At 34.1% G+C, this 72,089-nt stretch overlaps 5 protein-coding genes, 1 non-coding gene and 1 pseudogene across 6 annotated transcripts; 3 read left to right on the plus strand and 4 right to left on the minus strand.

The window, feature by feature from the left end:
- Positions 1–2,456: 2,456 nt before the first annotated feature.
- LOC140882042 (putative uridine kinase C227.14) lies at positions 2,457–7,855 on the minus strand. Its single transcript, XM_073287781.1, has 12 exons — positions 7,676–7,855; positions 7,201–7,328; positions 7,001–7,044; positions 6,792–6,869; positions 6,280–6,472; positions 6,104–6,134; positions 5,971–6,029; positions 5,621–5,694; positions 3,320–3,406; positions 2,947–3,008; positions 2,818–2,846; positions 2,457–2,737 (listed from the first exon to the last, which is right to left on the minus strand). Exons 1-12 carry the CDS (start codon positions 7,728–7,730, stop codon positions 2,645–2,647), a joined length of 933 nt encoding a protein of 310 aa, XP_073143882.1. The 5' UTR covers positions 7,731–7,855; the 3' UTR covers positions 2,457–2,644.
- A 156-nt stretch (positions 7,856–8,011) lies between these two features.
- On the plus strand, positions 8,012–8,208 carry LOC140885647 (U2 spliceosomal RNA). The gene has a single exon (XR_012151067.1). It is a non-coding gene; the product is annotated as a U2 spliceosomal RNA (small nuclear RNA).
- A 14,890-nt stretch (positions 8,209–23,098) lies between these two features.
- Positions 23,099–25,424, plus strand: LOC140884870 (protein CUP-SHAPED COTYLEDON 2-like). Its single transcript, XM_073291751.1, has 3 exons — positions 23,099–23,378; positions 23,864–24,129; positions 24,896–25,424. The coding sequence occupies exons 1-3, from the start codon at positions 23,198–23,200 to the stop codon at positions 25,217–25,219; spliced, it is 771 nt and encodes a 256-aa protein (XP_073147852.1). The 5' UTR covers positions 23,099–23,197; the 3' UTR covers positions 25,220–25,424.
- Positions 25,425–38,699: 13,275 nt separating this feature from the next.
- Positions 38,700–41,319, minus strand: LOC140884501 (uncharacterized; annotated as a pseudogene).
- A 950-nt stretch (positions 41,320–42,269) lies between these two features.
- LOC140877269 (inorganic phosphate transporter 1-4-like) lies at positions 42,270–43,861 on the minus strand. Its single transcript, XM_073280812.1, is given in 2 exon segments — positions 42,270–42,949; positions 42,952–43,861. Coding segments are annotated over 2 exon segments (1,590 nt in total).
- Positions 43,862–53,399: 9,538 nt separating this feature from the next.
- Positions 53,400–58,169, plus strand: LOC140880933 (geranylgeranyl transferase type-2 subunit alpha 1). The gene is made up of 8 exons (XM_073285823.1): positions 53,400–53,569; positions 53,664–53,835; positions 54,034–54,194; positions 54,274–54,378; positions 55,227–56,021; positions 56,106–56,295; positions 56,587–56,773; positions 57,643–58,169. The coding sequence occupies exons 1-8, from the start codon at positions 53,454–53,456 to the stop codon at positions 58,011–58,013; spliced, it is 2,097 nt and encodes a 698-aa protein (XP_073141924.1). The 5' UTR covers positions 53,400–53,453; the 3' UTR covers positions 58,014–58,169.
- A 941-nt stretch (positions 58,170–59,110) lies between these two features.
- On the minus strand, positions 59,111–59,814 carry LOC140880934 (ethylene-response factor C3-like). Its single transcript, XM_073285824.1, has one exon. It carries the CDS (start codon positions 59,777–59,779, stop codon positions 59,267–59,269), a length of 513 nt encoding a protein of 170 aa, XP_073141925.1. The 5' UTR covers positions 59,780–59,814; the 3' UTR covers positions 59,111–59,266.
- Positions 59,815–72,089: the final 12,275 nt, after the last annotated feature.

A 72,089-nucleotide genomic window follows, 5' to 3' on the forward strand; every position in this document is an offset into this window, starting at 1 on the left:
CTCGAACCGAAATGATACAATCGGTTTTCCAAAATTACAAAATAAACCAATCAATCCTAGATTTCTATTTGATTTCAGATCGGCTTGATTTGAATATCAATTTTAATGTGTTCATATAAATTTTTTTTTTTTGCTATTTTTGAATATGATTTAATAGCTATAATAAATATCAAGATTCAAATAGATATTAAACAATTTAGCATTATAATATATGAATTACCGACTACCGAATTAATAATTGAAAAATATTCATTGTACCGACTACCGAATTAAACTCTCATTCTAAACAAAAACAAAAAAAAAAAAATTATGAAAAACAAACAACACTAGAATCATATTTTATTTTCTTAATAATAATAGTCATGTCTGTAATTCTAGTGAAATATTATTAGTCAAATACAAAAAAAGAATTCAACACACTGAACACGAACAAGCCATGGTGCATACACAAAATAGAGTTTGTTAGATGCTACATTTTAGGTATTGCTCGAAAGATAGATCAAAAAATTAATTTATGGAAAAATAAGTTTTTTGGTTCAATAATTTTATCTTCTTTGGGTTTTGGTCCATTAACTTTTTTGATGTGGGGTTTGGTACACTAACTTTGCATTTTCAGTGTTTTTTGGTCCAACTGCATACGTGTCAGCTGATTGGTCCACGTCATCAGGATTGGTCCACGTCATCGGCCATGAACCAATAAAAAATTGACACGTATGCAGTTGGACAAAAAAACAATGAAAATGAAAAGTTAATGTACCAAAACCTACATCGAAAAAGTTAATGGACCAAAACCAAAACATAGACAAATTATTGGACCAAAAAACTTATTTTTTCATAATTTATTTTCTTTCATGTTTATTGAGACGTTGACGTTGGGCAGAATGGCAACATCGATCATATTCACAAAATAGATAAAGAGCCGGTATGTAGTTTGAACTACAAGACTTGATTTCTCATAAAAACTTTTTTGTAATCTCTTAAAAAATGAGTAATTTGCATCAAATACCCCTGTAAAATATTAAAAATGAACACTTCTCTTCTATAAAATTTTAATAAACATCTTCAACCACGACCTTTTATAAAATTAGCACACACGCCCCTTCATATGAGCGATTGTTGCGCACGCGCCCCTCATGCGACTGAGTCAATATTTTCTTTTTTTTTTCGCATCAAATACCTCTGTGAAATATTAAAATTACATATTTGACTCATTGAGAGTATAATTTTTAAATCCATTCAACCTATAAGATCCAATTATAAAATATTTATCAAACATTTACATTTTATGAATTTTTATTTTTTTTAAATTTATTATTATTAATTAATTTTTTTCTAAAAAAATATTATTACTTTATCTTGATATCCTAATTTAATTAAATCACTTCATGTTTCCAATTTTTCATTAAACATGCATTCATAAACAAGGATTTAAATACATCAATGTACCAAAATATTAAACTCATTAAAATTTACTATTAATTTTATATTTAATTGAATAAAATAATATTATTTAATTAAATAACTATGAAAAATATTAGTTATTCTATCTTAGTTTAGTTATAAAAAAAATATTTTTTAATAGTAAATTTTATCATTATATAACCACTTAATTTTTTTTATTATTTACTGCAAATTATGCAATAAAATATTGTCGAAAAATTTAGATTTTGATGCAAACATATATAGTTTTAAATTGAAAAAATAATATACTTGAACTTATCATTTTAATTAGTCTAATATTTTGGTACGTTTAAATATTTAAATTTTTATTTATGAATGCATGTTTAATGAAAAAATTGAAAAACACAAAGTGATCTAATAAAATTAGGATAGCAAGATAAAGTAATAATATTTTTTTAGAAAAAAATTAATTAATAATAATAAATTTAAAATAAAAATAAAAATAAAAATAAAAATTCATAAAATGTAAATGTTTGATAAATATTTTATAATTAGATCTTATGGGTTGAATAGATTTAAAAACTATACTCTCAATGAATCAAATATGTAATTTTAATATTTACAGTGGTATTTGGTGCCCAAAAAAATCAAAATATTGACCAAGTCGCATGAGGGGCGCATGCGCAACAATCGCTCATGAAGGGGCGTGTGTGCTAATTTTTTAAAAGACCAGGGTTAAAAATGCCTATAAAAATTTCACAAGAAAAAAGTGTGCATTTTTAATAGGGATATTTGGTGCAAATAACTCCTTAAAAAAATGATATGTACCTAACTTCACCCAAAAACTAGTCCAAAGGGAGGAAGTCTTTGTCGATATAAGAAACTCCCAGTAACACTATCCAACCAATATGAGACATATTTCAACATACCCCCACACGCCCATAAAGGAACATATGGAGCGTGAAGATATTAACGGATGACCTAACTATGAGCAGCCCAATTATGAACGCTCTAACACACAACGATAATCTACGACTCTACGCTCCTATACCATGTCAAGAAATGGATTTAGACCATGTTAAAAATGTTGATGATAACGTACTTAGGAATAAAAAAATCTCACGTTTCTGTCTGATTTACATTTACAAAACAAAGGTACGATATTTGTCAAGGAGAATTCCTTTGAGACTTGAGGTCCTGTTTATGGATCAGATTCGATCCATTTCCGAAAGACAAGTGATATTCACCTTGCGTGGTCGACTAATTTGATTATCAAGTCAGCGTTTTGCTTCGACTTCATTATAAGCTCCGCATTAGGACGATCGTTATAATCAACCTGCAGTTTTCATTAGCCTAAACATAATACCAAAACAAGACACCACTCTAACAGATAGAGATGAGACGTAGTTAACTCACCCGCCATTTTGCAACATCAGGAGGCTTTCCTTCATTACCAAAAAAACAGAATTAGATGATTTCTATAACTATAATTAGGTTTGGAAAGTAATATGGGAATACCATGACTAATGCTCTATGAGAATGTACCTGTTGCTATATGCCTTTTTAAGACCCGTTCCATCGCTGTTGTGATGTCAATATCAATGAACCTGGAAAAAGATTCACAAACTTGCAAAATTTTCAAGTACCCATGGTATTTCTAGGTAATTTAAAGTCCTTATTCATGAATAATAGGATCATGAAATAAGTAACATAACCGATCCATTCTCATAACAAGCAACTTCTTGTTTTTAACAGAAAGCACCACATAATGCAAAACTTTTGAGTAAAAGCTAGTTTAAGAATCAATTGCTGCGTTTTGTCCCATTGGCATAAAAAACATAATTGTGATCATGCTAGTGCATTTGACTGGACTAACATTCTAACCCTGAAAAGAAAATGTATGAGATGCATGCTTTACCACTTCTCATCAAATATACATGAGATATCCTTCCAGACACCCTCATCTAAAAGCAAATAATTCCCTTCGACTATCACTATTTTGTGCCTGCATATGAAGAAAATTAGTGTGTGAATGACGGAACATACTAAGGTTTTAACATATAAGGGTACACGCAAGAAGATAAATCACGTGAACACATGCACAATAGTCTATACTTGGTGCAAGATAATGCAACATTCACATATGCCATGCAGCGAAATGGTTTACTCTTATGTTTTCCTGCTTCTCTTCATTGGATTTTTCTTAGTTCATACTTACTATCAATGGGGAACTTGGAATGAAAATAAAATTTTACTAGCATATAACTTCTGGGTGTAATTTAACCAAGTTAACGAAATCTTTGAGCCAAGTAAGACAAAAATGGACGCGACAGTCACTGATAACAGCCATAATAAATGATAGGGAGCAATTTGCTTGATAGATTCACAAGAACAAATACCCGCAAAAGAAAGAGGTAAAGTATTCATAACAGCTTCTACACTAATCCTCAGGGGAGCGAACGGTCAGTTTAGTTTGGTATTTCGGTTTTCGTTCGGTTTGGTTTTTTTCACATTACGGTTTAATTTATACGGTTTCAGAAAAAAATTTAGTTATATATCAAGTTGTATATTTTACTAATGATGAATTACATGCAAAAATTTCAATACTCTTTCAACATATCTAAAAATTCCAAAATTTTCATAATTAAACAAAATAAACAATTTTAGAATAATATAATCAAAATCCATAATCAAACACTAAAGCTTGTAATTTATCATTCAAAACATCCATTTAATATCTTCCATTAAGTCCACCCCATCTCAAGAATGTTCTGAATAGAAACTAAAAGTCCATAAAAAAGTTACGAAAAACACACAATGATGGACTACTTTAATCTTTGATAATTTCTACCGATCAACACATAGTGATCAACAATACATAGTAATCATTGTTGTCTTAGTTTGTGTCCCACATCGGTTGGTTAAATAACTTACGAGTTTTTTTTATATAAACAAGGACAAATCTCTCCTCTTGAGCTAGCTTTTGAGGGGAGTTAGGTCCAAGTCAATTTCTAACATTGTATCAGAGCCCGGGTTCTACCGATATGTGTTGGACGGCCCATAATTGGCCTCACCCGTCCCATAGTTGGCCACCCATTAATATCTCCACGCTCCAGTCGTTTCATTTCTGAGCGTGAGAAGAGTGTGTTGATGTCTTAGTTTGTGTCTCACGTCGGTTGGTTAAATAACCCAGGAGTCCTTTAAATAAACAAGAGCAAACCTCTCCTCTTGATCTAGAGCTAATTTTTGAAGTGAGTTAGGTCCAAGTCAATTTTTAACAATCATCGAACATACCACCTAAAATGAGTGAAAAACCAAAAAAAATCACAACTCATAGAACTAACTAAAAGATAAGTTATCACCTCTGAAACACTATCAATAGCAAAAGAAAACATGGGCTTGAATAGTTTGGATGAAAATATCAAATAACCTGGAGAGAAGCGGCTGGAGGTGTGAAAAAATAAAAATAAAAGAAAAAACCTAAAAGTTTTTTTTTTAATATTATACATAAACAGTTGGTCGGGTTTTTTTACTTTCGGAAACCGAACCGAAAAACCAAAAATGTTAAAAATCAAAATCGTAACCAACCAAAAAACCGTTTAAACTGAACCATAAAACCTTAATTTATGGTCATGTTGGTTTTTTTTTTAAAAAAAAAAATTTATCCAGTTACGAACACCCCTACTAATAATTTACATGTTGCAAGTATAATTTGGTTTGATTCGGTTAAGATTATGGATTTGACCCTAACTCAGTCCCAAAAGTTAGCTCAAGATAGAGGATTGTCTAAGTCCATATATGCAACTCCCGGGGACTTTATCCAACAAATGAAGGACAACTAACACACCCCCTGCCCAAGAAAGAACATATGGAGTATAAAGTTTACAAAATAGTAGGTGGTCCAACACGGCAACACAATATGGTGGAAGTGTGGAACATGATCTCTGATCAAATGTTAAGATTGTGGAATTGAGACTAACTCAACCCCTTGAACTTAGGAAGGATTGTCCAAATCCATATATGCAACTCTTAAGGATTTCAACTAACCGATACGGGACAACTACCAGGAAAGAACATCTCATATATTGACCACATCAGAAATATGACCCATGTGGGTGTGTACTAAAATATATAAACCTTCACCAGCACTTGAATAACTTTATCCCAAAAACTTCCCGAACACATTGGATTCATCATGTAAATGAAAAATTCAACTTACTGAAGGTTCACAAAAATGTCATCTTCAACAGGATCACCCACTCCATGGTTAAAAGATGGTACATACACAGATCCCTGGAGGAGAGAAGAATGCAACATGAGAGACTGAGAGTAGATACATATACATTTCATATGAACAATGGTTGCAGAAAAAAACGATGTGAAGGATGAGATTGTAATTTGTATGTTCATAATATACACCAAATCTCCATATGAATGCATCGTACTGAGATGTTAATCCAGTTAAGCAAAAAAATCAACTAGGACATAACATTGCTAGGCATAATCAGGCATAATCTAATACACCAAATCTTAAATAACTGAACTGCAAATAATCTAAACATAAATCACCTCATTTTTCAGCTTTATTAGGCATCTCAGAAGTCGTTCAGGGTCAAATGTCCAAGGAGCTGAATCACCAGAAAAATATCAAAATTATGAGTGCATGCCAGCTAAAAGAAGCATTAAAGTAAAAAAGCCTCACCTCCCCTTCTTGCATGGGCTTCCTCTGGATCCTAACAAGAAAGAACAAATGCTCGTGATAAGATATACATGCCCGTGATAAGATATATAACAAAGTATTACTACTACTCCTAGGAAAAGACCATTCCAGAGAATAAAACTGGCAAATATAAGATGGGTGGAAAATTGCTATTTGACCTGCATCGCATCTAGTTGATGAAGGTAAAGGTGAAATCCATCCATGGGAAGCATAATAGCAACTTCTGGAGACTCAACTTGAGAATCAAAGGATGAAGATTTTTGGGCCCACAACTCATTGATGTAACGAACTATCTCGGATGCAATAGTACTCTTTCCTGAACCAGGTGGACCACACAGACCAATAATACGCCTGCAAGTTAACGCTGATCATTCCTTTTGTTTAAAACAAGAATAGCTTTTAAGATCGTGTGATTGGTCATTTCTTTTTAGAGAACAACTTTCAATAAATATCAGGTGATTGGCTTACTTAAGAACAAGGAACTCTATATTGACAGATAAAAATATACATGCAGTCGGTGTTTACTGATACTGTTTTTCTTCCTTGATTGAATTTTGTGAAGTGCGGGTAAGCTCTTTCCCAGACAAGAGGGACTGCCTCATTTCAAAAGAAGAAAACAAGTGGGAAGATTGTAAAATGACATTTTCCGAAGCAAGCATCTCCCACTCACTTAAAATTGGGATTTGATTCAGCTGCTGCAGTCGGCACAAGACGTTCTGCCAAGGTTTTGCATATCTCATCCATGCATCTGATGGAAATGAACAAATTACAGGTTAAAGAAAGGAAAAAAGAAGAAAGGGGCGAAACTTATAGAATAATTAAAGATATCGAGTACAATGTGATGGCGCCAATAAGTAAATTATAGAACTCATGGCATACCCTGAGTCTATGACTGGAACTTCCTTCAGATGACGATGTAAAGCCTGATAAAATCAATTTTTTGTACAAAAACAACTGAAAACTGCTCATGAAATGTAAAAAATTTAGAGAATCTATAATTTCTAATTCAACACAAAAATAGGTGCCATTATATATTAGATTTATAATTTGAATGGCATATAGAAACTGAAAAAAAAAACCTGCAGATTATTTTTCTTCCAAGTTAAAATTCCAGTCTGTCTCACTAAAGGCCTCGAGTCCCTCGCCACAGGAGACAATCGAACCCGATTCCAATTGGGAAACCATGCCTTTTTCAGCAGCAGTTCTTCTACATTCACCACAAAAAAAAAAAAGAATCAATCATTGGTGTTACATGAAAATTGTAGGAATTTACAGAAAATTTCCATTAAAACAACTGAAACGTCTTGGGAATATTGTTGATGGATGATTCATCAATCATCACCATACGAGCACAAAGTTCATCAAACAAAGCATTCATCGTAATTTAAATCCTCCAATGAAAACTAAATCACAGATATCAACATGTAATAAAAATCTAAGCACAAAAAAAAATAAAAAATCATTCCACAGCCCTAATCAGAAACTCAAGATTGAATTCCGTTAAAATCCAAGAAAATTCCAACAAAGACGAAATGCAGTAAACAAGGGGATCACCTGATGCAGAGTGCCGAAGAGACACGCAGCCGCTTGCAAACGATGAAACCTCCATGATCCAGCTACGCAGAATGTCGAGCGAGAATCGTCAATTGTATTGTACTTGATTATTACGTAATTAATCAACACCGATAAAATCTTTGAACTAATCCATCCATTTATAAAAATTAACGAACCGAAAAATTGACGGATGAAATTATATTAATATTATATTGTCCCAAATGGATAAACCATAGGTGTCGTGGAGGCTTTTTGAGTTCCCACATTGACTTTTGTTAATTAGACACGTCAGAAGATTTTTTCTATTAAATGAGCCGCCAGTCAGCGTTTTCAAGCATACCTTTCTCGGCCTTTTGGCTAAGATCAAGTGTAGTATCTGTTCTTATCAGTTTAATATCTCATACGTGGGCTAATGGCCCACACGATATTAAATTAATTCTTTTAGGGGAAGGCCCACCAAGGCAGCTTGCTGTTTGGGCTCCATGGGCCTGGCTAACCCCTCCAATTCGAGTTCGAATATTTAGGCAACTAATGGACCGAATTTGTTCGGTTCAATTCAAAGTGTGTGGGTATTTCTTAGCCCATTTGAAAAGAAAAAAAAATTGAAGCCAACTCTTAAATAATTTTAATTATTATAATATAATTTTGAAGTTTTAAAAGTGTCATTCGTTTATCATTTCATTTAAAAGGATCTTTCAAGTTACATACGATTGGGAAAAAAAAACAGGATATTTATTTATAGCAGGGAGTATTACTGTAATAATTTTTCTTTCACAGTTCTATAGAGAATTACAAATTTATTTTTCACTTTTTGTGAAGCAATATTCGTACACAAAACTTAAGGCATGATTAGTAGGAGGAAATGAGGTAGGAATAGAAGAAGCATTCTCATCTCATTTTCTATAATCATACTTGGTTTGGAACCTAAAATAATAATTATAATAATAATAATATTATTATAAAATTAATTCACTACCATTTATAAATATAAAATTATTAATGAATAATGATGATGATATTAATAACAAAATAAATAAAGCAATCACTTAATAATAACCTATATTATAAAAATATATAATATAATAAAATAATTGTTAAATAATAACTATCGCAATATTTTATTAAAAGGGGCTTATTTTAATAAATAAAATACTAATAATAATAATTACTAAACTAAGATTAATATTTATATTAGTTTTACTATAAAGATAATTTTATAATGATTAGTAGACTATAAATAGTTATAATTTTTTATTGTTTTTAAATAATAATTATAATAAATATTTTTTAACCTATAATAAATATTGTTGAGTAGCTACTATTTTGGTTTTTAATGAAAACATTATTTGAAATAATTATATTTCATTTCGATTTTATTTTTTCAATATCAATCATTTGAATGGAATAGACTTATTTTTTCTTTCCTATTCTTGTTCTATTATAAAGTTGATTCCATTTCAATCATGCTCTTAAAAGTTTTTTTTTTAAAATTTTTATAAAATATTTTAAAAGTTTTTAAAGAATAAATATGTTTTTTTAACAACTATTCTATAAAAATTATTTTAACATTTCAAAAATAATGTTGTTTATCTTTTCCATCTAAAAACATTTTTCAAGTATTTTTTAAAAACTATACTTATATAAAACTTTTTAAAAATATTTTTTTTAAAATTGTATCCAAACACATATTTAAGTTTTTTTCACTTATAAAATATTTAATTTTTTTTAAAATACATGTCCAAACAGAACATAATCTCCTCTTAATGTTTTACTGTTAGGAGTTCAAGATCTAAGTTTCGGTGTTTGAAAAATTACCTAAGTCATCAATTGAAGAAGAAAAGGCAGAAGAAGCAAGGAGCAGATCAATTGAAGAAGCAGAAGCAGAAGAAGCAAGTATCAGATCAATTGAAGATTAGCTCAACAACCAAGGAGCTTTTTGTGCTAAAAGACAAAGGCAATAAATGAAGATTTGAACGTTGCCAACAAAAAACCAGAAAGTCAAGATTTGAGAGTCATTTAAGGAGATACGTTGGCGGCTCATTCAGATCACCTGTCGGCAGCTTAACAACTATATTCTGAAGGCTATAAATACTGAAATAAAAACACAAGAAGGAGAGCCAAGATATTGATATTGATATAAATACAAGAATACACGATCAAGTTAAAAGCTTCAAGCGCAGTTGAAGCAGAGCAATTGAAGCACACACTCAGTGTCATATCAGATCAAGTGAGGATCATTTTGTGCTGAGTTTATTCAGTTGTAAGATTATATCAGATCAGTTGAGTGTTCTGTAAAACACTACCTTTGTAACAAGAAACAATCAAGGGCTGTGTTCTTGAGTGTCTAGGATTTCTGAGATAGGCAGAGGTGTAAGTCCAATCTTGGATCGGATCTGTGCAAATTGCTTGTATAAGATCAAAGTCTTCTAGAAGAGAGTGAATCCTTCCGAGGTAGAAGAAGGGATGCCGTAGGAGATTGGCAGCAGTTAATCAAGCTTGGAACAGATGAGGAGGCTGAGCAGATCAGGAGTCTAATGATTGAAGATCTTAAAGAACTCTGCTGCTCAGATAGTTCCAGATCAAATGATGAAGAGAGCACAAGTCAACCAATTCATTCATCTGACTTTCTCGAACGTTGCTCAACTGAACCAATCGCTTTTATTGAAAAATCTTGTTGTTCATTGAGCACATCAAGTTCTGATGACAAAGATGAAGATAGCTGCCTCATGGCCAAAAGTGACCAACCATCTATCAGCAATCAATCATCAGATCAACTCTTCTCCAGTGAACAGGTATTTGATTTCAACTCAGATGAATTTACACGAGATGATTTAGTAAATGCATTACATGACATGAGTAATGAGTATCAACGGCTGTTCTTAGCATTTGAGGAAGTTAAGGCCAAGAAAAATGATCTGTCGGACTGCTCAACTGAACCCAATTGGGAAACATCAGTTGAGAAAATTAGTCTAGAAGCAGAGATTGCCAAACTTAAGATTGAAAATGATAAGCTACTAGTGGAAAGCCAACAGTTAAAGTCAGAAAACTTAAAACTTACTGAACTGATAACCACGTGGAATAAGTCATCTGTTTTGTTGACTGAGATGCAAGAGTCACAAAAGTCTTTTGGAGACAAGACATGTCTCGGCTTTGATGACAAGGACTGCAGATCAACTGAGAAAAGTACTCAATCCTGTCTGGACAAAAACACTTCAAATTATGTGAAATTTGTCAAGTCCAGCATGATATATGAAAATATAGAACCTGATAATCATGTCAGTTCAACTATATCTCAACCAAAAACTCTTTACAATCGAGGATTGGGATATGTGGAACCAAAGAGTTCTAACTCAAGCTGGATCAAGAAAAAACTAGTTCGGTCTGGATATGGTCAAACAAGACAAGACTCTATGAAAGTACAACATAGACCACATTATTTCAAAAATATATCCGTTCAAAAGAGATATTGGAGGCCTAACTTGTACAATCAATCTAGACATACATATCCAATGCACAAATGACACAATGCATATCATATTTATCATTCACATACACATCACCAGCACACACGACACAATATACAAACTTTATGGGACACTTTCAATGATCGACCTGTTAGATTAATCAAAGTTTGGGTTCCTAAAGGACTAATCCATCGAGAACCCACATAAGATATGGGTACCATAGCATATTTTTATTTGTATTTGCAGGTGACAAGTACTGAGAAGAATTGAGAAAGGAATTACAGTACAGCAAGCTTCAGAAAATTACAGAGGATGTTAGAGAAAATTATATCCAATCTTCACCGTTCATAATGAAGTTTAAGATGTTTTTAAGCTTCTGTACAAATTTCAGCTTGATCCGACGTCTAGATTGTGAGATATGATTTTTTGAAAATTTTTGCTCAGCAGAACAAGAAAGTAGCGCCCCTTGCTAGCGCGATAGCGCCCCTGGTAGAGCGATAGCCCCCCTCAATAGCGCGATAGCGCTCATAGCACTCCTTGGAAGCGCGATAGCACTTCAGTAGCGCTCCTCCAAAGCGCGATAGCGCTGTTGCTATGAAAAGCATGCGAACCCGCACCAATCTTGGAGATTAGATGAAGAACTGTGAAAAATAAAAGCTCGATGGGATTTCATCTAACAGAGATTTTGAAGATCACAAGAACACATCACACAACACAAAATCTGGAGAGAAACACAACAGATTAAGGGGGAATGAAGATTCTCTCTGGCATCTTAATTAAAGAAGAAAGCAGATCAGTCGAGAAGAAGAAGGAAGAACAGAAGAACTGAGCAAAGCAGATCAATGTATCCAACAGGAACCAGATCAACTTGGAGGTAACATATCAACTCGAAGATACAGAGCAAGAGATAAGAATCCAGATAAGTTGGAGCATATCAAATAACTTAAGCTGGTGCAGTTCAGTAAATCGATCATATCTCATAGCTTGGTGATCCAAATTACTTGAGGCCAAAACGGTTGGAAATATTACTCAAATATCTAGAAGTCATATCTCAGGCCAGATGAGTTAATTCGGAAGTTATCAAGGCGAAAAGTTGGTCACAACATCGATCTGGATGCAAACCAGATCAAAGTTACAACAACCAGATCAAACAGACTAGCTCTGGTATTTTGGCCATAAATTACAGCTCGCGTATTCAAACGGGATGATTCAGTATGCGTTACGACGCTAAGACAATGATCTACAAATCATCTTCAAGAAGTTCAATCTGAATCGGAGTGTAAGAAGCAGATAAAGCATGATGAAGTTTCAAGATCTGCAAAGAAATTCTGCAGAACAGAATTTCTGACACAGCTTAGTATTTCGAGTATATCTCTCACATACAAACTCTAAATCAAGAAATTCTTGATTCCGTGGAAAGCCAAGAGAAAGAGCTACAACTTTTATGTTTATCATTTTGCCCAGAAATCAGTGAATCAAGAGCTATAAGCAAGTGAAAAGATCAGATTGAATCATAAACGAACCAGATCAATTGGAATGATGCAGATCAACTAAGAGGCTAGATCAACTATGAACCAGAATAGATCAAAGCTCTACCAGATCAAAGTCGGACCAAACCAGATCAAAGCTTGACCAGACCCGATGATTTTGACCATATCAACGTCAGATCAAATCAGACTGGACCAGACCAGACAGATCAAACAACCAGATCAATCAATTCATCCAAATGAACACTTCATTTGGAATCACCTTTAAAGGAGGAACAAATTCAAAGAAAGTAAGAGCAGATCAAAGAACGACTAAAAAGAAAAAGATCATCAGTTGATGCGATTGTCAAAAAGAGGAAAATGACAGATAAATTGCTTACTTTTATCAAACACCAAAAATGGGAAAATTGTTAGGAATTCAAAATCTAAGTTTCGGTGTTTGAAAAATTGCCTAAGTCATCAATTGAAGAAGAAAAGGCAGAAGAAGCAAGGAGCAGATCAATTGAAGAAGCAGAAGCAAAAGAAGCAAGTATCAGATCAATTGAAGATTAGCTCAACAACCAATGAGCTTTTTGTATTAAAAGACAAAGGCAATAAATGAAGATTTGAACGTTGCCAACAAAGAACCAGAAAGTCCAGATTTGAGAGTCATTTAAGGAGATACGTTGACGGCTCATTCAGATCACCTGTCAGCAGCTTAACAGCTATATTCTGAAGGCTATAAATACTCAGAAATAAAAACACAAGAAGGAGAGCCAAGATATTGAGATTGATATAAATACAAGAATACAAGATCAAGTTAAAATCTTCAAGAGCAGTTGAAGCAGAGCAATTGAAGCACACACTCAGTGTCATATCAGATCAAGTGAGGATCATTTTGTGCTGAGTTTATTCAGTTGTAAGATTATATCAGAACAGTTGAGTGTTCTGTAAAACACTACCTTTGTAACAAGAAACAGTCAAGGGCTGTGTTCTTGAGTGTCTAGGAGTTCTGAGATAGGCAGAGATGTAAGTCCAATCTTGGATCGGATCTGTGCAAATTGCTTGTATAAGATCAAAGTTTTCTAGAAGAGAGTGAATCCTTCCGAGGTGGAAGAAGGGGTGACGTAGGAGATTGAGCTCCGAACATCCAGAAATAAGTCTTTGTGTTATTTCTTATCTGTCAAACACATTCACTCACCTCACGAATTCAACCAAGCCATTTGATCTGTGTTCGATCTGTTAGTCAATCTCTTCCGCACTGATTGATTAACATAGACACACAAAAAAGACAAGAGTTCATTTATTAACCCATCTGAACTCCATATAACTAAGAAAGACATTTTTTGATCCTAACATTTACATATATAAAGTTTAAATGCCAATTTTCTTTCTATCCATAAATCAAAATTTTATTACCCGAAAGCGAGAATTGCAAAAGTAACTAGTCAAAACTCGCAAATACGTCATATAACTTATAAGTTACTCGAACAACTATATACTCCATACTTGTCAAAAAAAAAAACTATATACTCTATAAAGTTAAAATGAGATAACAAATTAATTGTTAATTCCTACATGCAATTTCACTATGAAATTTAAATAGCCAGATCCGATTGTGTTATATCGAAAATCTTGGCATATCGGGTCCATTACCAGTTCCAAACTGTGCGACTGAGGAGTAATAGATGATCAAACATGAGTCTCAACATCCAAATACGTTTTGACATATATATATCCAAGGTGTAGTCAATGTTGCTACGTTTTTTATTTTTCATTTTTATATATTAAGTTTGGACCAATTTATAATAGTCTGATGAACTAATTTAAAAATAAAAAGGTAAAAAAAACTTCAATATCTCATCTCATAAAGAGAGAAAAATTGGAAAATTCTCGCTCCATCGGGTTGAAATAAAAAAGTGCTCGCCGATATATTGACGATTGTCCATTCTCAATTTTGTCCAATTCTAACTAGAGAAGAAAAATATGTTTTAAGTAAAATATAAGGTTTCTCTACCACCAAGGCATACAAGATGCATGTGAGTGAGATTTGAAAATAAACTGATAATTATGCTCGTTTAACCTCTAGAGAGAGAGGTTCGAAAACCACGTTATATCGAAGCAATACATCAAGTATTTATTTATTTAATGCGAATATTTAATTTATGAAGAAAAATCGTAACTTGTCATTAATCAAATAGCATAATAATGGCAAAAAATTTTAGGCATAATCTCAAACATGAAGTTTACACCATTCATTTATAATCTCATGTAGATTACCCACTAAATTCTATTAAGTTGCGCGAGAGACGAATTTCAAATATATTTTTGTTGTTTAGATGTATAAGTAAAATCATAATTTTAAATTCACTTCTCACATAGTTATATGTATAGTATTATTAATTATGAAATCTATTCTATTTTGTCAAGTTCACTCGTTAATAGATTAGTCATTTGAAATCCATTCTATTTTGTCTTGTTAACGTGTAAAAAATTTTGAGGTTTGGATTTATGATTTGTCATTTTAAACAATAAAACTAATTATATAATTAACCTTTACATATTTTTAACGGTTAATTGTTAAAAAAATCCCCTCATCACATGTTTTATTATAATTCAGTCCCTGTCAGATTTTTTCTTTTTCTACACTCCCTGATCCATTAAAAGTTTGTTTCTACTCACTGGGCCTACAAATCAGTCACTGTGTCATGATTTTGTACTCAATTTGAGATAATTAATGCCAAAAATATATAAATCAATACGTAAATTAAATATTTTTGTACTCAAATATCTTAAATTAATACAAAAAAATTGTTAATTTTTGTGATTTTCAAAATACTAATATATGTCAAAAAATGATGAACAAATATTTTAATATAAATATTTTGTACATAAACATGTATTATAATAAGTTTTGGTAGTAATAAAGTAATTCAAATGTTATACTCAAAATCTTGATTTTTGTACTAGATCTGAAACTATGAGTACTCAAATATTGTATATTAGTATCGTATATTTAACTTTTTGTACCATTTTTTATCCATGAAAAAAAGTGAGATCGGGGAGTTCAAACAAAAATTCCTGACACAAGAACTGATTCTTAATTTATACTTGATATCAAGAACTGATTCCCAAATAGCCCTATTTTTAACTCTCGTACGTACGTTAAATCTTTCTTGCCCAAACTTGACCAGTAGTACATTTATGGTTACAAATGAAGGACACGAAAGGTGATATATATATGCCATCATTTTACATAAAGTTAACTTGTTTTTTTAAAAAAAGGGAAATCTCCCAAAGACAGCACGGACCCATGGCTGGTCCATGCTTTGTACTAAGTTGGGGAAAAACCAATTGGCAAGGCTAAGATCTATGTGCCAAACATGCTAGCAGTTCATGCCGACATCCTTGGCCTTTGTCCACAACATGTATATTCTCTAAATGCGATCAAATCAGGAAAATCCATAATGGAATCACATCACTTTTCCCACGTGATTAGTAGCTAGCTATCACTCAAATATGATATCCGATTTCGATTCAACGTAGTTCTTGTTTGGAGTTATATGAATTTGGCACGAAAAGCTCATTGCAAATTCATGTTCATCATTTGCATCTCATTCTCATTGTGCTCAACAGCTTGGGTTGGTTGTCATGAAGAGGGAAATGCGCCTTCATCTTTTGCATTTCACACTGTCAATGTGCATCCACATGGTTTTCACATGGCCTCCCCATGGAGCCCACATTTTTTGACTAGCTAAACAATCAGGTATAGTAAGTCATGAGATTCTATCTGTACAATACATACATATTTATTTCAATGCAAATTTAAAGGTTGAGATCGTTCAATACATTGGGTCCTATTATATTTTTTCAGTTGACCTCACAAATATTGATTTATTAGAGAAAACAGATTGCTGATCGTGTCTGAATTATAACATGATATAAAAATTGAATAATATATTTGTTTTCGAATACTTGATTTAATTATGATTTTTTTTTTAAAAAATGAATACTTTCAAATAATGCCCCAAGTATTATATATATATTGGACTGATTGTCAAGTGCGCGCTCTCAATGATAAATTAATTTATCATTCATCGGGTGTCAGTTTTAAGAAATTATATACACAAGTTTACTAACATATGGTCAAAATTTGGATTTCGTTCAGTTAAATAAATTTTGCATTCAACATACGTACCGAACGAATTTCGATGACGTGTAACTCATTTGACACTAAGATATTAATTGTGGAATAAGATTTCGAGTTTCAGACTCAATTGTAACAAAAATCCTCTCTCTCAACTCAAAAAAAAAACATCGAAACGAACGAAGCCATTTATTTTTTCGTTCGAAATTACTCAAATTCATTTTACCCACAACAAAGGGTCTGATGGTATATATAATTATAATATCATGCACCCTTGTAATTCCGGAAAGACATAAAGAAAACGTGGCAACATATTATTACGTAGGTTTATTGTAAGAAGATCTACACATCTATATTTGCGCTTGAATTAAAAATAATATTTTTTATAAAAAATAACATTTTTTCATGAGTCCGATCGGGTATGAAATTTGACACTGATTTTTTTCGCACAATGTTGCCTGCCACCGCATAAAACCTTTGAAATATTCAGTTGTATACCATATATATCGCCTTTGTTAATCCTAAAGTATTCTCACCTTTTTAGTGAAACATACGATTATTATTCAAAGTATATGATTGCAAAATTATTTTTGGTGAAGAATGGCAGGTGCTAACACTCCACTTGAGGCCATGACTATGATTGGTTCCAATTCAAAAGAGAAGAATATTAAGCCATCACTCTTTCACTCACCAACATCAGTACACATACAGTACCTAACAACAAAATAATTCTTCTGCCCACACCAAATGCATGTTCAAAAAACCCTAATTGATCCTATCATTTCACCAATATATTCATGATTCCTTTAATTTTTATATAACAAGTATATACGTACAAAATTAAAGGAGGCAAAATTAATCATTTTTTTATTTTTCAAAAGGAAAAAAAAAAACTATGTATGATATATGTTAACATTGCATTTCTCGTCACATATGTTTGATTATTTTCAATTTTACTATTCTGTACAGACAATTGATCGTTTTAGCCTTGTAACTCTCACGTTTTGTCAATTTTTGATATTTTTCATTGGAATGCTGACGTTAATTATGCTATACACATGACATCACGTCGTAAAAAAGACTAAAATTACCGAAAAATGATGGTGGAATAAAGTTAAAATCTGACAAGAAGATAAAAATCATAAAGAGACGACAAATATACACTAATAAAATTGTAATTTTCCTATAATATGTATGTGAATATTTTGTTATTCAATTTGGGGGAATGGATTTCGTCAATTATTTTCTCTAACTAGTAACTAGGTCTACTTCTACATGGTATTGGATTATATAAAGATTAGTAATATTAGTTTTCCATACATTGATCGAAGGGAGAAAAAAAATTATCTTGGGAGAAGAAGCAATCTCTTGAACACAAAGAGATCAAGCAAAATAACTCACAATGAGTTCATAACTTATTATATCGAGTGTTTCATCCACGAAATGTATAAAAAAGAAAGTTATTTACATCAAAATATTCCGAAGAAAAATCAATCTGAAATTTCAAATACTTGGAAAGAGTAATTTAATCTACACACATTTCTATATTCATAATTTTTCCAAATCATTGATCTTTTTTTTATTTTTTTTCTAGCTTACGTGTTTTCGCTTTCTAGCTAGGGTCAAAATCCTTGGAAGATATAACTTAAAGGGCAATTAACTTGAAAGATGAATTCCAATTTTGGCATGTCTTGGACTCTTGATATTCTTCTCTAATTCAGGTAAATACATTCTTTAATCATTTCATTTATATTTAATTTTGGGGCCACGTCTCTTGTTTGATATCATTTTGTCATGAATTCAGCGCGCGCGTGTATATATATATATATATATATATATATATATATATATATAAATTAGTTATGTAGCCAAAAGACTTATAATAATTCATCTAGTCTATTGCAGAGATTAAATTTAAGATTCTAGAGGTTTAAATTTGATTTCTTTCAATTGGTGTGTCAGACATTAGATTCACTTAAATAGGCTTCTAATTTTACCTTTTGTCTTTTTCAACTATGTAGATGGAAATAAACATAATTTTTCTACACTGTTCTGTAGTTTCTATTGGTATTGGACATATACTTCCCAAGAATCCAACATTTAATCTATTTAATTGGTTATTAGTATAGATATATGACTTAAAAAGAGTTGTTGTTTTGTGAAAAAAGGAAATCTTGGGAAAATCGTGGTTATGTCATTTCTGCTTATTTGTTTGTTATTTTAGTTTTTATATTATCAAAGATGTCCGTCTTATGTGTTGGACTATCCATAGTTGGGTCAATCGATGTGGGATATATTTCAACACACTCCACATGAATGACAATCTCACGGGAATGAACATCTAAAACGTTGAGATATTAATGGGTGACCTAACTATAGACAACTCAATTATATATGGACGATCTAACACATAACGATGAGATTGAGCTCTGATGTCATGTTAAGAATTGGACTTGGATCTAACTCACCACAACGGCTAGTTCAAGAGGGTTGTCATTGTCTATATAAAGAACTCCCAAGAACTCAACCGATGTGATCAATGCTTCAAATCTTGGTTTAATTTTAGTTCTTTTTCGACCGTGACTACTGATCATGTGACAACGTATACGTCAACGCTATGTATGTACTCAAGGATCAAGGTTATCAGCATAGACATATGATCGATATCACAAACAGTCAAATTAATACAACATTGTTTCTTGATCTGATCAATTATGCACTCAATATTAATAATGTTGTATCTATTATTAAATATGAAATAGAATAATATTGTCAAACAATGGCGAATTTGTAGTGACCAGATGTGTGTAACGTGACTTCTGCATCTTTTTATATTCTTTGGAGCCTACCATTGTCCCCCTTTCATGATATGACACACCATTAGGGATGCCTAATTATTGTCATTATTATGATATATATAGAATGGAGACAAACAATTATTTTTTTCTTGTCATATTCTCCAATTTATTTTCATGAAATTTCTGTAACAATAACATACACCTAAGTCCCCATGATCATGCATGCACGATACTCCATCATTAAATGACTTTTACTTTGTTACAAGGTGTAATTAAAAATATTCGTTGCAAGTCATTAATCAAGAAGAAAAAAAAAGCAACATTAATTTTTAATGTATACTTTTTAATTTTTCTAGAAGTATAAGTTCCTTAATTATGCTAGAATGCATTTAATCATCCTACATGTCCCGCCTTCTTTCTTCTTTAATTTGTGTTCGAATCCACGGCTCAATGTTAGAATTTATGCTCATCTAAATCAGTTCTTCCTTTAGCTCAACCAAAAAATAAAAATAAAAAAAATAAAAATTCTTCCTTTTATATATCAATTATCATATATGTTTGGTGTACACCAGTTTAATTATGTGAGTCACGGAGATGACGAATATTAGGGTCACAACTTTGCAATAGTTAAGAGTTTCGAAAAAAAAAAGTTGCAATTGTTATGAAAAAAAAAAATTATACGAGTTAAATCTAAAATATTTATTTTGATCAATTCTACATGTAGAAATAGACCTAGTTATGAGAGTATATAAACTGCTCAAAGGTTCATATCATGTACTCTTTTTTTAAATTTTTTTTATAAAAAAAATAAAGTTGTAATAATAATAATAATAATAATAATAATAATAATAATAATAATAATAATAATAATAATAATAATAATAATAATAATAATAATATGTATTAAATAATAAGTAAAAATGAAAATTTAGAATTTTTTTTTAAAAAAATGCGGTAGTTAGACAGACTCTCGATTCTATTTCAATTTTCAAAATTATTTTTTAAAACCACCTATTAAAAATCTTAAAACGGATCGTTAATTTTTTTTTAGTTGTAAAACAACACTAAAACTTTTTGTAAGACCGAATATTTGCCGTTCTACCAAAAGCTATAGTTGGGGGTAATGGTGCAACTCAAATCTTATAAACCGCACAACAACTTAAGCGACATGGTTCGACTACGAGCATGAACATTATTGCATCCCAACAATCTCCCTCTCAATAATTGCACTCGTTGCAATCAATGAAAATCGAACTTATGACCTTGGCTTTGATACCAATTGTAGGACCGAACGCTTTTTTTTACCAAAAGTTATAAATGGTGGTAATGGTAAAACTCAAATCTTTTAAATCGCACAGCAACTCAAACGTCATGGTTCGACCGTTCTACCCGCAAAGACAATTATTGTACCCCAACACTTAGGGGTTGGCGTGGATCGGGTTTAGCAGATTCGGGTTTTGTCGGGTCGGGTACCCCACCAGTCGGGTACTTTGGTAACAATCGGGTAATATCGGGTGCTCGAAAATTCTTGTGTGATTTTTTTTTACAAATTCATTGAAATAAAATCGATACATACATTTGTGTTTGTGAGCTTTCACTTATTTTTCACAAGTTTTGAAAAAAAAATATACCAACTCCATCAAAAAATTAATAATCGAGATATGTGGAAAAATGACCATCATTCCTCAGGTATTAATGTAATGGTATACCCAATCCAAAGAAAAACGAGAGGTCATTTTAGTTAAGCAATATAATGAAAATTGATAGAAAAAATGGAAGATAATATTGGGATTTAAATATTGGACTTACAGAATATGGGCTTGGATAACACACACTAATATATATTGAATATTTTTTTAAAAAAAACAGGTAGGGTACCCGAACCCGATCGGGTCGGGTCGGGTAACCGATACGCAACCCCAAACGCCCACCCCTACCAACACTTTAAACCCGATCGAACGCTCACCCCTACCAGTACTTTTTTATTCTAAAAGTGCCCTGTGTAATTTTATATGGCTGTGTTTACTTAGTGAGATTAATTATATATGGATAAATAATACTATGATTATTAAACTAATTTTATAGGATGTTGAATCATGATGAATAAACAATAATATGTTTATGTAATTTTATATGGCTTTGTTTACTTAGTGAGATTAATTATATATAGAATGATGAATGATGATGGATAAACAATAACATGTTTACTTTGATTGATCAATTTTGTGATTGAAATTATGATTAAGTGACGAGTTATAATTTTACCCTTTGCTTATATATATAATCTTATTTTTAATTTGTATTTGTAAAATTGAGATTGTAATTTTTATTGAATAATGAATATTATTATTAATCCACATGTAAATTGTTTTAATTGACCAAAATTATTAAGATAAATATTATTTATTTTTAAAACAAAAATTAATAAATTGAGTAAAAAAATTTCATGAATAAGGACAAAATCCAATGAAATTTATTAATCATATCTTAAATTATTAGAATTTTTATTTATGTTTTATGATTTTTAAATGGATTTAATATATTAAAATCAAATGAAATATATTAAATATATCTTAAAATATTGTAAATTTCTATTCATGTTTTATAATTTTTAAAATGAGATTTTCATATATTATTTTTTGGGAATTAAAGGATATTAATGTAATTTTTTTTATTGAAAAGATAATTAATTAAAAATGATTACTTATCAAATCTTTTATTTGTGATAAATCATCAAGGTTTAAAGTTTAAATTAAATAAGTATGGATGAGTTTTATGAGTTAGTACGGATCCTAAAAAACAAGTAAAAATTGAATTGATGCCCACTTTTCGTGCCCACCACCATGCCCACCTATGAGGTGACACTCATTCATTGGTTGAACCATTTGTATATGATTCTTCTCATCCATTGGATGATTGCCACCTCATAGGTGGGCACGAGAGGTGGGCATCATAGCATAACTCATATATATATATATATATATATATATATATATATATATATATATATATATATATGCACTAGAATTTCTATATTTAAACTTGCCTAGGTATTTAAGAAGTGATCTTATGATGATTATAAGTTTTCCAAATGCAAATGTAGTGATATAAAAAAAACATTATTTGTAATGAGCGATCTTGCACACGATGCTCATGTTCACAATTTTAATGGAAAGTATTCTTTTATTTTTATATAAAGCATATTGTGTTTGTATAATTGTATCTTTATCAAACATTTCTTATATTTTTTTTCTCATAACAGTACAATAGAAATATAAATAGAAATATATATATCACATGTATTTCATATTTAAAATATCGATTTAAAATTAGGATGGTGTGTTACTAATTAGATGAATTGAAGTAAGTGTTTTATAAAATTGAAAGAAAATTCAAACTGCGTACTGAAAGTGATTATTTATAAAGCGGTATTTTAGGAAGACTACTAACATAAAAATTAAAAACTCACTTGTCTATCAACGGAACCTAGCTAGCTATCTCAATCCTCATAAATTCATAATATGGCTCATTACTCCCTATAAATAAAACCCATCTCTCATCTGAAACTTATCATTTCCCCACAAAATTCGATAAGAGCGAAATAAAGAATCGTTCAATGTTCGACTCGAAATAATTAGAAAAAAAAAATGGGTCTGAGAGACATTGAGGCCACACTTCCACCAGGATTTAGGTTTTATCCGAGTGATGAAGACTTAGTTTGCCATTATCTTTACAAAAAGATCGTTAAATATGAAGAACAGGAAGTTGCAAAGGACTCAACTTTACTTGAAGTTAATCTCCATACATGTGAGCCATGGCAGCTTCCAGGTATGTACATATATATATATATAGCTTCTTAATTAGCTACATATTGAATAATTTTAATTTTAGGGGATCACCATTAATATTTTAAAAAAATAATATTCATGTATAATTTCGATCACGATCGATATTTCATTCTTTTGCCTCCGCCACTGCGCGCATAACGACGTTGCCCTAAATTTCTTCCCCATGCAAGTGATTTCCGACCATTATGATTAATTGAAAATATATATGTAGTTTTCAGACGTAGTTACATAGATGAATTTGATGTATATATACAATTCGGGTACATCGATCGACTATATATGAACGAATTTTATGTGGAGAAAAGGCTAAAATATAATTAAGGAAATTTAATTTTTTTCATCAAGATATTAAACACTTTCTTTGGATGTATTCAATCCAAGTATTGAGACGGCCTAGCTAACGTACAGTTTTGGTGCATATATATTTACATGGGAATTTATAAGTTGTGGGTTTTCATAATATAGAAGAGGCAAAGTTAAACAGAAAAGAATGGTACTTCTTCAGCTTCCGCGATTGCAAATACGCCACCGGGTTCCGGGCCAACCGGGCCACCACCTCCGGCTACTGGAAAGCCACCGGAAAAGATCGGCCGGTGTTCGACCCCAAAACTCTGGCCGTAGCAGGGATGAGGAAGACTTTAGTTTTCTACAAGAATAGAGCTCCTAATGGTATCAAAACTGGATGGATCATGCATGAATTTCGTCTTGAAAACCCTCAATTACCTCCTAAGGTATGCCACTTATAATCTACATAAACTTTTAAAACATATGAAATATTAATTATATGGAAGTTCTTTTTTATTTCTTTTCAAGTTTTAGTTCTACCCATGACATATATTCGTTTTAATTTCTTTTTTTATATATGGAAGGTAAAATTATATTTTTCATTTTTTGTTATGTCATGATTTAGGTCAATTTATGATTTTAGCCCACTAGTTTATTTTTTTTCTTTCAATTTTAATCATTTTTTTTATCGTAGTATTGATTATTATATATGTACTTGTCATCAAATTATTAATTAAATCCATAATGATCTTATATGTCCTTCAATTATACAAGTGATCGATCAATGTATATAATGGGTTATTTAAGCCCATGTGCATGTGTGTGTATATATATGAAAAATTAAAGGATATGAGTTTACTAGCAAGTTTATTGAATCTTAAACTTAATGGCCAATAATGGATACGGCTATCTTTGGCACGCGATGCGTGCAAACATAGATAAAATTATATAGCTTATTTTTATATGATTTAGGTTTTTTTATAACATGATAAATAATAGATTTTTTTTTCTTGAATAATGAATGTTAAATCAAATCAGCGTAAATTTGAATATACATACATATACATATATATATATAGATTGTCAATTGGGGGTGACAATTGTATAAGCTCGAAGCTACGTGCATTTAATTTATTTCAAATTTCTCTCTATTTTTTTCCAATACTAGTGGTGATTAATGAATATATAATTTGTGAATATTAAAATCGACAGGAAGACTGGGTGCTATGCAGAGTGTTTCACAAATCCAAAGGTGAAAATTCCCACATATTCCACGGTACTGCTTCAAACTATAACATTGAACAACAAAGGTATGAAAATATCAACGCAAGAAGCTTATCGGAGAGACCATCTGGCCAGAATCCGGCCGCTTACCCTGAATCGTCGTCTCTGCTCGAGTTACCAGCCCCCCTTAAGCTATCTGTGAATATCAATGAAGATCAACCCGCTGGTAAAATTCTTGAAGCCAAAATAAGCGATGAGGATTATGGGTTCTTATTTGACATGGATCTTGACTACTATATATTCCATGGTTGAAATTTATTTTGATCGAATTATTATTTTTTTTAAAAAAAAAAATTTAAGATTTATAATAAGAAAAATTGATTGAAGTAATATGTTTGAAATCATGTGAAAATATATGCGACAGAATTCTGTTGTATGTATGTATATATAGGTGTGGCAATTGTTTCATGTAATGTAATGTCCTCAATAATGAGATACAAACCATAAGAAATGTTGGTTTTGGTGTTAGGGTTGTCGATTCATATATGGTTCCCTTCTGGCAATGTATGCTGTTATTAATTACTATCTTTATATGTATGTGTGTGTGGACACACACAATACGTATAGTATCAACATGCGCGAGCACACACTAATATATACTAGTTTGAATTTCACGTGTTGCTTGTTTATTAAATGTTTTTTTTTGTGACGTGGGAACCCACAGCCGCTACACTTGTTGCGTGTTTGGTGTTTGTACTGTTCGTTTTTGCGTACACGTTTACGTTCATGTACATTTTTTTTATTAAATAATTGTAGAAAATAAAAAAATATTAAATCATTGTAAAAAAAATTAAAAACAAAAATGTCACACCAACGTACCAACTTCATATGGTCTCATATTTAATATATAATAGTAAAAGTGCACACGCTATGCATGTGTGGTCAATATAATATAAACCAAATTTATTGGATTATTCTATGCTACACCTGAAGTACTTCTCCCCCCATGATGTGGTCAAATATCAATCATTGGATCATCAAGACATATGTTAATTTTCATAAAAATATATGGGTCCCACGTGATCTAATGGTATTGAAATAGGGGGAGAAACACTCCCGATTTAGCATAGACTAACCCAAATTTATTTCAGTTTCCTTCAACATAGAAGAAGTGGGTGTAGTTATTAATAATGTGTAGAATGCAGTTTTTAAAATGCAAGACAGTTTTTTTGTTTTTGTTTTTCACCTATTTTTACCATTTTTTCAATGTAAATATATTAAATTTTAAATAATTACTACCAAGGATTAAATGGTAAATATAGTTTGGTGTCATCAAAACGTACCAAAGCGATTTTTAAAAGTGGCTCAAGTTTTATAAGATAGTAAGATATATATATATATATATATATATATATATATATATATATATATATATATATATTCATAACTTATTTTGTAGTATAGATAGACACGTACTGACGTACAACTCACACATATTTATAAATTATAATAGACTAGGAAATATATGCACACGATGTGTGCATATAATTAAATTTTTGTCGTGTATAAATATAATAAGAATTGAGTAATTTTAGATTTAATGTTATGTTTTTTTTAATTAATTTTGATTATTTATTTTATTTAAAAAGAATTATGATAGTTATGAGTAAGGGTATTTTGGAGACAAAAAATGGTATGACATAACCTACTAAAAGTAGTTACTATGTAGCCTCAAACTTAATAATATAGAATAGATAGAAGAGATAGAAGAGATATATGTAGAAGACAGATTAAATACTCGAACTATGTTAAATAAAATACAAAATCGTAAATTTCACACCTTTTAAATTTTGAGTAGATCTCTTATGAGACAATTCCACAGATCTATATATATGAGACGATTCGAGATGACTCATATCTATTATGAAATTAAAGTAATATTTTTGGCATTAAAAATAATAATTTTTCGTCGGTTGTGTCAAATAGAAGATCCATCTCACCAAAATTAATTTATGAAAGCATCTCGTAGGAGTTTTTGTGTTAAATTTTAGGTATAAGCAATCAATCTTTTTCAATTTAGAAACTACATCACTTCAAGACAAATCTTATAGCAATCTTTGATTCCACGGCTTTCATTGAGTTTTTCATTTATTTTGGCATTAGATTGATTAAGATGTTGACTCATTGTAATTATCAAAGGAAGATTAATAAAATATCACGCTTTTCACTCATGAAGTTTATCAAGTACTACTCCACCCCCAATATTATTAACATTAAATGGTGGCCCAACATTATTGATTTTAAATTGGTGGCCAACCAATTAATCTAGTAATTATGGGCCGTTTGTTCTTAATTTCACAAAAACCCTTAATTCAAATCATGCATTTTTTTAACTCCTCGAACAATATGTCACCGTTTTTCATTAATAAAAATTAAACCGTTCAAAACATAATAGAATCGAATCTATTTGGACATTTTTCAACTTAAAAATCTAAAATATTTTTATCAAATTTATCTTACTTCCCGCAATCATCAACACTCAAGGGACACAAATTCTCTTGATTCTTATTAATGTTTATATTAAACAGTTAATGTTCAGTAACATAACATTACTTTAGTTATCTATATTGTCCAAAGATGGATCAAGTTCTTCAACAATATTGTTTTTGTTTTGAAATTCTAAATGAAAAGTTGTTTCTTACCCTCTTATTTAATGTTTCATTTAAAATATTTATCAATAGCTCCCATCTAGCAGAGTTCGTGCTTCTTATCTCTATTTGTTTTTCCATTTTTGGTACTATCACAGTCACTACAAAAAAATACGAACAAAACCGTCGCAAAGTTTGCTACTGTTTATTTACTGCGACGATTTTTAAACACCGTCTCAATACTAATTACGATGGTTTATACAAAACCGTCGCAATACTAATTACGATGGTTTATACAAAACCGTCGCAAAAGTATTGCGACGGTTTACTAACCGTTGCATTTTGCGACGGTTTTAAATTGAACCGTTGCAAAATTTTGTAACGGTTATTGTAAAACTGTCGCATTTTGCGACGGTTAAGTAAACTGTTCAAAATTAACAACGGTTTAAAAATAAAGTGTTGCTATCGCGATGGTTAAAGTCAAACCGTCGCAAATTTCTTCTACAATACACGTCTTAAATAATTGTACGTGTGTCGGTGTCAGATCTTTATATTGAAACGATTTTTAATTAAATATACTCAGTTATATTTGATGTTTAATTTTGTGTTGGTTAGAAATTTAAAATTTAAGATCATGTTATTTAGGAGATTTTCGAAATAGTGTTATTGCATGTTTTGATAGTATAGAAAATTTAAAATCGAAGGACACAAGTTTCCAACATTTATTGTGAATGAATTTAGAATTCAAACTTTTATTATTATGGATTTAGGAATTTTAGAGATATTTAAATCAATTTTTTGGATATTTAGATGTCTTAGAATTTACCTATACTAAATTTGTGTATATTAGTAAATAAAATTTAGATTTTGGTCATTAATGAATTGTACGAAAATAATACAGAGAATTGTCTGTGGTTTCAGTATGTGTACTGTGTTTTTGTCTTTTGTTAAAAAAAAATTTGTTTAATTTTCCGCATTTTAATAATTTAGTTAGCTACAATATTTTTCGTTAGTTAAGTTTACGGGTTTATCGCAAAATGTCTCCCAAGATAGAACGCTTACAACTTTGAGTAGTAACAGTACAAATTCAAAGAACTTCGAACACAAAGTGTTTTAAGAAACTCTTTAAGCTAGAGAATTGAGAGAGATCAGAACTCTCTATGCAAGACAAGAGATGAAAGGAATGAGTGAATTGGTGAGACTGAATGCAAATGGGGTGGTCTATTTATAGACATTGGACAGTTGCATGCGGACGGATGCATCAGTTGGATGCACACTCGGCCGAGGGATGCACTGGTTCAGACCGAAGGGACGCGCATGTTCAGTTGGTAAGATGCACTGGTTCGGCTCGAAGAGACGCGCACATTCAGATCCTAGAGACACAACTCTTCGGATTAATAATTAATTTCCGGAATAAAATAAAACAAAATAAATAAATTGTTTGTTTATCCAAAAACTTAAATATGTGCCAAAGCCATGCCCGGTCCGAGCCGAGCCGCGCCGGCCGGCCGGACGGACTGCGGTGGTGGCGCGCGCGCGCGTGTGGCTTATGGTTCGAACCTAACATAGTCAAGGTCCGCTCCCTTTAACAAACATGGGTATCCCTTGGGACCCCAACCCATTGTCTAAACTTGGGCATTATATAGTGTCATTCATTTCCACATTTTATTAATGTGGGACAATGAGCATAAAGCCTCATTCACCATCTCATTTACATTTACCATCCATTTATTTTTTCAACAATCCCCCACATGAATGTGATTTTATGCAAAGATGTATGCATATGCTAAAACTAGGGGTGTTCATTCGGTCCGAACCGAACCGAAATTTCGGTTAATCGAACCGAAATTCACCGAAAATCCAAACCAAAAACCGAACCGAATTTAACGGTTCGGTTCGGTTAAAAACCGAATTTTTTTTGGTTTTTCGGTTCGGTTTTCGGTTTAACCGAATTTATATATTTTTAAATTATTTTATATTTATTTATTAATAAAAACAAATAAAAATATTAATTAAAATATTAAAAAATAATTAAAAATTCAAAAAAAATCAAAAAAATCGGTTTTCGGTTCGGTTCGGTGAACTGACCGAAAAAAACCGAACCGAACCGAAAACCGAAAATCCAAAAATCCGAAAATCGAAAACCGAACCGAATTTTTGGTTCGATTTTCGGTTCAAACCGAATTTTCGGTTTCGGCTCGGTTCGGGCGGTTAACCAAACCATGAACACCCCTAGCTAAAACAGAGTTTCTTGTGAAAAATTATTGCATGGGGAGAGGTAGCTTGCGGCTTTGAACCTTCCTTAGTGAAATACTATCGGATTTACTAGGCTGCCTAGTGAACGTGATGTCTTGAACTATTCAGCCGTTGATGTAAACCTAGACAAGAGTATTCACACAATAATTTTTCTCACACTTTATTTGTTCTCATGGTTTTGTCCGTTTTGGCCCTGGACAACATCTTGGATTCTTAAGTGTCTCATTGAAGCGGCCCGTCTTCCCACTTAAATAGGTGATCTCCTATGATATGAGTATCCTGTCATACCCTATTTCTTAAATAAATATAAGAATAATTAAAAGTTTGTTAAAACTTAACCTCATTACTGGCACAGGTTGCACTTTTATCCTATGAATAAGAATAGAACGAAGTTCTAAGTGCACGCGAACATTCATAACTTGATTTTCCCATTGAACCAAGATCTTGGGATCTCCAATCTACAAGGTTGGGTTTCCGCTATGAATATTATTTAATTTTGTAGGTTTTAATCTCATTCCTCTTGATAAGCAGTTTACTTGATCTCTCCCTAAACCTTTTGTCAATGGATCCGCTAAGTTATCTTTTGATTTTACATAATCAACTGCGATAACTCCATTTGAGATCAACTGTCTACTGGTATTATGTCTTTGACATATGTGTCTTGACTTACCATTATATATACTACTTTATGCCCTACCTATAGCCGACTGACTATCGCAATGTATCATTATTGTTGGCACTGGTTTTGTCCAACACGAAATATCTTCTAGGAAATTACAAAGTCATTTCGCTTCTTCTCCCGCTTTGTCTAAAGCTATGAATTCCGATTCCATTGTTGAACGAGCTATACACATTTGTTTAGAGGATTTCCACGACACAGCTCCTCCACCGATGGTGAACACATATCCACTTGTGGACTTCGAGTCTTTTGTGTCTGAAATCCAATTTGCGTCACAATATCCTTCAAGTACAGAAGGATATGTTGCATAATGTAATCCATAGTCCATTGAATACTTTAAGTATTTAAATACTCTTTCCAATACTTTCCAATGATCATGACTAGGATTACTTGTGAATCTACTCAATTTATTTATTGAGTAAGCAATATCAAGATGAGTACAATTTGTAATATACATTAGACTTCCAATAATCCTTGCATATTGCTGTTGAGATATGGGTTCACCTCGATTTTTAGATAAATGTAAATTTAAATCTACGGGTGATCTTACCGGCGTAACATCATACGCATTGAATTTCCTAAGTACTTTCTCAATATAATGAGATTGTGTTAGGGTAATTCCTTCCGACGTTTTTTCAATCTTAATTCCTAAGATAACGTCAGCTTTTCCCATATCTTTCATGTCAAAATGTTTTGTCAACATTTTTTTAGTATTCATGATGATATCATGACTACTACCCATTATGAGCATGTCATCTACGTATAGACACACAATTACATATGAGTCAGATATGCCCTTTATATAAATACATTTATCACACTCGTTAATCCTGAATCCATTTGACATCATTGTTTTGTCAAATTTTCCATGCCATTGTTTAGGAGCTTGTTTTAGTCCATACAACGACTTAACGAGTCGGCACACTTTCTTTTCTTGACCAGGAGCAATAAAACCGTCAGGTTGTTCCATATATATTTCTTCTTCCAACTCACCATTTAAAAATGTCGTCTTTACATCCATTTATTGAATTTCGATATTATTTAAAGCAGCAATTGCTATAAGTGCTCGAATAGACGTTATTCTCGTAACAAGTGAATATGTATCAAAGAAATCCAACCCTTCTTTTTGTCTAAATCCTTTAGCCACTAACTTTGCTTTGTATTTTTCAACAGATCCATCAGCCTTGTATTTCCTTTTTAGGATCCATTTGCATCCTAAAGGTTTGCTTCCTGGTGGGAGATCCACTAATTTCCAAGTATGATTTTGCATGATGGAATCTATTTAACTGTTTATGGCCTCTTTCCAAAGCGGAGCGTCAAGACTAGATAACGCTTCGCTTAAGGTCCTTGGATCATTTTCTATAGCATAACTAAGAAAATCAGGACCAAAAGTTTTAGCTATCTTAGCTCTCTTACTACGCCTTGGTTCTTCACTTTCATGAGTTTTCTCATTAGTGGATTCATGAACTCTTTTGGAAGAGCTCTTTTCTTTTCCTTCTTTACAAGGAAAGACGTTCTCAAAAAATGCAGCTTTCCTTGATTCAATAATGATATTTTCATGTATATCAGGAATCAATGACTTGTGCACTATGAATCTATATGCACTACTGTTGTTTTCATATCCAATGAAGATGAAATCTACAGTCTTAGGTCCAATCTTCACTTGTTTTGGCTTTGGTATTTCTACTTTCGTCAAACACCCCCACACTTTCAAGTATTTGTATGAGGGCTTATGTCCTTTCCACAATTCGTAAGGAGTTTCATTCTTCTTTTTATGTGGAATTTTGTTAATAATATGATTTGCCGAAAGTATTGCTTCCCCCCACAAGTTTTGGGGTAATCCAGAACTTATTAGCATGACATTCATCATCTCCTTAAGAGTACGGTTTTTTCTTTCCGCAACATCATTAGATTGTGGTGAATAAGGAATAGTTTTTTGATGAATAATGCCAGATTCATTGCAAAATTCTTTAAACGGAGCAACATATTCACCTCCTCTATCACTACGAATTTTCTTGATTTGTTTTCCAAGTTGATTTTCAACTTCATTTTATAAGTTTTAAAAACTTCTAGAGCTTCATCTTTGCTTCTCAACAGAAACACGTAACAGAATCTAGTGCAATCATCAATGAATGTAATAAAATACTTTTTCCCACCTCTAGTTTGTACAAACTTTAAATCACAAATGTCAGTGTGAATTAGTTCTAGAGGTATCGTACTTCTTTCCACTTTGTGAAAATGTACTTTAGTTAATTTAGCTTCAACACATACTTCACATTTGTAGTTTGAATCAATCTTAGTCTTTGGAATAAGATTTAATTTTCTGAGTTTTCTCAAAGTGTTGAAGTTTATATGTCCTAATCTAATATGCTATAAATTAGAACATTCAACCAAATAATTCAAAGCTTTAACTTTATTATTTTCAAACTCGCGAAGTACAGTCATTACATTCATCTTGAACAGTCCTTTTTCTACATAAATTTTTCCTAGGAACTGTCCATTTTTCATGATTACAACTTTGCCGGCTTCAAACACTATTCTAAATCCGGCCTTAACCAGTCTAGAGCCCGACACAAGATTCTTTCGTATGTCCAAAACATGAAGGACATCGATGAGAGTAAGCTCCTTTCCCGAAGTCATCTTGATCACCACTTTGCCTAAGCCAATGATGTTGGAAGTCGCATTGTTACCCATATAGAGATGTCTTCCACTTATAGGAGTATACTTCGAAAATAACTCCTTGTCAGCACAAACATGTCGTGTTGCTCCAGTGTCGATATACCATTCTATAGGTTGATCAACCATGTTAGCCTCGAAGACTACTGCTGACAGATCTATTTCAGACAAGTCAATAGGCACAGATTTGTGTTGAACAACATTTGCTCGATACTGATTGTCCTTCTTTGGTAAGCGATAATCCTTGGCCTTGTGGTTCGTCTTTCCATAGTTCCAACATGTTCCTTTCCATTTTTTGTTCTTCCCTTGCTTCACATCTTTCCCAAAATGTTTCCTTTTCTTCGTAGTGTTTGGCTCCACCAAGTTTGCCTTTGCTTCCATCGGCATCTTACCAGTTTTGATCTCCGTTTTGCTATTGTCTTCCTCAATTCGCAGTCTGACGATCAAGTCCTCGAGCCCCATTTCCTTGCGTTTATGCTTCAGATAATTTTTTAATTCTTTCCATAAAGGTGGTAGCTTTTCAATCAGCGCAGCAACTTGGAAGGATTCACTGATTATCATTCCTTCACCCATTATATCATGGAGGATGATTTGGAACTCTTGCACTTGGCTAATCACCTTCTTGGTATCAACCATTTTGAACTCAAAAAACTTTTCGACTACAAATTTCTTTGTGCCAGCATCCTCGGTTCTATATTTCTTCTCCAAGGATTCCCACAGTTCCTTAGCAGTCTTGGTTGCAGAGTATACGCTATATAGCGTATTATCCAACCCATTCAGTATATAGTTCCGGCACAAGGATTCGCTGTGAGACCATGCATCGAAAGCAGACCTTGCTTGTGTGTCAGCATCCGGTGCCGGAACAACAACAACTTCCTTCAAAAACCTCGCAAGATGAAGTGTTATGAGGTAAAAACAACATCTTCTGTTGTCATGTCTTGAAGTCAGTACCGGAGAACTTCTCAGGTCTCTCGGCATGCGCATTAGAAGCAGCAGGGGCCGTGACAACAGCCGTTGTAACAGGCGGCGGCATGACAGGGGTGGTGGTGGGGTTGGCGTAACTGGAGTCGGTGGAACAGCAGCCATGATAACAACAAAATCTGTCTTAAACTTGTTATCAAGTATATCACGAACGACCTCAGTATGTAATAAATGGCACAACAACAGTGAGCCGAGAGTTTAACTCTCTATCTTTAAGACAGATTTGCTCCGCCTAGGTGTTTACGGGTTTATCGCAAAATATCTCCCAAGATAGAACGCTGACAACTTTGAGTAGTAACACTACAAACTCAAAGAACTTCGAACACAAAGTGTTTTAAGAAACTCTTTAAGCTAGAGAATTGAGAGAGATCAGAACTCTCTATGCAAGACAAGAGAAGAAATGAATGAGTGAATTGGTGAAAATGAATGCAAGTGGGGTGGTTTATTTATAGACGATGGACAGTTGCATGCGGACGGATGCATCAGTTGGATGCACACTCGGCCGAGGGGATGCACTGGTTCAGACCGAAGGGACACACATGTTCAGTTGGTAAGACGCACTGGTTCGGCTCGAAGGGACGCACACATTCAGATCCAAGAGACACAACTCTTCGGATTAATAATTAATTTCCGGAATAAAATAAAATAAAATAAATAAATTGTTTGTTTATCCAAAAACTTAAATATGTGCCAAAGCCACGCCCACGCCCGGTCTGAGCTGAGCCGGCCGGTCGGACGGACGGCGACGCGCGTATGGCTTATGGTTCGAACCTAGCATAGTCTAGGTCCGCTCCCTTTAACAAACATGGGTACCCCTTGGGACCCCAACCCATTGTCTAAACTTGGGCATTATATAGTGTCATTCATTCCCACATTTTATCAATGTGGGACAATGAGCATAAAGCCTCATTCACCATCTCATTTACATTTACCATCCATTTTTTTTTTCAACTAATGCTGTATTCAAATATTAAAATATCATTGTAGTTGTATTCAAATAATATGGATCCCAATGCTGCTTCGGGTTCTGGGAGTCAAGGAAATATTTATTTCATTATAAAGATCATAAATAATTTAAAAGATTATTTGATATCTTTTGCATTTCTTGTAATTAACGTTTAAATAGATTTATTTTTTAAAATGAATATTGTATTAAATAAACAAAAATATCATTGTAGTTGTATTCAAATGGTATGGATCCCAATGCTGCTTCGGGTTATGGGAGTAATCCTCCCATCGAGCTAGATCGTCGTACATTGATTTGGCCTGAGTTCGGAGGGTAAGTTATTAGTTAATTCATTTCTAAGGTACTGAATAAATACACTTTATTATTTCAAATGTATTATCGAATGTGTTTTGCAGGATTCTTTCACCGAAGAACGGTGTAAGTACGTTCATAAAAAAAAAGTTCAAGCAACAAATTTTTTCTGGGTGGCTACTCTTGGAGGTACGTGACGCAGCCTCAGCGTGACATCTACTGGGATCAATTTGTGGTACGTTATTTTTGTAATTTCCAGATTTGATAACAATATTTTATACTGATTCTTATTTCTCTAACATGCAAGCTGATTAAATTAATTAATTTTGATATGAAATAACAGGCCCGGTACAGGTGGAAGCCGCAAGACCAAGATGAAATTAGAGAAATTTGGCACCACCTGTGTGCTGATACGTACCGCCACACAATGAATCGCTGGTGGAAGCATGGCACCATGCCTCGTACTATAGATCCGGCGATCTGGGCTACCTATCTTGCCCATTAGGAGAAGGACGAGTGGCAGAAGCTATCGACGACGTACAGGAATAACAGGCGTAGCGAGCCTGCTGTTCTAGGGATTGGTATCTCCAAGTACATTGCCGGCTCAAGACCCTATGTGGTGCATGCTGCGAGTCTGGTAAGACATATTTCGAGTACATAATATAAGAAATTATTTGTATTTATTAGTTTCATATTCAATGTTCCTTAATTGTAATTATCTATGTACGTATGTCCAATGCAGCGTCAGGAGCTGAACAGAGATCCTAACAGTTATGAGCTTCATCTGAAGACGCACAGGCGGCCAAATGAGACCTTTGTTGATGGCAAGTCCCAACAGATCAGCGTACGTCGAACTTCAATTATGTTTTATTTTTTTTAGAAATTCTAAATATTGAGTAATATTTATACATATATATGTCTTAATGACATTGTTTGGGAAAACAGGAGGAGGTGGAGCGTCGCATCGACGAACAGTTCCCACTGAGGCATACTGAAGATGCCCAACACTATCCGATGCCTAAGGATGTTAACGCGATTTATTTCGACTTCATCGGTGGTGTAAGTCATCGACATGTATATGGTATCGGGTCGATCGCACAGAGTGAGGCGATCCAGGCCTCCAAAGATGAGGCGCAGGCTGCGAGACAGGAAGCCCAGACAGCCGTACAGCAGATGGATGCATCCATACTAGATACACAGCAGCTTCGAGCAGAGCACGACCAGACTCAGTCATGCTTGAGTAATATGGAGCAGTTGATGGCTAAGTTCTTTTCTGCGACCAGCAAAAAGAAAAAACAATGAAGAAACACGAGCTGCTGCTTAGTCATCCGTTCCATCTTACTCGTTGCGTATTCAGGAGCCCATTCAGCATGACGAAGATGATGACGACGACGGGGGCGACAACGACGAGACACGTGAGCCGGAGGATTGGTCACAATTTATGTATCGATAGACTAGTGTATCGAACTTTGGATAATTTGTGTGTATTTGTGCCGAATATTTGAATTACTTGAATGTATTTGTCAAATTTGTGATTTTATTAATTATACTAATTTACTAATATTATAAATTTAATATTGTTTAGTAAAAAATAAGAAATAACGTTTTAAATATAATACATTAATAGGTGAGACAGTTATATAAAACCGTTGCAATATTTGCGACGGTTTAAATTAAACTATAGCAATATTTTCCACGGTTGACTTTAAGCATGGCAAATATTGCAACGGTTTGAATTGAACCGTTGCAATTTTTTGCCACGCTTTGTTATAAACCGTTGTAAAATATTGTGATGCTTAAAGTTAAATCGTTGCAAATATTTGCCACATTTGGCAAAAACCGTTGCAAATGAATGCGACGATGAGTTGGAGACGCTAGATAAGAACCGTCGAAAAAACCGTTACAAATTTAATTTTGCAACGATATTTGCGACGCTTAAACCGTCGCAAACACCGAAATTTTTTTGTAGTGAATTTTTTTGCGTGTCATTAATTGATTGGTTAATAAATTCAAAATTTATATGTTATAAATATAAGTAATATATCTTGGAAATCTAGAATATATTTATGACGCCCAGGGATGATAAGAGTGCGATGAATGATCGCTGCTGCCAAGAGGTTGTACAGATAAAGAGCGACTCCTGGCACGCTTTTAGACGAAGAGAGACATGAATGAACCGACCCTGACCCATAGCGGAATGAGAGGGATTTTGAGACTTTGTAGGTATGAGACTTCACAGTTGAGGTGTGATACTCTTAACAAGAAGTTGTGTCTTCTTTTTGGAAACTCATCACATAAGAACTTCAAAGTTAAACGTGCTTTAATTGTGTCACTTTTTTGGATGGATGAGCCTCTGAGAAGTTTCTCAGGGTGCGTGTAAGTAAAGATATAATCCCACGACCCGTCTTGATACAGTTGAGAGAGTCGTCGAATCTGTGGCGTTGTAATATTTGTATGTAAGTTAGTTAATCTCAATAAAGATGTGTATGTTTCAGTTTCAAGAGGATTTTAGAATTCATTTCATTAAGTGAAAATGAATTTTTTGATCAATTAACTTAATTGTTTTTGGATTTTGGTTCATTAAATTTTTAAAGTTTGATTTTGGTAAATTAATTTTAAATTTTGGCTGTTTTGGTTCAAATGTTAACGTAAAAGATTGAAAATCAACATTTTTCAAAGTCATGATAGCATCTTCTAGTGTCACGTCAAAAATTAAAAATGTTAATGTGTCAAACCAAACTTTGAAAAATAGCGAACCAAACCCAAAATTACATAAGTTAATGTATTAAAAAAAAACTATTTTCCCTCTCATTAAAGCAACTAGACAAATTAGGTTTTGCACTTCTTAAAATAACTACTGATCATTATTTTATCTGATAACAAAAAAAAGTAACAAGAAAATAAAAAATTGTTGTTTAATTTGTTAGTGCATAATCAAGAAACTAGACCGATATATTGAAATTTGCAAACAAAACAGTCTCTCGATTCTCAATATCAAATCTTAATAATGAGACGTAAAATACAATACTGAAATTCGATTACCTAATATTTAATTTTTATGTTAAAAAAAGAAAAGAAATAAGCTTAATTTATGAAGTAAATAGCTTAAATGACATAAATTAAGATGTTTGTGTATTCTCTGGGATATTTACGATTTCGGTTACAATTCCAAGGTTTTGATTTTTGACACAATTAGCTGAACTTCACCAGATTTCCCATATAATTTTCAACAAAAAAACAAAGAAACTAAAAAGGTATCTAAGCACATACTTTATATTCTAGAAATTAGTCGAATGTTATCTTCTTCTCGTTTCCACAGTTTTTTTTGTAGCTACGATACACGAGACGAAAATTGCGAATTTGCAGATCGATCTTCACTAAAATCAACAGCGTTCAACAAAGTCAATCATAAATTCAAAATTTTGCAAATGGTGATGGTATAAAATGTATATATATATATATATATAGTTCAGCTTTCAGCTTTCCTTTTCTTCTTTGATTTTCTTTCCTCGGAATGCTCCATGGAACCTGTAGATGTAACAACACTGTTTCCCTTAGCTGAATCCCGAGTGGTAGTGCTCTTGGTTCTGCTACTCGAACTGGCAGTAGCTTGACCACTCAATGTGTGAGGATTTCTCGGTTTAATACTACGAGTTGGAGTAGCCAAGGGGCGACCCGACAAGGTTGACGTAGCCATGGAAGACCTCTGAGACTGGCTCGATTTGACATTATTTCGTTGTTTTAACTCAGCAGGCTCTGCGTAATGGATCAGAGAAACCCGTCTGGAAATCTTCCCAGCTGTTGCATACAAACAGCAATTCATATGGAATTAATGTCAAAGAACAATTTACCTTTCACACTTTACAACATATGATCAAGAATCATATTGCAAGCACATGAGAGGACAAAATTTGATATATTATCTCATAAATATCCAGGAGCCCGATTATAGTCCCCTGCGGACAATCTTTCTCTAGGCCCAACACCGTTTTTTAAGCAAAAACACTTTTTTTTCAAATAAAGATAGTGCTTAGACAAGGGAGAAGCCAAAAGCCAGAAAATATTGTAGCTTTCAAGTTCACTTTCAGCTTCTCAGATAAAAAAACTTTTTCACTGCTGACCCAAACAAATATAAATTACTTCTGCTTTTATTTTCAAGAAACACTGCTTTTACAGGTGCTTCCGTGGACAAACTAACCACAAGCTACACACTTGTGTTAGATAACTCTTTAAATGCTATAAAATTATGGGATCGTATAATTTTGCAGAGCAAAGATCACATGTTTTTAGATTAGAATTAGCCACATCTCCTTCCTTTAGCTCAAAGTTTGATTAGTTCCAGTCCTCATACAAATACATAACTACTATCACTCTGTTCTACATGTGCAGAGAAAGGTGAAACCAGAACTAGCAATTCATGTCCAACAATAACAGCTAAGCCTTGATGAATATTGGCAGTAGGAAGTACAAACAAAACCAACTGCAATGACGTAAAATATAAATAATAAATGCATACCTATTTTTGCATCCGCTGTTGAAGATGAGAAAACTACAGGTTCTGGACCTTGGGATTTCAAACTACATAAGTCATATGATTTGCCTGAGACAATAAATCCACGGGTAAAGCAGTTAATAGGCGTATTCAACAGAATGAACACCACCAAGCAAAATAGAGTTGAAACAAGATTACCAGATGTGCACTCGAAGCTCCCTAGCCGACCATCACCACTGAGTTTCAACGACACTTCTTTCCCATCAAAATCAGGAAACTGAAATCAATAAAAGTTAATCAAATTACACATAACTGCATAAGTCATACCACTGCGGAAGCAATCGATAATCAAGATTCTTGCAAAAAACTCCAGGCCGTAGTGCATTTGGAGTTTGAATTACAGACAGAAACAAAGAAGATAATTAGGGAAAGCTTTTATGATTAACTCAATATGTTAGCTATATTAATGTATAGTTAGAGTAGCAGTTATAAGATAAGTTAGTTATTTTTTAAAGTGACTTCCAATACTGCATGAAATTGTATTGATATATCATGTGTAAACATTCTGAGATAATTAACATATAGATTCAAAGTTCAAATCTGAATTCTCTTCTCGTGCTTGATCCAAAGGAGAAGAGTAGAAGACACAAAGGAAACAAATTTCCGAATCCTGCTAAGCTTCAAAGTTATACCCTTGGTTTCAAATATGGATGCATAGATACATGAAATCATACATGATTAAATAGGCCACTGAATAAGCCAGAGTTCAGTGGAGTCCGTTATATGGACTTCAACTGGCGGATCCTTCTTATCCTCCACAAACTCTGTCGGGGGCAGGTAATCATTATCGGCGAAGACATCCATCACCTCTAAAAAATAATGCAAAACAGATCTTATAAATTTGTCAAATAGAATCAAGAAAATATAAAACAAAATTTTGAGCAAAATATCACAAAATCAAGTTCCAACATGCTGATAGGAAACAACACACAGGCGTTTACCATAAAAAATATAAACTTCATATCAACACGTAAGACACCTGAGACTTTAATTTTTTTTTAAAAAAATAAAAATAAAACCCATTTTTTATGGACACGACCATAACAGGAAACCCTTTACCCCCAACTGAAAAAGAATAGCAGCAATGTAAGAAAAGAAAAATTCTAACTTAAAACACAAATAAATATATAGATAAACGAGGCGACCGCAGCTGTGCGCTCAAAAGAATTGCAGATGAAGAGTAGTATTTTCGCATTCAGACAAGTTTGAAACATTGAATAGTTAAGATTAACACAAAACAAGATTCTAAGAAGAGAAAACAGGGAAAAATCGCATTACTCGATTCTCGGAGAGCAGATATGAACAGGCGACCGACCGCAGGAGCGAAGGTGGTGGACTGGAGAGCAAGGGGAGGGGAATTAGTTAAACGGTGTCGTATAACAGGGGTAATTAGTTAAACGGTTTCGTATTTCGCGAAAATCGTGCAACGACGATCGTACATATTATATCAAATTGTTTTTTTTTATATACATATAATTATTTTGATCATGAACCAAATTTTTAATTCCATGTTTTGTTGTTGTTTTTTTAATAATAAATAAAATTTTAAAATGCATTTATGTACTTAATAATTTTGTTTCCAATTTTATTTATATTTTTAAAATTTTCCAAACTTTTTTTTTTGTTTATAAAATTATAGAAATATCATATTCTTAAAAAATAAAATTCCTGGCCATTGTAGAGATTCTTTTATTTATTTTTTTGGAGGAGGTTTTTTCATTCTGTTTTTAAGTTATTAAAGTATTATCTAATCTAAACAATTATAATCCAAATTAGTACATGAATACCAGATTTTGATCATGAATAGCCATAATTTTAAAGCTTAACACTAGCTACCACATTTCTAGTTTTTCTTAAACTAAATACTTAATTATTTGTATATATATATGATATATTTATCAAATCATCATCACTCTATAAATAGTCGAAAGAAAACGGATATTGGAAAATTTCTTGATTGCTAGTTATACGCAGAAAACTGTTATGAGCGTAGGTGTTTAAGACAGTTTTACGAATATTTATGTGGAACCTGATCTATATATACATGAAAGAGTAATATTTTTAGCATAAAAATAATATTTTTCATAGGTCGAATCAATTACAAGATATGTCTCACAAAATTAACATGATAATACAATGAAATTTACTTGCAGAATAACAAGAAAATCGTGGTGCATATGTTACGTTAGTAAATAATAAATTTATTACCAGTGGTTCACAAAAACCAATCTATTTCTAACTCTTCAAGATGCATACCCCAAAAACTCTTTACGATTTACAAAGAAAAAGAATCAAACAATGCAAGTGTTCAATTAATTTCTACCCGTTTCTACTTCAATATTCATATCCTCATTTTCACCCGACATTTCCTCCAGAGATTTCCCCTTGGATTCAGGCACCAAGAATGTACACAACAAGCCCAAAAGATTGACCACGCCGAGCACGATAAGCGAATTCTTGACGCCAATCCCAGCTGGGTAGCCTGGATCAGCCTTTTTCGGGTCCTGGTTCTGTGCCAGGTATAGGAACCCGAATGCACCGATTATGGCTCCCATCTTCCCCGATGCAGCCGATATCCCGTGGCAAGTCGAGCGTAGCCTGGCGGGGAAAATCTCGGCAGGCACCACGAATGTGGTGGCATTAGGCCCAAAGTTGGCGAAAAAGAAGGTCAGCGAATACATAACAACAAATCCAATGCGGTTTTCGGGTTGAGTCCAGTGGCGGTATGGGAAGGCTAAAGCGAACATGAACACCGTCATGAAGAAAAAGCCGATGATCTGGATGGCGAATCTACCTATTACGTCGATTAGCGCCACTGTGAACCAGTATCCGGGGACTGTGCTGCAGAGGGCTATCAAGGTCTGTGCTCTTGAGATGGTGAACACTTCTTGAATAGCGTTCATGGTTTTCGCGGGAGGGATCCATCCGATGGCGCTGAATATGTCCTTTTGGAACAGATTTTGGCTGTAAAATGCGATGTCTAGCAAGAACATGTGCTTGTGGTTCCAAGCAAGTGTAACCCATGTCGTTTGAGGAATTCCTTAGAGAACAAGCCATAGGAAGCCTTCTTGTTCTGTTGTATAGCATCCAATCTATGCTGCTCTGCTTCAATGTCCATTTTCAAGACCTTGGTCATGTCTGCTGCCGCCTGTCCCGCGTTCTTGGCCACTAGCGCGGTGTAACGGGCTGTTTCCGGCATCTTCTGCCGTGAGTAGAAGGTGAGCATTGCTGGGATCGCACCAACCATCAACACAATCCTCCAAACATAATCTGCTTGTGGAACCGTGGATCCAATGGGATCAACCTCGTAGGCCGGAGCCTTGAACTTGGCTTCAAAGACACAAGATATAATCATAGCAAAGATTCCACCAGCAAGAATCCCAAACCCCTGCATAGCAAACACCGCGGCGATAAACGCCCCACGAGTCTTCTTGTTAGCGTACTCGGACATGATGGTGGCCGACAGAGGATAGTCTCCACCAATACCGAAGCCGAGCCAGAACCGGAAGAAGCATAAGGTGGTCATGACCGCCTTTGGTTCCTTCCCGAACGAAAGGCCCGAAGCGACGGAGCAAAGGCACATGATCATGAGGGTAACACCATACACTTTCTTCCTGCCTAGTTTGTCGCCAAGCCAGCCGAAGAAGAGCTGCCCTGCCAGTGTTCCGCACAATGCAACGCCGTTTACAGCGGCAGAGACGTTGGGCGGCAGGCTTCCGGGCTTGGGCGATCCCTCGACATGGTAGTATATGCGGCCAAGCATTTTGGTGACAAGGGATATGCAGAAGAGGTCGTAGGCATCCGTGAAAAATCCCATTCCAGCGATGATGATTGCCGTGAAATGGTACCATTGCGTTTTGGCCACATCGAGTGCGTTCAATACTTTTAAATTGTCTCCAGACATTTTTTGCTTTGGATATATATTTACTAGTTCAGCTGGATCTCTTTTTTCAAGATTATATCTTTCTCTACTGTCGCGATCGTCTGTCTCTTTCTGCAAAAATTGTTAAAGGAACTTTAAAACCAATGCGCTCTCATAAACTTTAAATTAATTCTATGAATAATTTCTTTAAGTAAATGTATGGCTACTTCTTAAAATCCGAATCTGGTCTAAATTTATTGTGGTATATATATGTTCACATTTTCTTTATTTTTCCTACTTCAAGAATATTTTATCTGAGACATAGCAAGAAATCTCAATCGATTCTCAGTACGTACACATATTTCATGCCAAACAAGATGACATAATTGCTAGACCAAAATTCAATATATAATTCGAATGTGACAGAATGAATAAATGAACCTCCGGGAAGCACAAAAACAACCAAAATCAAGACAAACAAAACATATCAAGAAGGGCCTGTGAAATTGATCGAGTAACTTCCACCTTACCGCGCACCAAACATACGCAAAGTGCACATGCACATTAATATATCTTAGGTTACATAACAATACAACAATACAAACATCATGTTTTGCATGAAACAAGATATATATATATATATAGATCATATCAACAAACTTAGATAATCTTCCCTGCAAATTTATGAAACTTTCTTCTAAACCCCAGAAGAGATCGATCGCTACCCTAATCGTCCATCACAATGTCCCAAATCACATGCTACACAAACCATATACACGATTCAATCAAAAACGGGAATATATATATTTCGATGAAAAACTAACCTGCAGGCTGCAGCTAGCTAGCTCCTTTCGTTAGCTAGAGAAAAGGGAAAAGGGAGAGAGAGATCAGAGATGGGATACGTACGTGAAAGATTATGGGAGAGAAGGGTTTGCATGTGTGTGTGAATTGGTATGGTGGGAAACACTAATTATATTTATATATATATATGTGTGTGTGTACGTAAACATGAGAAACAGTAATGGTGGCGGGGACACCTCAACAGATTGGAATCTTCGCCGGCATATTCCTTGTGCTTTCCGATTCATCCTCGCTCGCCAGTCAAATGCAGAAACATATATAAACACCCCGCCCCTTCTTTCGCTCATCTTTCATCCCCTGGCCTCTATGCTAAATTATACTTCCAAGTATATATAATTGAAATTCAATCTCCATAATTGATTTATGAAATATATATATATATATAGACACACACAATATTATAATAAAAAAAGATCACATGATAAGTGTTTGGGTCATCATTTTAATAATTGTACAAAATTATCCTTATCATTTTCATTTAAATTAGAAATACACAAATGACAAAATTTTTAATGATCACTACCCCATGCATTTTCCAAGTATTTCATCATGTTATTTTCTTGACTACCGATGTTGCAGCAAGGAGAAACAAATCGTATATATATATTAATTTGTTTTGTATCGTACATGCATGCAATGGTGTGATTTTTAAATTGGAGTGGAAATATATAAATTGATTGTGGTTACAATATAATTTTTATTATTGGAGATAATAATATATTTTATCAGTATTAAAGTAAATGAGTTTTCATAAGTTAAATATAGTATTTGATGTTGGTATCACATGCATGTCAAATTTGTTAGTATATGTATCTTAAACATTATATATATTAATTAGCGTCCCGTGCACACGTATTGCGTGTATATATATATAACACATGTTTATTTCCAAAAAAATGGTACAAATCTCCCAAAGTTGAATTTTTAAGAAAAATCACATTTCAAAAACTTAAAAATACTATTTTCTCGGAACCGGATTCTCTACTGTGCATGTGAAAACAGCACACGATGTTGTGCCATCAAACGACACTGTGTGTTGCTTTCTCTTTACCTTTTTTTTTCAAAAATTAATTGTCCAAATCTCGTTGGACAATTTGAACCCAGATGTCTGGATTCATTGAAATTCCGGAAATCTAAAGTCCATCACAAACATACTAGGGAGAAAACGATTCCAGATCAACATTCAACCATTAGCATGGAGGACGAATGGGGTCCAACTTTCTGGCCTCTGAAACCAGAATTGGTCTTAAAAATAGAAATATGGGGTTTTCAAAGTTTGACTAGAATTGGAATCAAATAAAGAAACGAGCTTGTGGAAGTGTATTCTCTTGAAGTAATTAATTCAAATTGAATTGAGTTCTATGTAAATTGCAGTCTTACTGAGGAAGATGGTAGAAAATTTTGTTGAGATTTGGAAGTGTATTCTCTTGAAGTAATTAATTTCAATCATACAATAACACATTATAATTCTAAATAAAGTCAGGAGGCGAGCTCCAGATTGTGGGACTAGCATGAAAACAAGACACCTTAGTGAGATTTTGATTAATTTTGTTTGCTTGTCTACGAATGAAACAAACCCTGAACGATTGGCGAAGAGTTTCCAGCACATTGCAGAAATAATAAATAATAACACCACCAAGACTAAGATACATCGGTTGATTAATGTCTAGCTAGGCGGCGCGAGTTTCATATTCCTAATTTTGCTTTTGCTTGGAGGAAGGGACGTAACTAGGATTTTTTTTCAAGGGGGCTAAATTTTAGGTAAAAAAAATTATAAACATTGAATTCTTTTTTTTTAAGGGGACATTGAGTATTCTAATCTATTATATATATATATATATATATATATATATATATATATATATATATATATGTTTATATAATCTAATTAACTCTTTAAATTTATATATCATTTAGTTTTTCATAAGTTTTTAATTTTATTAAATATCAATATAATAATAATGATATAAAAAATAAAAAGCTCCCCTAAACTTAATAGAGAATATTAGATTATATCATTACACAATTTTTTTAAAAAAAAATAAAGCATTTTCCATTTGAAATGTAATATACGGATGATACTTGTCTAATTTTTTTAATTAATTATCTTTATAATATAATTAATAATTAATATAATATAATTGAAATTTCTCAAACTCCATTTGAAAATTTAGTTAGTCCAAATCAAAGTTAAAATAGCCCAAAACAGAAAAAATATGTTAGCAAAAACCCAAAACAAAAAATATTATTAGTCTATATCAAACATTGAAAGAGCCCAAAATAAAAAATTTTGAAAGAGCCCAAAAAGGAAAAAAAATACATTATATTGGACCTTAAAAATATACACATAATATACACATATATTAATATATGGGCTAAGGGTGGGGGCTGGACTGGGTACTTTTGGTCCATCCCTGCTTGGAGGCCTCCAAGTCTTCTATACAGCTCCACATCGGTGGAGAGACAACAAAACTTAAACTAAATTAAGTTAAACTAACATTTTCCTAGAGGATGAAGTGTTGGAGAGAAAATTTGGCACAAAAATCTCCCCAAAAGGCTGAAAGCTCCCACGAGGTGGGGTGACCGGGTGAGTAAGAGCAACAAAATACAATGATCTAAAGTCGTTGAACTTTTATTGTGTATCGAAGGATGATCCAGTAGAATATAATTAAAAAAACTCAATGGACTTTTCTATTATATATTTATGTAGGACAAATATGTGGGTGAGACTATGCTCCACCAGGTGTAGCGTGCTACACCTGGTGGAGCTAAGCCCTTGGATCAAGGAAGGGCCCACATGATAACATGTGGGTCCCACATGTTATCATGTGGGCTCTACTAATTCAAGGGCTATACTGCACTTAGAGAAGAACTCCAGGTGATGTGAATTTTTTTAGACCATTTGCGCACGTAAATTTATTATATGGTAAATAAATGAAGAACATATTTTTAGATTCTCAAAACATGTTTCAAAACTCAAATGAATATATACATATATATGGTAAAGCAAATAGTGTTATTTGCAAAAAAATACCTCTGTGAAATATTGAAAATGGACAATTTTTTTTTATGAAATTTTAATAAGCATCTTCAACCTTGATCTTTTATAAGTTAGCACACACGCCCTTTCATATGAGTGATTGTTACGCACGTGCCCATCATGCAATTGGGCAAATATTTTGATTTTTTTTTACTCCAAATAACCTTATGAAATATTACAAATACATGTTTGACCCCTTAAAAGTATAATTATATTTCTAAATCTATTCAACTCATAATACATATTTTTTATAATTAAGATACAATTATAAAATATTTACCAAACATTTTTTTCATTTTATTAATTTTTATTTTTATTTTAAATTTATTATTCTTAATTAATTTGTTTCTAAAAAATATTATTATTTTATCTTGTATCATTATTTTATTAAACTCTTTTTGTTTTTTCAACTTCTCTATTAAACACACGTTCATAAACAAGGATTTAAATACCTAAAAGTATCAAAATGATAAGTTCATGCATATTACTTTTAGATTTAGGACTATATAGTTTTGACCCAAAATCTAAATTTTTTTAGAAGATGCATTGCACAAATTTGCAGTAAATAATAATAATACACAATTTTTATTAAGATCCAATTATAAAATACTTATCAATTTTTTTCATTTTACTTATTTAATTTTATTTAAATTTATTATTCTTAATTAAATTGTTTCTAAAAAATATTATTATTTTTTCTTGCTATCATTATTTTATTAAACTCACTTCGTTTTTTAATTTTTTTCATTAAACATACATGCATAAAACAAGGATTTAAAAACTTAAAAGTACCAAAATATTAAACCAAAAATATAATAGGTTCGTGCATATTACTTTTAGATTTAAGACAATACATTTTGAACCAAAATCTAAATTTTTCGAGAAGATATATTGCACAATTTGCAGTAAATAATGATACACACTTTTTATTAAGATCAAATTATAAAATATTTATCAAATTTTTTTATTTTTATTAATTTTTATTTTTATTTTAAATTTCTTATTAATTAATTTGTTGGTTCAAAAAAATTATTAATTTATTTTGCTATCATTATTTTATTAAACTCACTTCTTGTTTTCAACTTCTCTATTAAACATGCATTCATAAATAAAAATTTAAATATATAAAAGTACCAAAATATTGAACCAAAATAATAAGTTCGTGCATATTACATTTAGATTTAGGACAATACATTTTGAACCAAAATCTAAATTTTTTGAGAAGATGCATTGCACAATTTGCAGTAAATATTGATACACACTTTTTATTAAGATCAAATTAAAAATTATTTATAAAAAATTTTAATTTTATTAATTTTTAATTTTATTTTAAATTTCTTATTAATTAATTTGTTGGATCAAAAAAAGTATTACTTTATTTTGCTACCATTATTTATTAAACTCATTTCGTGTTTTCAACTTCTCTATTAAACATACATTCATAAATAAGAATTTAAATATCTAAAAGTAATAAAATATTGAACCAAAATATGCATAAAGTTATCATTTTGGTTCAATATTTTAGTACTTTTTGGTATTTAAATCATTGTTTATGAATGCATGTTAAATGGACAATTTGGAAATACAAAATGACTTTAATAAAATAACGAAGTGAGTAATAATATTTTTCTAGAAACAAATTAATTAAGAAATAAATTTAAAATAATAACAAAAATTAATAAAATGAAAAATGTTTCGTAAATATTTTATAAATGGATCTTAATAAAAATTGTGTATTATGGGTTGAATAGATTTAAAAATTATATTTTCAAGGGGTCAAACATGTATTTTAATATTTCATAGGGGTATTTGGTGCAAAAAAAATCAAAATGTTTGTCCAGTCGTGTAACACCCGGTATTTTAAATACGTGAATTCACATGCATAATTAGGAAATTTATTTATTAAAATTTTAGATTTATGGGTTAAATAATTATGTGAAATTATTTGTGCATGTTTTAAGTTATTTTTAAGCATTTAACCCATAATTAGTGAATTTCACGATTTATGGAAATTAATTGTTTTTGATCGCGTAGACGGGACCGTGGACGGACGAGATGACAACTTTCTATCCAAATTATTTTTATGAGCATTTTAGAGCCCAAAAATATTATTTTGAGTCTTATTTTTTCAAAATTATTAGTATTTAATTTTATATGATTTTAAGAGTCCATTTTTATTCAAATTAAGCCAAATAATGACTTTTTAGTATTTTTAAAATTCCCTTAATTAATATTTCGGGATTTTAATTTTAGTTATCAGATTTTAATTCTTAATTAGAGTTTTTAAGTTATATATTTTATATTTAAAAACCCTTATTAATATTTTAATTATCCTAAACCTTATTTTTATTCTAATTACCCTAAACCTACCCCAATAATCCTACGATTAAATCACTCAGCTGACATCTCCCCCTCTCCTTCATCTTCTTCATCGATCAGAAATCTCCAAGGCTCCATAGCCGATTTTTCTTCGAAGTTTCAAGGTTGCTCGTCGTCCCGTCGTCCCGGATTCGTTCTACACGCTCCTATCTCTTCCTTTAACGGTGCAAGGCATGTTTCTTTCTCAAATTTTCGTGTTATATCAGTGGTTAATAGTGTGCGTGTGTATGCATTAGAATTATTCAAGGAAATTTCAGAAAATTCGTTTAGTTTTGGTTGTTATGCACCTTGTTCATGTTTTTCTTCCATGCTCACGTTTTCTTGCTTCATGTCTTGTATGGCTGCTGGTCAGAGGTTGCAGGGGGTTCCCTAGGGTCCCTAGGTTGGTGTGGTTTGGCTGGTTTGGGCTGGAAAGGGGTTGAGGCACGCTGGTTCGATGTTGGTCCAAGGGGGGTGCAGTTTAGGGTTCGACGAAAGAGGGCTTCGGGTTTGAGGTAGGGACCGTGGCTCGGGCTGAGCCATGGTAGGTTAGGACTGCCCAGACGTGGGCTACGTCTAAGCGGTGGCGCTCCGGCCAGGGGTGGCCGGAGCTGGCCGGCAGCAGGCCATGAAGGCCTGCTGCTCACGGCCGAGAGGAGGTCGGGTAGGGGGGATCGGGTTAGAGGTTTTGAGGGGTTCGGGTCGGGTTGTTGGGTCCGGGTCGGGTTCAATAAATCATGGGTCAAGTCTAGTGGGTCCGGGTCCGGGTTAAGTGAGTCGGGCTTGGGTAATTTATTTTTTAGTATTAAGTATAATTAAGTGTTTAATGGGCCTAATTAAATTCAAAAATTTAATTGGGTTCCATTTAATTATTTGGGTTAAATTTAATTATATTTGGGCTTAAATAAATTTATTTAAGTTAGTCCACTAATTTTTATGGGCTTTAGAGCCCATGGAAATTATTGGGCCAGCCTTTGGGCTTTTGGGCCCATTGGGCCATAATAGAATGTTAATGGGCCAGAATTTAAGAAATTGAGTTTGAGTGTTAGGCCATCAGTTCAGTACAAACCATGAGAAATTGCATGTGTCCTAAATTTATATTTAATTATTTTATGCATGAATGTTATTTTAGTATTTATATGTTAATATAAAAATTAAATTAAATATATATTAAGGACACACATTTTATTTAAGTACATGCATTCATGAAATAATTTTTATGCATGATTTAATGTTTAAGGTTGAGCAAAAGAAAATAATTTTTATGTTGGAAGTTGAAGTAGTGTGACAATTTAAGGGGGATTCGTCCCCATATGTGAACTATTGAAGGGCAGTTTACTGCCAATTTAAGAGGTGATTCGTCACCGCCACGTACGTTGGTTTCCACGCTGATCAGTATTTAATGTATAATTTAAGGTTACACTATGGATACAACCATGCGATGTTAGGAAATGATTTGCTCAACAATATTTATGTATTATGTATGATTATGATATTTAAGTTAATTTAAGTTATGTTATGTCATGATATTTTTTTAAGCATGCTCATTCATGTATATGTATGTATTAGTATTAAAGTGATTTAAATTATTTTAAACCCTTGTTATGTTAGCATGTTGGGCCTCTAGGCTCACTACACTGGTATGGTGCAGGTGAGTACGTAGAGGAGGATGTGGTACCCACCGGCGGCGAGGACATATGAGCGGACATGCAGTGACCCCATGACCGTGATAGTCGTCTGAGTCTTTATGCATGTTTTGAATATTTTAGCATGTTATACATTTGTTTATTTATTTTCAGTGGTTGACAGTATGAGATATTTTATTTAAATATTTTCAGTGCATGAAAATTTATTTATTTTTGCTTATGTCAGTATTTCATTAAAATGTTTGACTCAGATATTTAATTTATTAAAGGTTGCATTTTTACTTAGTTTATTTATTTTTAAATCTATTTATTCTGTGCATATATGTATGGGCATGTATGTACATATTATTATTTAGTAAGTATAAAAAAAAAAAATTCCGCATATTTATTTACATTAGAGAGTTAGGGTCGTTTCAAGTCGCATGAGAGGCGCATGCGTAACAATCGCTCATATGAAGGGGCACATGCGCTAATTTTATAAAAGGTCAGAGTTAAAGATCCCTGTTAAAATTTTACATGAGAAAGATGTGCATTTTCGATATTTCACAAGGGTATTTATGCAAATAACTCTGAGTAAATATGTGAAAAAAATGATTTCTAAGTCCTTTCGTTTCCTGCTAGTTTGAATTCTTCTGAACATTCAAACTCTTCACAGATGGTATCGTTTTGTTCTTATGAGATGTCCGCTTAGGATTCAAACTCCTGATTCAAACTCCTTTATTTATGGTATTGAGCAAATACGGGAGGGTAGATATAAAAAGAAATCATTATAAATGTTGAGTATATAACCAAATTAAATCTTACATTGGAAGATCAAGTAAAAAATCATGGGTTAATGTAGGGGTATAAACGAGCCAAGCTACTCGTGAGTAGCGCGCGAGTAGCTCGGTCAAAACTCGACTCGAGCTCGATTTGACCGAGCTTGAGCTCGAGAACATACAATCGAGCTCGAGCTCGAACTTCAAATATATGTGTTCGAGTAGCTCGCGAGCTACTCGATAACACATATAAATATAATATATAATATAAATATATATATATAAATATAATGTATATAATATTTTATTTATTTATTTATTCATATAATTTTTTATTTATATATATTTATATATAATTTTCGAGCTCGAGTAGCTCGAGATATAGACGAGCTCGAGCTAGAGTACGAAATTAACTACTCGATCGAGCTCGAGCTCGAGTAGTCAGATATGATTCGAGCTTGAGCTCGAGCTCGAGTAGTATGTTACTCGACTCAACTCGACTCGATTACACCCCTAGGTTAATGTATGTAATGATATTTCATTGGTACAAAACTTTTTAGGTCAATTCCAAAAACAAATTCATGAAGATTTGACCAAAATGGACAATATGAAACTTTCTCCTCAAACTTTCTTAGTCATATTACAAATTGGATATCATAGATATCGTGGTTATTGTAATGTACCACTAATATACCAAATTTAATATCAAATTATGTGCGTATTTTTGTTCCTAACTAACATAGAAGATGATATACATTAGTTTAGCTTTAAAAGCAATGAATTTTGGGGCTAAAAAAAACAAAGAATTTTAACTGAAAAACCGAATAAATATAAGGTCGTGGATCCGATGAAAGCCCAATAACAAATATTAAATTAGCCCGATATGATGCTACAGTTAATGCGAGCCCAATAGCATTTCAATTCCTGCCGATTTGGAGACCAAGAGCGAGTGTCGATCGGAGCAGAAGAAAATGCACGGAAGACCGCGAAAACCCCCAACTCAAGAGGAGCAAGACGCTTCAGCTCTCAAAGCTGATAAACTTCGTCATCTCCAATCTCAGATTCTTCACTTTCACCATAATAAGATGTATGTAATGTTATACTGTTTATGGTTTGCGATGATTCGTTGTGTTCGATGTTTTAAAAAAAAAAAGATCAAATTTACTTGATTTGGGTTTCAGATTTACTAAAGAAGGTTTGGAAATCAGCGCCAAGCTATTGGAAGTGAATCCTGAGCACTACACTGCTTGGAATTACCGGAAGCTCGCTGTACATCATTTCACCGATAAGCAATCGGAGAACGCTGCCGAATTTGAATCGATTCAGTCGATTTTAGATGAAGAACTGAGACTCGTAAGTTGCGTGTTATACTTTTGAAAATTGTATTAGTTTCTTATGTAAGACACCATGATATATAATTCTTCAATGCGGTTTGATGTTAGTTTGAATCTCAATTTTGTTTCCAGTGAAGTTTTGTTCATGTATATTGGGTCATAAAATTCAATAATTTTAATGGAGGAACTGCTTCTTAGAGTGTGAATTATGATTTAGGTAGAGGCTGCGCTGAGGACGAACTTTAAATCTTACGGGGCGTGGCATCACAGGAAGTGGGTCCTAAGCAAGGGACATTCATCGGTGGATAGGGAATTGCGGCTTCTGGGAAAATTCCAGAAGCTTGACGCCCGAAATTTTCACGCATGGAACTACAGGAGGTGAAGTACTCAGGTGTCTGCACAGGTTCATGATTTGTTGCATTTATTGATGTTGGTCCCTGTGGGTGTGATCTTGTAGGTTTGTGACGGCATTAAAGAAGATACCGGATGCAGAGGAGTTGCAGTATACAACAAATATGATAAACGATAATTTTAGCAACTATTCGGCTTGGCATAACCGGAGGTGTGCGAGCTTGCCACTTTAATTCATAGGGTCCACTATCCTTCAGTCATTTATTTGCCTAGGAGCTACTTTATTCTTTTTGGTTATCTTTCCTCTGGAGGCCAGAGCCAAGCATGTGTTTTATTTGTTGAATGGTACCCTAAATTCGCATACCTCTTCAATGAATTTTACTTTTAACCATTGTCGAATTTTCCCTGTTGGAGGATTATGCCAACCAAGAAAAATGTGTATGTTGTATCTAACCTTTTGTTCCCATTTCAACGATGTTTTAACCTTATTACACGAGCAGTCTGGTTCTTTTTAAGCCTCAAGTTCGCTTCTTTGTTCTTGCCCAAAAAGGAATAGAGTAATCATATTCATCCGTCACTGGACCTTCTCTATCACATCTGATTGTCATTTTCCTGCAATTTACAATGTTTCTTGTAGGAGAGATAATTGAGGAGAAAGCAAAATTTTTATTTGTTTATGAGATTTTATGCGCTTTAGAGTACTGCATCTGAGTGCAAAACAGCAGTAACAAGTTCTAATCAGCCTAGAGAAAGTGGGTATAGAATGATTCTTCGAAACTTTACCATTTGTTAAAACATTTTGGCATTTAGCCAAACTTATAATGCTCTAAAGATGATGTTAACATTGCTGTGTCATGCTGATTCCTCGTCGTAAAAGGTAACTTTATATTGCTCCAGAAATTTTGGTTTAAAATAACTTCATTTGATCACGAATGTATGGAAATAATTCATTACTTCATATTCTAAATGTTTAGCGCGAATTCATTGCTTTATATTGTGATAGTTATTTTATTTTACATGACTTAATCTCATGTTTGTTTTATAATCCATTTTTTTCAGCACGCTTTTGTCTAATCTACTGGAAAAAGGAGGAAAAGGATATTCTGAGAAAGAGAGTGTTTTCAGAGAGGAATACGATTTCGTTGTTCAGGCTCTCTTTACCGACCCCGATGACCAAAGTGGATGGTTTTATCATCTGTGGCTTCTGGAACAAACATCAGTATTGGAGCCGGTACTGCTTTCTTCTTGGCCTTCACATGGCTTTAAACTATGCATATCAGCTAATGATAACTCGAGTGATCAGAGATCCTCTCCAGTCTCGCATTTTTTTTCAAAGACTAGAGAGTTCCCTTTCGTCCTATGTTTCAGTGAGCCGGTGGATGGTGTAAGCTCTTCTACAGTAAGTATCGAATGTGATCACCTTGCTAGTAGTGAACTTACATGGACACCACTTTCAGCCAATCGATATGGTTTTGCCCAAGCCTGGCTGACTTATCTAAAATTTCCTGATGCTGCGCATACTTTAGAAGCTTGTCCTGTAAAGGTTACTGTTGCACACCTCCAGGGTATCATTAGCATGAGTGGTACTTCCTGTAGTCAGTCTTCTCATTTAGTTTTTACTGTGCATATACCTTCTCATGATCAAAATCAAGCTGAAGAGCAAACAACTGACAGAATTTCCTGGAAAGAAGAGAATTTTTCTCTGTACGCTGCAGAATCTCATGATGCAGACTTGCTTCAATCACTTTGTAAATTAGAAATGATTAGGCAGAAACCTAATGATGTTGGATGGAGTATGAAGGTCATAGCAGATGAAATAGATCGTTTCCGGGAATTGTTGTCATTAACAGAGTGGTAAGCTGTATCCAAGCATGAGTCACTCATTTACTTAAAAAAATGTATAGTTTTGTGTTGTTTATTTCTTCTGTTTTCTTGTAGTAAAATTGGGAATCTTACACTTGCGAGACTGTTGATGGCAAATAATTCATTGATGTCACTCAGTTGCTCACACGATAGAACTGATGTTCATTATGAAGAAATTCTTTCACTTTATGATGGCCTGATGAAGATGGACCCTTCACATATTTGTTACTATGAGGATGAACGAAGTTTAGTGGTGTTGAAACAGGTCAGAGCCTCCTTTTCTTTGAATTGCTGCAATGAGAATCATCATCAATCTGGGACCCCAAAACAAAAATTTAGGCCCTGGACTACCTTGTGAAGGTGGATTAGAATCATTTACATTTTTCCAATTAGGGAAGATTCTTTGTCACTGAACTTTTCTGATGTGCTTTGATATCTTATAGTTGAATTCCAAATCCTTACATTATGAATTCTCCATGATTTGTATCAAATATTTGGTCTTAGCATGAAGTATTGACTTCTTGGAACTTGAGATAATCGAGTAATTGTCCTGCAGATGACCTCGAGTATGGTGTCTTTGTTAAAAAATAGTCACCAATACCAGGAGTCAACATCATCGAGTCTCAGTTCGTATGCCTGTTTACGACTGAATGGTCTCTCACTATCACGAGTTGGAAGTATGGAGCAATTATTGTGGGTTCAAATGTTAGATCTGAGTCACAATAAAATCCGGTCAACCGAAGGTAATTCCAATGTATCCATTTAACATTTTTGGAGTATATATTTTAGATATATTTATTGTTATTACAAGTTTTAGCGAGATTTTATATTTTTACGAGTTGATGTGTATGTTTACATTGATTAGTGGAGTTATGATGCAATGGATGTAACAATTATTAAGCAAAAAAGAGAGCTACAGCTTATTCTGAACAGTTATTTCCCGCACACTATTTACTTGTGCTGCCAAATCACTTTACTGCTTTCTTGCGATTCATCTGGTGGTGAAAAAATCTCATGTCTATTTAGGGAGTGTTTGCAATCACTAAAAAAAAGTGATTGTTAGCTTTTGGCTTAAAAAAATCATTTTTGTGTGTTTCTTAAACCTAGATTATGTGTTAGCTTATGTTTAACTTAATTGAAATCCAAAAGCTAGTCATGTGGTGATTATGATTCTCCAAAAATGATTTTAATAAGAAGATCATTGTTAAAATCATTATAATCACTTATTTATCAAACACTACCAAACTTTGATTTTTAGATTTTCACATTTGTTTTCAAACACTACCAACTTTTGATTTTTCTTAACTTTTCTATAATCTATAAATTAATCACTTATACAAAAGCACAATCTATTGCAAACTCTCCCTTAGATACTTGGAGTCCAAAATGAGTTTGGCGATGAATCATAAGCTTGACGTATTTAGATGGATCATCATCTAGTATAAGGGAGAGATGACTGGGCTACTACATATGAATCAAATTCCAAGAAATACTTTCGACTCTCAGTTTAATTGACGAAGCGGATTTAATTGTCATAGATTAATTGTCATAGATTAGGAAAGCTGAATGTTGTGATTGTTAATTACATGACATCTACTCAATTCTTGGACAGGGTTGGAAGCCTTGCAGCTGCTTTCCTGCTTGAAACTGAGCCACAACAAAATTTGCAGTTTTACGGCTCTGGAAACCTTGCGATTGCTAAAGTCATTGAAAGTATTAGATATCTCATACAACGAGATTGGTGCTCATTCCATTGACACAAGAAGGTATCTGTTTTCTTCGCCTCTAAATCATGCATTAGGAAGCGACTGGTCCGGTGGCATTGAATCATTGGATCACTGGGATGCGTTCTTTATTTTCAAGGGCATGAGTTTGATACAATTAGAGATTATGGGAAATGCAGTGGTTAATGATCAGTTGAAGGCATTTTTGGTTAAGTTGATGCCTGCACTGAAGTGGCTTGATGGTGAGAGTTGCAATTAGGTTCATATTTTGTCATTATTATTCATACGATCAATATCAAAGTATAAAGTAGAATATTTATGGTTTCCACATTTCAATGATAAATTATTAGAGCTGAATTGAATGATAATTCAAGTTTGTACTTTGATCCTAACAGTTGTTTTAATGGTGTTTGGGAATTTTTGTAGGGTGTCAAGGTATTAAAAAACATTCCTCCCCCAAACCCGAACCAACTTGACCAATTTGATGGTTTTTGACTATGCTAACATTTTTCTTTTACTTTTTTTTTTTAACAAAATGATGACTAAAAACCCTGCTTGTGCTTGCTGGAGTCTCAGCTCAATGGACTTTGCTTGCGGACACTTCTTGGTCCCCAAGAAAGTCCTTCAAACCATATATTAATAATATTTTTAATTTAAATACGTAATAACAAAAATTCTACATAAATATGATAATTTATTTCATGGTTTTAAATATTTAAAATTAAAAGTCTAATCATGTAAATTGTTCATTCTCCAAGAAAAAAAAATTGTCTAGAAAATTTAATATGATGAAAATTTATGATATCAATATATTATTATAAATTTTTTTTAGAAAAAGTCTTCAAACACTGCAAAGTAGTTTAGCCTTAAAATGATAAAATTTTGGGATGTTTGTATTGTGAAAAAAAAAAACGATTCAGGAGGATTAGGTTGATGGGTAATGTGATTTTTTTTATTCAAATCAAATCAGGTCAACTCTAATCAACTCAATTCAACCCAATTTTTTTCGGGTCTAATTTCGAGCTCAACATAATTAGATAAGAGATTTCTCTATGAAAAATACGAATCGGAGTTTGAAGAAGGGGAGGGAGGAGTCCTACAACAGATATAGAAAGATTTTTTCAATCCTATATTTGGGTTCCTAGAATATGGCACACATTTCTATTTGATTGTATCGAAAGGCCCAATGAAATTAAATTTTCGGGGAAAACGGATCAAATTCTAATCCGATGTTTTTCGGATTGACTCGGGATATTGGGGTTATCTTTTACCACCCTAGAATTTTGATTCAAATCCAATTGATGTTAATCAGTGGATGGTTTGCTAACCTAACCGAATTCAAACCGAAACCCACTACTATATTACAAATCAATTCACCATATATAATTATATGGTATAGATTATTATTTTTTAGTTTTGTTTTCTTCTTTATGAAATTCACAATTATGCACTCATAATAATACATACGGTAACAAGTAACCATGATGAACTTGAATGGTTGATTGATCCGATCTAATCCAACGGTGAAGAACAGCTCAAAAGTGCTTCTAAATACTCGATCCCCAGATCCTCCAACACCACCGCCGTATCCTTCTTCCTCCCGCGCTTATTCCTCGACGAATGCTTCTGCTTCAACGCGATCACCGGCGAGCACCCGGCCGCCAGCTCCAGCTCCCCCAGCGAATCCTTCACCTTCTCCGCCGGGAAGTTGAGCACCGCCGCCCCGCCCCTTATCGACAATGCGGCTTGATCGTACGCCAGGGCGGCGTCCTCCGCGTTGTCGAAGGTCCCAAGCCAGACTCGCACTCCCTTGCGACTAGAGTCGCGTATCTCCGCCGCGTACTTCCCCCACGGCCGCCGCCTAACTCCTCGGTAAGCCCTGCGGTTACACGTTTTTTCGTTGGAGTTGGACTCCGAGTCGCCGCCTCCGCCTCCTGCTAAGACTGTGTACAGAAGCATATCTTGGGAATCGTTGAAATTGAAAGGGAGGGAAGTGGAAATGGTGGGAGAGAACTGGGAATCCATTGTTGGGTATCCTTTGTTTTCGATATAGAGGTGGGGTCGTTATATACTGCCACTGATTTGGGAGTTCAGGAGTATATTTTTCTTGTTTGGACTTTGGCGTGACTCTGTGTTTTTTTAAACATAATGAAAAACTAAAAATAAAAATAAAAATAAAAATAAAAATAAAAAGCAAATTGGTGATAAATACCCAAACCCAAACTTGACTTTGCCCTAACTTCCTATCTATAAGATTCTTTGCAATAGCTCCCTAGGACCACAAAACTTGAATATTTAATTGTTTAATTCTTGTACTGGATTTATGCTTTTTTATGCTTAAAATCTAAAGACTTTATGCTAAAATCTGAAGATTTTGTGCTTATTCATGGTACAAAGAATTATCCGTAAAATTGGTATCAGAGCCTTAGGTTAATTATTCAGACATAATATTATTCGTTAATTCATGCTTTTCTTTGTTGAGGAGAAGAATTTTTTTTAAAAGATGACTTCAAACGAAGGTTTGAATCAAGAGGATTTTATTCATATGAAAACCTATAAACAAGTTAATCTATTCACAATAGATTACTTACAACAGATTGTGATTAATGCTCTTAATTTTGAAGAGATAAAGAAAAATGATTTTTAACTCTCAATTTTTAGAGATTACCCTAGATTCCTCTAAACTCTCCGAAAATCTTAGAGAAATTCAAAAGACGGTACAATATTACAGCAATCAGTTGTATGAAATACCTCGAAAAATTGAAGAAATCCTTAAGAAACAAGAATAAATTCTTGGAAACCTAAAGGATCTTCAAAATAAAATCATAAATCTAGAACACACTTCGGGTTCTAGAAAAGGAAATACAGGAGGAAGATTATCACTCTCATTTGGTACCGAAAATTTGTTACATCAGAAAGGTAAAACCAAAATGGTCCAAAAACCTTTAACCAATGATGAAATGATGATTAATCTTATAAAAGATAGTATCAGAGAAAAACACTATCTGATGACTACTTTAGAAAGATTAAATCTCGAGGATCTACAAGATCTTGCGGATTCTTTTGCGAATCTCAAAGTAGTAGATCTAAAAATGAATTCCCCTGAGGGTGAACAACCCATAGGAAATCCCCCAAGATATGTGGTTAAAACAGAAGAACCACATAGTGAGTTCCAGGTTGGAAAAAATTCACATCCAGCAGGAACCAGATCGAGAAGGATCGGAGCTTCCGTTCCGATCAGAGCTTATTATCCGGGATCGGAGCTTACTATCCGGCCCAAAATGAAAAAGCCCAAATTTTACTTCTGAAGTCCAATAACACTCCGAAATTGGTTAAATACCAACCCTTAATCATGTTTAACATATTATTATCTTAAAATGGTATCTGGGTTACTACATTCTCCCCACCTTTAGATATTTCGTCCGCGAAATAACATCTAAAGATAAATCAAGATAACAATATGAAACATCAAACCATGTCTTATTACAACAACGGTAATTACATCTTATATGGTAATAAAAAATACAAAGCAAAAAACTCAGGATATTCTGCTCGCATACGACTTTCAGTTTCCCAAGTTGCTTCTTCAACGCCTCGGCGCTGCCACTGTACCATCACAAGTGGTATAGTCTTGTTCCGAAGAACTTTCTCCTTCCTGTCTAGGATACAGATTGGTCGTTCAACAAAAGACAGATCTGGCTCTAGCTGAATATCAGTAGACTGAATCACATGAGATTCATCAGCTATGTACTGTCGAAGCAACGACACATGAAAAACATTGTGTATACTGGAAAGAGATGGCGGTAAAGCCAAACGATAAGCAACATCTCCGATCTTCTCCAGTATCTGGAAAGGCCCAATGTAACGAGGAGACAACTTGCCTTTCACACCAAATCTCATCACCTTCCTGAAAGGTGATACTCGCAGAAAAACATATTCACCAGGCTCAAACTGAAGTGGCCTGCGGCGAATATTTGCATAACTGGCTTGTCTATCTTGAGCAACTTTGATCCTATGCTTGATCAAATCTACCTTGTCTACAATCTGCTGCACCAATTCAGGACCCTCGACTTGCCGTTCCCCGACTTCATCCCAGAATAACGGAGTACGACACCGTCGACCATACAATGCCTCGAAAGGTGCCATATCAATACTACGATGATAACTGTTATTGTAGGCAAATTCAATCAAAGGTAACTGATCCTGCCAAGATAAGCCAAAATCTATGACAGAAGAACGTAGCATATCCTCCAGCGTACGAATAGTGCGCTCTGACTGCCCGTCAGTCTCCGGATGATGCGCAGTGCTCAAACTCAGAGTGGTACCCAACGCTTGCTGAAAACTACCCCAAAAACGTGAAGTAAATCGCGGATCTCTATCGCTGACGATACTCACTGGAATCCCATGTAATCGCACAATCTCCTGGATATATAAGCGTGCCATGCGATCATAAGAATACTCCCGGTTATAAGGAATGAAATGTGCTGATTTTGTCAAACGGTCAACGACAACCCAGATAGCATCACATTGACGTGAAGTCATAGGCAAGTGGGTAACAAAATCCATAGTCACGTGCTCCCACTTCCATTCGGGAATCTCAAGATTCTGCAGTAATCCACCTGGTCGTCGATGTTCAGCCTTGACCTGTTGACAAACCAAACATCTCGAAACAAATTGATACACACTTCGCTTCATCCCCTTCCACCAGAATCTAGTTCGCAAGTCCTTATACATTTTCATACTTCCAGGATGAACTGATAATCGACTCCTGTGAGCTTGAGATAGAATATCATTCCTGAGCTCCGCAACATTAGGTACAACCACTCTATTGGATAGGCACAATAAACCATCTGCCTGAAAATGGAATCCAGATGTATTAACTCCATTGGCTAGACGTGCCAATCGCTGAGTCTTAAAATCAGATATCTGAGCATCTCTGATCCGAGAATACAATGCTGGCTCAGATAGAATAGTATACAAACGAATCCCATTCCTCCCTTTCTTGTGCTTGAGCGTAAAACTCAATGAACAACACTCTTGAATCATATGAGATATTTCATTAGTCTGAAGTGCAGACAGTCTCACCTGCCGACTCAAGGCATCAGCAGTAAGATTAGCAGAACCTGGATGATATTTGATTTCACAATCATAATCCTTCAGGAGATCCATCCAGCGTCTCTGTCGCATATTCAACTCTGCCTGAGTGAATAAATACTTCAAACTCTTGTGATCCGTAAATATATCAAATTTCTCGCCATAAAGATAATGTCTCCAAATCTTGAGCGCAAATACAATGGCGGCTAACTCGAGATCATGCACTGGATAGTTATTCTCATGCGTCTTCAACTGTCGAGAAGCATAGGCAATAACATGTCCATGCTGTGTCAACACACATCCCAACCTCTGACCAGAGGCATCAGTATAGACAACATAACCTCCTGATCCAGAAGGTAGAGCTAACACAGGTGCAGTAGTAAGACGTCTACGCAGCTCGTGAAATGACTCCTCACAATCCGAGGACCAAATGAAGGCAACATCTTTCCGTGTAAGCTGAGTCAAAGGCCTTGCCAACTGTGCAAAATTCTCGATGAACCGACGGTAATATCCAGCTAGACCCAAGAAACTACGAATCTCAGCAACCGTCGTCGGACGAGACCAGTTCAGCACTGCCTCTATCTTACTAGGATCAACAGATATCCCTTCATTAGAAATCACATGACCGAGAAATACTACCCGATCAAGCCAGAATTCACATTTGCTCAATTTCGCATATAGCTGCTTATCTCGTAATGTCTGTAGAACAATACTCAAATGCTGTGCATGCTCATCCTTTTCATGAGAATAGACCAGAATATCATCTATGAAGACGATGACAAATCTATCCAGATAATCTCGAAATACCTGATTCATCAGATTCATAAAGACTGCCGGTGCATTCGTCAAACCGAATGGCATTACCAGAAATTCATAATGCCCATATCTGGTCCTGAAAGCAGTCGTAGATATATCTGAGTCTCGTACCCGCATCTGATGGTATCCATATCTCAGATCTATCTTTGAATAAACAGAAGTACCCTGTAGTTGATCGAACAGATCATCAATCTGCGGCAAAGGATACTTATTCTTGATGGTGACACGATTCAACTGCCTGTAATCAATACATAATCGCATCGATCCATCTTTTTTCTTGACAAACAAAACAGGTGCTCCCCATGGAGAAACACTCGGGCGAATATATCCCTTATCAAGAAGATCTTGCAACTGCTGTTTCAATTCCCTCACCTCTGACGGTGCCAGACGATAAGGTGCTCGGGATATAGGCGTAGTTCCTGGTACTAGATCAATACCAAATTCAACCTCTCGAACCGGAGAAAAACCAGGAATCTCATCAGGGAATACGTCAGGAAACTCGCTGACAACCGGTAGCTGATCAATACCCGTACTTCTTATGGACATATCAACTGCATAGATGAGGTAGCCCTCCCCACCTGACTCCAAGACATGACATGCCTTCAGAGCCGAAACAAGTGGCATCGGAGGTCGCGCACTCTCACCATAAAAGTACCAACTATCACCCTCAACGGGATGAAACTGTACCAGACGCTGATAACAATCCACAGTAGCGTGATACAAAGTCAGCATATCTATTCCCAAGATACAGTCAAAATCCGTCATCGCTAATATCATCAAATTAGCCGATAACACATTACCCTCAAACTCCAGAAGAACTCTGTGGTGCTGGCTGCTGACGTGGAAAAGTAGAAGCCTGAGATCCAACCTGGGATCCCGATCCACTAGCAGAACTCATACGCTGAGGACAATCTCTCCGCAGATGTCCCTGCTGACCACAAATATAACAAGCACCAGTAGCTCTCCGACATGAAGCTGCAGGATGCTTCCCTCCACAATGGCTACAAAATTCCTCCTTCTTCTTCTTCTTCCCGAAACGGAACATACCTCGTGAACCACGAGATCCAGATGAAGTAGTAGGAGTAGAAGAAAACATAGGTCCGGATTGCACAACAGATTGAGCTCGAGGCTCAAAAGATCCACTAGGCTGTGCTGGCATCATCAATTGTGCACGCCTGTTGCTAGTCTCCACAAGACGGCAACGGTTCACCAAAGTCTCAAAAGATACCGGGTCATCACAGACGACAACCTGAGAGTAGATATCTTGGTTCAAACCTTGTAAAAAGATATCGTACTTCGATGCATCACTCTCATTAATATGAGGACTGAAAGGTAGCAGATCAAGAAATCGTTGCTGATATTGATCAATAGTCATTGATCATTGCCTCAAAGTAAGCAACTCCATAGATCGTGCTTGGCGAACAGCCGGAGGAAAATACAATTTCTGGAACTCCCGACAGAAATCCCCCCAAGTCATCTGTCCTCTCTCAGTACGTGCCTGAGCAGCTTTGACATCCCACCAAAAACGTGCTCTATCCTCTAGAACGAATTCTAGAACTTCCAATTTCTGATCCTCAGTACAATCGAAAGCACGAAAAGTACTCTCGAGTTTAGACATCCAACTCCTCGCCTGTTCAGGATTCTCGCCTCCCACCAAGGGTTTCGGTCCTACTTGCATGAACTTATTGATAGAGTAGCGACGTCTACCCTCATGATGACGATGTTGATCATCATGATGGCGGTGATGACGATGATGATGACCACCTCCCTGGCCAACACTACCGTGACTCTCGTCAGCCATATCCTGAAAAGAATTGCACATTAAAACCCCAAATGCGCAAGAATTACTCAAGACTAAACTAAATCCCAAGTACTAATCCCAAAATCTATGCATGCTCTGATACCAAAAATGTAGTGACCCTGCATGGAATCACCTACTAACTGGAAAATAATAGCATGCATTAAACTTAATACAGCAAAATACTTAACAGAGTAAAAACGTGCGGAAACATAATCCATAATTTACATATCAGCTTAGTAATATAATCCAGACTTAAATCTGTAGTGATACAACCAAATCGAAATCTTAAACAGTAAACATTATACAGCTATATCGAATCCTTCTGTATAATAAAATTCTCAAGGCTCCTGCTCCCTAGTCCTGCCTTGAAGTACCAGCTCCGTCCATCCTGCAACCTGCCCCATGGAATAGGGTGTCCAAGATAACAACTAGGACGTGAGCGCTACGCCCAGTACATAGACATGAGTAAACATATGTATATAATGCATGCTGCATGATGACTGGTAAAAGATCATCTGAAAAATCATGCTCAGAACCGGCGCCATATGAGTGCTGCCACCGCACGGATCAACCTCTGGGTGCAACCATACTCGTCTAGTACACCAGAGTAGACAGACATAAATGCCCCCGCCGTCGCGGTACTCTCAGTGACAGACTATCGAGTATAGAGCTGAGCGGCTCTATAATCAGGTATAACAAGGAATAGGCTCAACATGTATATGCACATGACATATGAGTATAGAAAACGGTAAATCATACATCATGCCATATAATAATGCCAAATAAATGCAACATATAAACATGTATACTCGCTGGCAATCTCAGTCAATGTGTACGTACCTCTAGGCTAGTTCAAGTAAAGTAGATCCTAGGTTCCAAGCCTATATTCAAAAGTTCACCGTATCACTACATAAATTCTATAAGCCTTAACTAAGCTAATAAGTACTCCCAAAACTTAAATAGATTCCCGGACCATACCTTCGTCCGTCGATAGCCCTTTGAAGTCGCTAGTCCCGGATGATTATAATCACACCTTGGTTATTCCAGAACCTCTATTATAACCGATAGGGCCCTCAAGTGTATAACTCACACTATATAACTGAAGAAGGAAACTCGGGAATTCGTAATTCAGAAATGAACTCTGAACGACCCTATTTATAGCCAAATTTCTCGGCTAGAATCGGAACTTCCGATTTTGGGATCGGAGCTTCCGATCCAGCTCATTGCGTGCATGTCTGCCACGCCAGGATCGGAACTTCCGATCTACGATCGGAGCTTCCGATCTGCTCTATGACCGACACTTGTCAAAACTCGCGACTGAGTCATCGATCATTTCTGACAGCTGGGGATCGGAACTTCCGTTCCAGGATCGGAGCTTCCGTTCCGGGATCGGAGCTTACTATCCGGGATCGGAGCTTACTATCCGGCCCAAAATGAAAAAGCCCAAATTTTACTTCTGAAGTCCAATAACACTCCGAAATTGGTTAAATACCAACCCTTAATCATGTTTAACATATTATTATCTTAAAATGGTATCTGGGTTACTACATAGACTATTTCAATAATCAAGATACAGAGAAAAAGAGAAGATATACTCAAGCTCTTTATAGCTTCGAGTTACATGATATCTGCTTAGTTGATGAATACATTATGTTATTCACTAAATACAGATGGAATTCGGGAGTCGAGGAAAATATAGTTATTCAGCTATTTTTTGCAAAAATGCCAAGTCCCTAGAGAGAAATGCTGATTAAAGAATATGTTACAGGCAATCTTGATACATTGGCAAGACGTGCCTCCTTTTTGAAAGGAAAATTAGCAGAATGGTGTCATATGGCAGCATTACAGAAGAACTACAAAAAAATAAGGGGTATAGATAAGCGTACACCTTTGTGTTGTAGAGAAAATAATCTTCCAACGATCATTGGAAACAGATCACAGAGATTTAAAAGGAAAAAATTCAGAAATAATCCCTATAATAAAAGAATGAAAAGTTATTGGAAACCAAGAACATTTTGGTCCAAACAAAAGGCCAGATCCTATAGATCAGGTAGAAGAAGTGGACCTACAAGAACATCCCCAACAACAGGCTTATCACAAAGCAGGGAAATAACACCATCAAGAAGAACTTTCAGAAGAACTCATACAAGAGCAAGTGAAAGTTTCAAGGATTGCAACTGCTGGACATGTGCAGCAAGAAGGGCATATATCTACAAATTGTCCAAAAAACGAGAAAAAAAGAGTTAAACTCTTTGAAGCAACACCAGATATGGATGATGCGGTCTTCTTTCAAGATCTAGTCCAAGTATATCAATTTGAGGATATCCCCTCAGATGAAAGCATATACGAAGAAGAGATATTGTTTAGTCGAGAAGTTTCTGAAGATGAATCAGAATCAGAGTAAAGAGGAAGTGTTTCGCCATGAAACACATTAAAGTTTGGCTGGGTTCTTTAGTCAAACCACGATATCTCATAATATGGTCCAAAGAATTATGAGAGAAAATCCAACATTACAGAAGTACCAAGGATTTTCGGCAGGACAAGTTGAAAGAGTCTTAGGAAACCTAGGGCTAAGACAAAGAAGACATAATTTGATTTATAAGGTATCCAGAAGGGAAATGGCGATCCCTATGGAATTAACCAGTAATCAAATTGAAATGCAGTTAATTCCCTTTGAAGAAATTCGAGAAGAATTACAGAAATTAAAAGCAGAAGTAGCAAATACAATGTCTTGGATTCATATTGGAGCAATCCAGATTATGATCAAGGCTACTTTTAAAGAGGAAATAGATTCACCCATAGATATCGTAGTATTTGATAAAAGAATGGGGAATATACAAGATGCGGTTCTAGGAACTATCTCGGGAAATTTATGTGCAGAAAAAATTGTGGGAGTTATTTATCCAAGAATTTTAGTCGAGCCTTGACTTTGCATCAAAACTTCAAGGAAAAAAGACTAATGAAGGAAGGTAATAGGCCATATTCTATTATGTATCAAATTTCATATGCTCTTTCTAATACTCACCATTCTGAATTATTTATTAGAAATGAGTTCATTGAAATTCTAGAGATCTTTGGGAAAGTTGCTCAAGCAATATACCCGAAAAGAATCGAGTTTCCTTTAATTCAGGAAACAGACATTCAAATTCAAGACATACCGGTTCTATACAGAGTTCTTAAAATAGAACCCTGAAGGTTATCTTTCCAAGGAGACAGAATGACAAGCAGGAGATAGGACAAATCTCATATTCAAGAAATTCCACCAGAAGAAAAAGAGTTTTCTATAATAGGAAAACTTAGATCTCCAGAAGGATGAAAAGAAGTGAAAATAGTATTCGAAATTACAATTCATCGAAACTTGTTCCCTTGTAAGTTGTAACTCGATTTACTATTTGAAACAACAGGAAAAAGGAACTTACCAAGGAGTGATAAATATTAGAGAATTGGAAGTTCAAATATGGGGAATTCCAGGAAAATAAATGGATCAACTCATTCTTGGTCTAGAATTCCTGGAGGACCATAAACCATGGAAACGCCTTGAAAAGGGAATAGAGTTCATGGCAAAAGAAAAGACTTGGAGGATTCAATAAGAATTCTACGAAATGGAAAACCAAGAGAATTAGATAAGGGACAATCCCTTAATTAGATTCGAGAACTCTGTTCACAGACAGAGGAAAAAGCAACAGTTGAAATTAGTAAGTCATGAACATGATTTACTAGAACGCATTGAAGAAGTAGAAAGGAGTAACCATACTCTACCTTCTGAGGCTTTAGGGAAACTAAAGGTAAATAGTCTTAATCGGATTACTGAGTTACAACACAGTCTGTTAAAAATGGCGGGGCCATTTAGTAATCCCTTTAAAAAATGACAACAAGTCCTTTCTCCATATACATTCCGATATGGATGTTATATGAACAATTTAAGGCTGAGTATTTTGCAGCTTATATTGACTCGGGAGCAGGAATTTGTACATCAAAAAGATGAGTCTTCCCTGAAAAATGTGAAGAGGAATTGCCAAAAATTGCTGGATGAGATTTCTCTCGAATAATTTTAATTCTTTGCAAAAGAATAAAACAAGCAGAGATCCTTATGGGAGGTGCAGGTCAAACACCTTGGTACAAGGTAAAAACACCACCAATCTATTTCCATGATACAGGAGCTGATATCCTGTTAGGAAATAACTTCTTACAAATGTTTAAGAAGTACACACAAGACAATGAGTCAAGAAGACTTATGTTCACTACAATTTGTGATCATAAAATTATCGTTCAAAGACTCAAGGTTGTTTTTTATCGACAATTGCCGATAATATTTCGCATCCAGCATGGTGATAAAGGACAAATTTTTTACCCAAAAATGAAAGATCCAAGAAGGTTTGGAGAAACCATGTTGAAAATAACAACAGAACAAGAACTCCAAACAGAGGATATGGAGCTTCTTAAGGTAACTCTAAATCACAGAGATATAGAGTTAGAGAATAAAGTATCCCTTGAAGATGTCAAAAAGAGGCTCAAAGAAAATTACAACGAGCATCCTTTGGCATGGTGGGATAGAAATCAACTCAAAGTCAGTCTTACTCTAAAGGAAGGCAAAGAGTATGAATTCGTCAGATATAAGCCTATCCCGATGAACATAACAGATCAAAGGGATATGAGAATGATTATCAAGGAACATTTGGACCTTGGTTTAATAAAAAAAGGAGTTTCACCATATAGCAGCCCAGGTTTTCTGGTTAAAAATCATGGTGAAATAAAAAGAGGAAAACCCAGGCTAGTTATTAACTACCAAGGTATTAATAAAATCCTGGAATTTGATGGGTACTTCATACCGAGTAGAGAACACCTAATTAGCTGTGTACGAAATGCTAGAGTGTTCTCAAAATTTGATTGTAAGTCTAGATTTTACCAGATTCGAATGGAAGAAGGAAGTAAAAAATTCACAGCCTTCTCTACTCCACAAGGACATTATATTTGGGAAGTTATGACTATGGGATTAGCTAATGCACCCCAGATATTTCAAAGAAAGATGGATAATATTTTTAAAGATTATTTCAACTTTATGTTTGTTTATATTGATGATATTCTTATAGCATCAAAAAATATAGACGAACACGTTAAACACTTAGAGATTTTTTCTAAAATTTGTAAACAAGAAGAACTGGTTTTATCTAAAAAGAAAGCAGTCATAGCAACGAGGAAAATTGAATTCCTCGGTATTGAGATTGATGAAACTGGAATAATTCTACAACCCCATATTATGGAAAAGGTAAAAATTTTCCAGATAAACTCAAAGATGTAAAACAACTCAAGAGTTTTCTTGGAGTAGTTAATTTTGCAGGGATGTTCATTAACAATCTAGCAATGTACAGAAAGGTGTTCAGTCCTTTGTTAAAAAAGGATGCTAGGTTTATATGGACCGATGACCATACTAAAGGGGTAAACCAATTAAAAGAGATATGTAAGAATCTCCCAAAAATGATTATACCCGTTGATGAAGATGATCTGGTATTATTTACGGATGCCAGTGATGATTGGTGGGCAGCAGTCCTTACCAAGATCACTCCAGATGGGGGAAATACCATGCAGATACTGTAGCGGTCTTTTTTCAAAATCCGAGGCCATTAGATAACATATCAACGAGAAGGAATTTTATACAGTTAAAAGGGCTTTTGAAAAATGGCCATTATTTTTACTTGCTAAAAAATTCACTCTGAAGGTTGATAACACCCCAGGTAAAAGCTTTCCTAAAAAATAAGATTAAATCTAAACCTGAGAAAGCTAGGTTATTAAGATGGCAAACATTATGTCAAAATTATATTTTTGATATTGTTATTATTAAATCTCAAGAAAATATTCTTGCAGATTTCTTAACAAGAGATGGAAGGCACTGACATGGATTCCATCATGAAAATGCAGAGGCATCTCAGGGAACACCTTGGGTTGCTTCAAAACGAGTTCAACCAGTTAGCCATTAATGCTGAAATGGCCGGCAAGTTACAAAAAGCTGATCGGATCAAAGTATCTAATCGAATTACAGGATGTATGCAAGCTCAAACACAACTATGGGCTGCTATTCAAGGGCCAATTATGAAGGCTATAGAGAAACCATTGGTTTCTCATAAACAAGATATGCTAAAATCATTGGTTTTACAAGAACAAGAAATACAACCACCGGTTATGAAACAAGATGTTGAGGAATCTAAAACTCAAGAAACAAGTGCTAATCTATCATCAGCCTTTGATGATCTGGATGAAGCAACAATTGATGAGGATAACTCATCAAGTCAACCCTCCACCTCTGGGGTAAAAGAGGAAGAGATCAATCTTAGGTCCAACACTGAAAAGGAAAAATCTAAGATTGATACTAATCCATCTATTATTTCTCCATTCCAGGTTTATCAACAAAGGTGGGAAAAATTGAATACAAGAAGTGAAATCAACCCAAACACTTGCAGGGTTGATGTTGTAGGAATATATCCAAGAGTTTGGCTAAAAAACAATGTCAATCCTAAAGATGTAAAACTCTGATATGAATTTGGGGCTTTGACCTCAGTTTATACAACATCACCAAGCTTCCCGGAGATATCACAGTTACCAAAATGGATTCAGGAAGCAGTCCAAGAA

The sequence above is a fragment of the Henckelia pumila genome, chromosome 2 (assembly GCF_033568475.1).
Source record: "Henckelia pumila isolate YLH828 chromosome 2, ASM3356847v2, whole genome shotgun sequence".
Classification (NCBI taxonomy): domain Eukaryota; kingdom Viridiplantae; phylum Streptophyta; class Magnoliopsida; order Lamiales; family Gesneriaceae; genus Henckelia; species Henckelia pumila.

What these genes read in the sequence shown, in the direction of transcription:
- LOC140884870 (XM_073291751.1), top strand. Translation starts at nt 23,198, where the DNA reads ATGGGTCTGAGAGACATTGAGGCCACACTTCCACCAGGATTTAGGTTT. An exon ending in TGAGCCATGGCAGCTTCCAG is followed by an intron (nt 23,379 to 23,863) that starts GTATGTACATAT and finishes TTCATAATATAG; the next exon opens with AAGAGGCAAAGTTAAACAGA. An exon ending in ACCCTCAATTACCTCCTAAG is followed by an intron (nt 24,130 to 24,895) that starts GTATGCCACTTA and finishes TAAAATCGACAG; the next exon opens with GAAGACTGGGTGCTATGCAG.
- LOC140880934 (XM_073285824.1), bottom strand. Translation starts at nt 59,779, where the DNA reads ATGGATTCCCAGTTCTCTCCCACCATTTCCACTTCCCTCCCTTTCAAT.
- LOC140882042 (XM_073287781.1), bottom strand. Translation starts at nt 7,730, where the DNA reads ATGGAGGTTTCATCGTTTGCAAGCGGCTGCGTGTCTCTTCGGCACTCT. An exon ending in GTTCCAGTCATAGACTCAGG is followed by an intron (nt 6,870 to 7,000) that starts GTATGCCATGAG and finishes CATTTCCATCAG; the next exon opens with ATGCATGGATGAGATATGCA. An exon ending in GAATCAAATCCCAATTTTAA is followed by an intron (nt 6,473 to 6,791) that starts GTGAGTGGGAGA and finishes GTTAACTTGCAG; the next exon opens with GCGTATTATTGGTCTGTGTG.
- LOC140880933 (XM_073285823.1), top strand. Translation starts at nt 53,454, where the DNA reads ATGCACGGAAGACCGCGAAAACCCCCAACTCAAGAGGAGCAAGACGCT. An exon ending in CACGCATGGAACTACAGGAG is followed by an intron (nt 54,195 to 54,273) that starts GTGAAGTACTCA and finishes GTGATCTTGTAG; the next exon opens with GTTTGTGACGGCATTAAAGA. An exon ending in TCGGCTTGGCATAACCGGAG is followed by an intron (nt 54,379 to 55,226) that starts GTGTGCGAGCTT and finishes CATTTTTTTCAG; the next exon opens with CACGCTTTTGTCTAATCTAC.